Below are 67,512 nucleotides of genomic sequence, written 5' to 3' on the forward strand. Positions count from 1 at the left end.
TAACTTTGGACAAGACGCCAATGAAACCGTCATAACTTCAGCAAAACATATTGCTGGAACAAATTGCGCCTGACTTTTACAATGTATGTAGAACCAGACAAAACTATTCTGCTATTGCTTATTTTAAACCTTTCCCAACTCTAAATAAGTCAAGAACTTTTTGCATTTTTATTAAATATATAATAATAGTATGCGTTGTTATACTTTTTAAGGTAGCACTTTACAATAAGGTTGCATTTGTTAATATGAGTAAATGCATTAGCTAGACTCTTAAAAATAAAGGTGCTTAAAAGATTCTTCACAGCGATGCCATAGAAGAACCATTTTTGGTTCCACAAGGACCATTCAGTCAAAGGTTCTTTAAAGAACAATCTCTTTCTTAACTTTTCATAATCTGAAGAACCTTTTTTCGCAACAAAGATGTCAAAGGTTATTCATAGAACCATTTAGATAAAAAAAAGTTCTTCTATGGCATCAAAGAACCATTTAAAGCAGCTTTATTTTAAAGAGTGTAACATGAACTAACCATAAACTTTTGTTAAAACGTACACCATTTATAAATCTTAGTTTATTTTAATTTCAGCATACTTATACATTTTATTTTACCTGTTAACATAACACAATACGCATTGAACTAACATTAACAAAGAGTAAAAATGCTTGAAAAATTCTACCGCTCATTGATAGTTCATTTTAGTGAATGCATTTACTAATGTTAACTTACTGCAAAGTGTTACCCTTTTTGATAATATAATTAAAATATAAAAATATCATAAAGGAAATCATATTTTTTTATAATCAACATCATAAATGTTTTTCTACTTTATAAAAGAGTATGCTTGTTTAATAATCGGCGTAGCACAACAGTGTGTACAGAGCGCATCCAGTGCGGTGAATGAAAGGAGGAGTGAATTTGTGAGTGGAATATGTTTTAGACAAGTTATTATCTCAAAGCCTCACTGGCTGAGGTGAGGAAAGCTTTCAGTGTAATTTGCTCTTTCCGCTAGCCAGTTAATGTACCTGCTCTGTGGACAGACAACTGCAGTGTATAATTACCACTGCATGCACTCTGCTTACTAGCATGCCAATTATTTTCACCAGTTAGTCGAGTTCATCTAATCATGTTTTTCTCTTGTTGTTTTTATTTTTTCCATGACGATCCGGGAACGAAATCTGTTTTTACTCCACCAGCATTTCATCTGTGAGTTTTGCGTTTGGCACCGCTTTCTGCTGATTTTATTGGTCACGGAAAGACATCCCTGTCACGTCCCAATTTTAAAGCAGACCAGATATAAAATATGTTTCGTCATGTGCGTATCGTCGTTGGCCAAACGATAGCACTGATGCTAAGCTAACTAGCACGTCTCTCACCGCCACCTGTTCGATGGCAAAAAAATAGCTAGTTCTTTCTAGTTGCCTTGTTAATTGTTCATTTTACATCTGTGACACCAGCAGCTAAGTATTCAAATCTTAGCTACAATTGAGCGGCCGGAAAAAAGAATGTGGTCAGATGTTGCAACAGACGGAAAATGTGCACGCGCTCATTCGTCGGGGTCTCCCTTGCCTGGAGCGCTCGGCACCAAGCTGTTTTTGCTCTTTTTCGGAAAGGAGCGGGTTAAAAATAAATAAGCATGTTGCAGTATGTCACAACAAACAGATGCGGAGGGGGGCTGAATGCAAGACACATATTTGGCTCAAGAGCTGTTTAGGGGTCTGATCGTTCTTGCGCTAATTTGCGTGAGGGGAGTGTAATCATGACAAACATTTCTATCATTACCAGGTAATACGAGTTAATCGTTTGGTTTACACTCTCCGGCTGACATACCATTAGAGACTGTGCAGACACTGTAACTAGAGCATTAATAAATTCAAAATGTGCCTATTAGGATGACAGCTTTGGAGGTGCAAAGGAATAACAGTTATCACTTGGCAGAAGCTGATCTCGCCCCATCTGCTGAGACTTTGCATATATTTTCAGCTTCCTGAGCAATGATTAGGGCTGTCAGAACCTCTTTAACCTTCTAACTGCTGGTCCCAACTGGCCCTAATTAGAGATTAATGATTTCTAAAGACACAGGCTGTGATGGAAACTGCCTCTGCTGTTTATGTACAAATTAAGCACCAATTACTTTGAGCATGGGCGCCACTATTGACGTACGGCTGAAATATCCGACACGAAAAAGGGCAACTGTGAGACCATGAATGAAACCACTTCCGATGAAAAAGTTGGTCGAGACGCTTCCGAGACCTCGTCACCCACGCCCGGCTTGTTTGTTTTTGATTTCCTCTCAGAATTCTCTTCCTGCTTGTTGGTCCAGAGCAGGTACTGTACCCTCCCATAAACGGCCATCCTTGAGTCCCTTCTCCAACGGACGCAAAAGTCATTAAATCAAACTATGCGCAATTATTTGATCTCGTTTTTAAATTCTCGTCCAAAGGCGCTCTCGAACAATCAACCAAGGTGCTTCTTTCATCTCCCGGCTCTCTCTGACTGCTCTCCACTCGTAAACAGCACTCGCCTTTAAAAAATCACGGTGAAAGTTGTGATTAATCTTTCATCAAAATCTGGCTTTTATTCTGCTTTATGATATGCCATGTCTGTCATTCCTTCATTGAGGGAATGTGGAATATCTATGAAATATTTAGAGTGCATTTGCTTCCTTTTTGTGTGCGTCTGGGCTGAAATGTTGGCTGAGCTGCTCGCTCGACTCTTTGAGGCCATCTGGAGAGCCCGCTCACGTGGGAGAAATCCAGCGAGGCTCTCTCTCGCGAGCCGGCCAGCCTGCCCAGATGATGGTAACCCCTGAGATTCGGTGTCGCACTGCATTGTGGGATCAGACAGCTCGCGGGACGCTGAGGGAAACAAAGAGCCCCCAGCTCTTGCGAGATCAATCCAACAACATCAAAGGGCCTGACAACTACACAGGGCCTATCAAAAGTGCACCACTTTGCCTTGCCTGGCTCACAGGTTAGGTTTTTTGGGGGACGGATCTAGTTTAGTACTTCAACTTAAGCCTCACCCCTGTGAGGATACATGGTCTAATTTAGCATGCGTCAATGTTACCCCGCGCACTTAGATGTGACTGTGTGCCACGGCTGAAACCGCGTCAACTCGTAATAACTTAATTACGTGGATTCCTGGGATCGTCGAGAACACGGTAAAATTGACATGATCGGCTTGGGGAAAGGGACCTCGTGTGCGGTGTTGAACGCAGGGGTGCTGGATCTCTCCACAGGATCTTTCCTGTTGTGTGATCATTATGGACCACAGTGGTTAGCACTGCGTGACTGCGGCTGTGTTATTCTTTCTGAGTGAAACAATGTTTTTGGATAATATGAATCTAATCTGTATTGTTGTGTCATTCCAATTGTTCTGCTTCAAGTTTTAAAAATGCAAAAAATGTGTTTCAGGTGGTTTTCAGGCATGCCTGGAATAGTATTTTCAATTAGTCTCCATACTCCATATGCCCTGCTGTCACTATAATGAGAAACAAAAAACACAGATTTGCAGCCACTGGAATGGATAGCATTCAATAGACTATGTGGATGCTTTTCAGTATCAGAGTAGCATCAATCTTCTCCTCGTCTCTCTCTGTGCAGATCTGCTGATGTCAGGAGGTGTTGGCCCAAGCCTACATCACTTGGCATGGTCCAGAAAGTCTCATGAACACACACACACACAAGACAAAGAGGTCTGAAGGCGAGCCAGCATTCGGGCACTTTTGTCATGTGTGCTCATGTGTGACGGGGTGAGATCACCCAAACCACATGCACCTGAGTCCCCTTTCTCCACTATTTATTCACACTAATCCCTTCACTTTGGAGAAGGGAGAGAAATGATACACACCTTTCACAACCGAAACAAATCCTGAAGAGTGAATTTGCTTCTTGATCTCGGTTTCAATGACGTCATCTGTTAGAAGTCACTGTAGCTCAGTTGGTTGAGCATAGCTCTCGTGACCACAAGATCAGGTGTTCAGTTCCCGGGGAACAAACTAACTTAAGTATTTTAACTTCAAGTGTCTAAGTGTTTTATTTTGGAAGAATGTAACTTTACTATGAAGCATATATAATATTTTATACCTACATGTTGTTTTTTGCCTTTCATCCTTTGTAAATTTAATTAAATATTGTACCTTCTTACTTAAATTAAGTAAACTTTTTTAGTAAAAAGTACTAGATACTTGAGTACTAGATGTTTATTGAAGTATTACAGGTGAAAAGCAGTTTTTATGAAATTCAATGGAGCAAAAACTTTGATGTATGGATTATAATGTGGTGAAGTAATCTTTTCGAGATACCTGCACTTAAGTACTATCCATTTCTGAAATTCTCTTTTGACTATACTCTAGGTTAGATGGATTTGTCTTTTCCTGGTGCCATTGAGCAAAACAGGTCTCTCTCTGCAGGGAACATTGTTATTTTATCATACTATTATATAGATATTGTGTGTCCCTAGCTCCACTGATAGGCCTAACCATGGTAGTATAAGAATATTGCTGATAAATGTATAGCCAAGATACATGAATCAAAAATTCTGAAGCTGTATGCAGGGCACACTGAAATTCACCGCAAAGCTTGCAAATGTTATTCAAAAATATATATTCAACCTTGAGTTTTGTATTTGGTCACAAGACACCAAATAGTTTGAAGTCACGGAGTTATGCAGCTTGAATTACAACTTTCAGCCTGTTGTGTGTTAAAGATCAGGTATCACATGCAGTTTCTGCCAGTCTCATATTAATCTTGAGAACCTCCACAGTAGAATTGCACACGTCATAAGGAGAGATACAGCTGTATGATTATTTCCAGATAAACACGAGCTGCTGGAGGCTGGCAGTGGGACGGAACTACAGCACTAGCACACAATTATGCACGTCCGCACCGATTGTCAACAAAACACAGACATATGACTTAGTTTCACTATATTCGTGCAGTTCATGTCTGGCATCTTTTATATTTTAGCAGTGGGACCGCGCCCTCTGTCCGTTTCAAATGATCTCCAAATCCAGCGTTATATCCACCGTTTATATAACATCCGTCACTGAAATGCCGTGAACAAACAGACACATCTAAACTTCACTATGGCAAGAGTAACAAGCTGCAGCACAGCCCAACTTTAGGCAGCGCAGACAGTCTTTACAGTAAGCGGCTCTCGCTCTTCGGTTGTGCGCAACTTGCCGTGCTTTTTCGCGAGATTTGCCCTTAAAAAAGGAATTGAATCACTGTTAAGAAACAGGCATCCAGACTTAACAAAAAACTTTCCAAAACAAGTTGGAGTGCTGGGGGAGTGTATCAAGCACAGAAATACTGCGTAATACGTCCAAATATTTTTTTGACCATGTTAAGCATGAGAAGCCAGCACGTCCAACAGTGTAAAGAAGTCAGAATGCATGACATAGCATGATACCTCCACTTTAAATTCCAAGTCGTCTGAACTTACACAAGTCCTTGTTTAGACTTTTTAATGGGGATGTTGTCATTTTTTAAGCATTTATGACATAAGAGTGAGTAAATGTTGACAGAATTTTAATTTTATCTCTAAAAGAAGAGTCTGGTGAATTATTTGTGTCATTCAAAGTGACTTCACCCCAACATGACACTAGAATGATGTGGTGGTGGTGGAGGATATAAAACATTATAGAGATGTTTCCTTATGAGAGCGTGTTGTAGCTCAGAGTGATCAAAGATATTTCGATTGATTTGCCCAGATTTTTCTAAAGAGCAAATCCATTACGGCACATCATCAAATGCCTGTGATGGACAACCACTACATTCTTGCGGTTCTTAAATCACTGATTTTTTAAAAACCCACATCGGTTATAGAATAGAAGATAAGCACTTTAAAAAGCCCCTTAAGTGCTGAACATTTCGAGATTCAGCCTATGAAGAATAAAACACCAACTTAATTGCAGTCAACAAGTCCTGAGTAGCCTTGGCATAACCACGGCACACTCTGTCATTATTATTCCTTACGTCTTTGTTGCAAGGTAAATGTGAAATGTATTTTGCTCATAGTGGGAAATAGTGACCTTCATAATCTAAGGCCATTTATGGTAATTAGATTATGTTTTCAGGCAGAATTCATATGTATGCAGAAAGCAATGGAGGCCTGAACAATGATGGTAGAGTACTGCACATAAGGAGCGGACCCTTAACAGGACTTCTCTAAATTAAGACTAAAAGCTCAAGGGCCCCCTCTCCTCGTCTTTGTAATAAGACTTTTAAAAGCAGTGTAAACTGTGTTTTTTATTTTTGTCTCTAATGGATTTTTTTTATTTCTCTCAAACATGCATAATAATTAAGTTCTTCCTTATTAATTATAGATGCAGTTTTCTTTCATGCGATTTTTCCATCTGAGCTCAAAGCCTGTCCATAACAGCAATGCTCGTCTTTGTTGAGGACTTTGTACCGATGACATGTACGGTTTCCTGTTGTTTGCTCAGAGCCGTTTGCCCAAGTCTTTCAAAACCTTTACTGAGGTTGATCAATTCTGGGTATTAATACGTTGTATGTACCGTTTATTTCGATTTGTTTGGATGGTCTTTTTCAGATCAAGTTGGTTTAAGGTTGAACTTCCCAGAAACATGTGCAGGGTCTTTCTTCCTGTAAGTGACTCACCAGCAAGCACTTCCTCGGGTTCAGGTTCATTTGAAGACCGTTGCTAATGGCTGCTGACAGGTCAAGGTCGGGTCAGAAGGCAATGTTTGTTGATTTTTCTTCAGCCTCATGCTCTCTATGTTTTGCTTTAAGGTGGTAAAAGGTGAACTAACAGGTGAAAGCTGCATGTATTTTCTATAAAACATCAACCAGATGCTAAACATTATAAAAAAATGATAAACTGTTAAATTGTGGGTGAACTGTTTAGCGCAAACTAAGTTTTAATCAAAGGTTTAAACACTTTGTACTCTTATGGCACACCACATGCTTTCAAACCATTAATGCTATATATTATTTTTGAAAAGCATTCCTTTAAGGAACTCATATTCGATTCATACCAATTCAATTCAGATTTGAAGAAAAATATAAATTGTGTCTGTGTAAAATGTACATTTATATTGTGAAAAATAAAATCATAACATATGCAGAACTGTAGGCAAAGGATACTTAGCCATGTAAAGTTTGAAGTTAATATCCAAAGTATATAATATATGTATGTGTATATATATATATATATATATATATATATATATATATATATATATATGTGTGTGTGTGTCTGTGTGTATTTGGTCCCTGGCATACTTGCCGTTTTACGCTACTATTCTAAAATGTGGAAAATTTTATAGTAAAAAATATGTAGGTGTGTTTCAACTTTTTAACAAGCGATCAATCAAAAGAGAAAAACTGTTTTAAAATACTTCAAAGAATGCAGTTACTTTTTGTAACAAAGAAGCTTTACCACATAGATCTGTGTGTACAGTAAAAAAGCAGTGAGCAGACGTTAGCTTTCATTGGCAGTCATGTATGTGAGAATCCTTGGCACAGAAGGCCATCGCAGATCCTTACTCAAGAAGCAGATGCTAACTTACCCCTGACATATTGCCCAAGAGTAAGAGGAGCCACTGCGGAAGATATTAAAGCCATGACCCTCACAGGCAACCACAGCAAAAGATTTGGAGGAAAAACGGCTTTTACTTTCTAATGAATATGTTGAACGACAAGCTCCTTCTCAGAAACAGGAGCAGATGGCCATGAGACGGATTCTGCGAGAGAGGCAGAGATAAGGATTTCAGCAGTGTTTGTAAGCAGGCTTAAGGTCTGACGATAATGTTTACCGTATTTACAGTGAAATACCGCATGTGATCTGAAATCTCTTTGTAGATAGGTTTTATAGTGTCGTCTTGGGTCGTTGTGTATTGTTTTTGTGTAATTTCTATAGTTTGTTTTCAAACAAGAGTGGGGTCAAATGTGTCAGCAGGTAAACTGTCCACATGTTTAGGACATGACTATATAGAAAGGATCTGCCATATAGAGCTGCCTGTGATTGAGATTATAAAATGTATTTTATGAGAAAGCAAAATAATTTATGTCTACAGTAATAATATGTATAATGTTGGTGTGTATAACCCCATTCTAATTATATAAATTAATGATTACATGTGTGGGGTTTTGGTGGGTATTAAATAAGAATATTATATTTCCTAACTGATTAATGAAAATATAAATTCAAATTCATAATATGTAGCATAATTTATTCAATGTAAATCAACAATGCAACCTAATTGCAATTGATAGCACACGTGCTAAGACATATTTAGCACTAGAACTCATTCCTCCTTGTTTACAAAACAACTTGAATTTTAAGTATCACATCTTGCACAACAATATCCAAACATGTTTTTAAAATTTACCGTAACCCTGTTGCTTTAAACCATTATAAATCACAAGTAAGAAGCCCTACTTACAGTAAGCAGGCCCTGGGAGTTCATTCTGGTACATTTTCACAGGCCAGGAAGCAGCCTCCGTCCTTTCCTGAAGGGGCTTTTATCATTGTTTTACTGTATTATCTATAAATTGAATAATGCCTTAATCTGTGGATCCGATGAAAGGGATTTCACCACAACATACAGCCGTGATAAAGTTCTCAGTGAGAGTGGAGAGGGTGGGGGAACATTATTCATCTCATATGGGGGGGGAGCTGTGCAATGTAGGCTACACTTTAACATCTCAGTTCTTGGGCAATCATGCAAGAAATCTGCAGCTTATAAAAAAGCATACAAGTTGCAAATTGTGACAGATGTCTCAAAGAGTGGAATCCCCCCACCCATCCACTCAGACACCCACCCACCCATCCATCCTATCCCGCTTCTAATATGGGAGAGGACAGTACTTAGACATTCTTGACCTTATGAGTGCAAATCGTGCTACCATAAAAGACATCAATTTGGAGTGTGTACAGAGTATACATTAACTTCTACTTCACCGGATTATCCAATGATAACCTAGAAACAACCGTGGCAGATATGCAATATTTGCACGTTGTTTACAAAATATTTTATTTGTTCATTACTCAAGATTAGGCCGCTTATGTCTGATTCTATAGATTCAGTTAACTAGATCATACAGACTTTTAATAAAGTATGCAGAGCATTTAATTAACCTTTAATTATGTCTTAAGGAATTAGTTGTGTTGGACGGTAGCTCGATGAGGACAGTGTTTCAAGACAATGCACTATTCATATGATATGCAGATGAGGCTTGGAGATTATGGATACAATTTTAATTAGACTGATATGGAATAACGGCGTAAATAAACAAAAAAAGACGTTGTTTTAAGATCAAATTGCAATAAGAAAACCTGTTCGGTTTTGATTAATAATGTGTACAACTTCATGTTCATGCAACACTGCGACTGGCTTCATGTTGATATCTAAATTAATTGCCTTTTTTTGTTACAAATGTTGTTTAATAAAAGAGAATCAACATCACTACATTAGATTAAAAAACAAATATTTTCTTGTTTAGACATGGTACAAGGAGCTTTTAATTTGAAATATAACAACTTTTCTACTTGGAAACGCATGTGTTTTTTTGTGAATCAGCCCCTCTAAACTATTTAATGATTTTTGTTTGCATTCTGTTAAGGTACGTAAGCGTTCTTCATTTCCAAAGCATCTGATAAAATGTCCGTGTTCCTGCTTCCTGTGGTCCCGTCTCCTATTAACCCTAATGATGTGGGATTATGGAATTAAAGCCCCGTGTTGCACACACTCCTCCCAGTGCCTCAGTAAATACTGTAAGCCCATTCCTGCTCCGCAAAAAAAAAGTGAAAGCTCACCGTCTGCTCTTAAGCTCCGCACACAGAAGGGTCGTGATCCAATCCAGAGCCATGCAGAGTACGAGAGAAGAAAGAGGTCTGACAATTTTTAATCCTTGTCCTTTTCATTTCTCCTACCCCTGGGATTGAAGTGATTTTATTTAAACTGTCGGCTTGAGCCAAGGGATTGAAAATCAGGATTTGAGTGATTATCGTTTTATGGAGGAAAAAAAAACGTTATGCGTGTATATTTTGTGGCGCTGGTGTGTGCATACATCAGGGCATGAGTGTGGGAAATGGGAAATCTCTATTGTCCGAGAGATTGCACATTCCAGTCTAATATATAGAGTGGAAGGGTCCATGACCGTCACAAATTACCCACTTGACCCTTAAACTGTATTTATTAAGTACTTTCAGAAAGCAAAACAGAGAAATGGGGATAACATACAGTAGTACTTTCAGTTCAACGTTTAACAACACAATATTGTGGTGCCTACGGCTTTCATTGTTTTGCATGTAGCTGTTACAAACCGTATTTCTCCTTTAGACAATAGATAAAATCGAAAAGAGGAACAGACTAATTCTCAGATAAGGCCACTAGTATCTTCCACCCACTGCTGATTCTTTCTGGATGGGTGAATCTTCTCGGTTATTTCATCTATTTTAACAAGAATGGGTGTAAAGGTGAAGAATCAAGTATTTGTTTTAATGAGTTAGCCATGACTAATGGTTGGGAAAGATACTTTAAACCACTCTAACCGTTCAATCTCACATGAAACAAGGCAGCTGTTTGAAACAAAAAGGACATCTGGTAAGTGTAGTTCACATACATTAAGAGGACTATTGTGCAGGCTTTTTCGGGCCTTTTAAAACTAATTGACACTTTTTGGCACGATCCATTTACTTTGCTGAGAAGTAACATTTTGGCTCTGCTCAAGAGATCCTTTGCATCCTTGACACAGTTTTTTACGGAATGTATTTGGACATTAACATCTAACAAGTAACTTACCTTATGAAGTGTACACTTGGCTGGTATTATATGATTTATGTATTACAATCTTAAACATATCCAACAAACACAAATAATGCGTTGCATTGATTTATGTAATGTTTATTTTTTATATTCAATTACAAATCAAGAATACACGTTTAACATATTCAACATATTTAATATTTCACAACATTTCTGTCATTCACCTTATCATGCACAATCAATCTTTTAATAAATAATTCCCCAAGCAATGTTTTCTCAAAATAATATGAATGACAATTACTGTATCATTATGTATGGCGTGCTTATTGCTTCATTTAGATGCATAATGTGAAGCATATGCACAGAGTCCTCCCTGGTGACATTTAATAATTCTGATGTGACAGATGTTTTCTTACTATTAAAACTAGCTTGTGATTAAACACAAATGTGTATGGTGAAATGTTAATCTAGGGAGGTCACCCAAATAATGAAAATGATCAGTGAACATTTTGTGTTTCCAAAGGTTTAAAACGAATATCAGAGAGAGACACTGAGGAAAGATCTTCTATTGTCATTTCTCATGACATAACATTTTACGGTCGTAATTTTTCTGACACTAATAGGAAGACACAAGATTCTTCCCCTGTGTAAACTGACCAACACTTCCTCATAAAAGGCTTGAACAAATAGGTTATCACTGCACAATCTATCAGCTCTCTTCTTACACCACCACTCAAAATTACCTCGTCCAAAATAAACTAGGTGTCATGCCCATTATACTTGACTGACCGAACCCAAACAAGTCAGTGTCTGTTTGAGTAAGCCTGACCATTATGCCACACATACATAATCCCCTTTAACATCCTTCCTGTCCTGTGTTGATTCCACTTGCCTCCTCCCAACACAATCTTAAAAAGAAAGTATTTAACAAAATAGAGGCTCTCCTTAATCAAACACAAACAACACATTTTAGCTGACATGCTCATGGAGGCAAAACCAATGAAGTGGGTCAAGATATCGACCATTCGTGTGTCTTTGTGTACTGAAAGAGAATGCTGATGCCAAGTTATTTGGAGTGGGGTGATTGTGGCAGATGGGCCAATGCTCCAAAATGATTCCTCTTCCTCTGTTCTATTTCATGAGATATGATCACCAGGGATTATGGCTTGTCACAACTTCAGACATAAGTGACTGTCCACAACCCATAGTCATGGATCAAGGGAAAATCTCCTCTTTGGGGACGATGTGAAATAATTCTCGCTCTCTAGGAAGTTTGATCTGTTCGGTGGTAAAGAATGCATTTTCCTCAAATGTTACTTGTCCCATAGCTGCCAAGAAGAGGTCGATCAGTTTTTTCTGTGGTATTAGTTTTTGTTCTAGTTAGCTACTATGTGTGCTCTGCTCGCTGATAACATATACAGTTTCATCAGCAACAACATAAACAAAACTATATGTTGACCAAACGTAACTTCCAGTAGACGTCCATACACAGACTGGAAGTTAACTGCGGGCCAGGTGCATGCGTCCAATGAAACCGTCTATAATATACAATAGTCAAATAGGAGGCTGTGTATTGCAGTGACTTTCAGCAAAACACCAATGATACAAATGTAAAAAAGAATTTAATTAAACAGCACTCTGGAATACTTGATTCTGATTGGCCGGTCCTGACAGATTACATTCCTAGATAACAACCGCCTAAAACAAAATTCACAGCATCATCAAGTGCTTTGAGTCATCTTGACCATGCAAATAAAAAAAAGTTCCTAATAAATAAACAATAAATATGACTGTATACTAACATATTGCTACTGTCTTTCGGAACTACTTTTTGTCATAAATAATTATTATTAGTGTTTTATGTTTTACACCCTTTATGTTTGTCATTGTCTTTGGGTTTTGCATATATCTAGCCATTAAAAGGTATTATATAAGTGCTTGTTCACGTTGATAACACAGTATTAAATAATTTTAAAAGTTTTTCCCTTTCCTGAAAACAGCTAATTTGGACACCGGAGGTTTCTGTAGGACTCGATATGAAATTGTATTTACAAATGCTTAAACTAAATTGCATTTTCATCTTGTTTTAATGTTGCGTTTTGGCAACAAGACAATAGGATTTTTTTGTAACACAGAATGTTTGTATTTAATACAATTAAGCTAATCAATAATATGCTAGTGTGGCAAGTAGCCATGTAAAAATATTTGTGTTGGGTAGGGTTAGCTGGCTGTACATTATCCCTTACTTATGTAAATAATTGTTCCACCAAGTAATGTATTTCATTATCCTTAATACAGACTGTTGGCTGTTGACAAGCAACATGGAGCATTTAAATAAAATGTGCGGTTGCAGTTGTGCGTTCATAGTTATTTGAGACAAGTTTTGAGTGTGGCTTATCCAATCAGAATTCAGAATCATAGTTATCTGTTTAAATAACCATGGGTTTACCATATTTTGAGTTTAGACGTTCTAAACATGACCCAACTGATTAAAAAGTGTCCGGACCTGTAAAACGTTTCAAGTACAAACTGCTTGCAGTGATATTTGACTTTAATCTATCAAAAAACTTCACCCTCAGAATGAGACATCATAGAATAGTAATTAGGGAGTCTTCCCATTATTTTCCCTTGCACAAACACAAGATTTTGCCTGCAGGGAGTATTTTGTGAAGCTAAAATTAGTCCCCAGGTACCCGTTCTGCACCAGACAAAGCATTCGCAAAATGAAAGCGAGGGCCATCTTTCTGTTAAATGACTACTTCCCCTATTTAACTCTTTAGACAGGAAGTAGTCAGTGGGAGCTAAAAAAACTTCCTCAACACGGCTTAAGTGGACAGACTCATTCAAGACAGAGTTTAGACACGTGCTCGCACGCTCAGACAGACGGAAGTGACCTCTCCTGCCTCTGGCACACAATATGCAGGATGTTATGGTTTACTTAACGCTTCGCGGTGGCGGACAGACAAGGTGCACACTGCCCTTCACTCGTGTATTGCGATGATTTATAGCAGAAATGGGCACTTTTTCCCTTTAGGAAGTCTTTGAGAGCTCCAACGAAGGATGCAGCTTTATGACTTTGGGAGGGGGGTCTTCTTTATACCTGAGCAAAATTGGTGTCCGAAAGCCCCTAAATCAGGTGTACGGAAATAGGCTAGGAGGATGTCGGAAAAGATCAAGCAGTCATGGTTCAAACTAAATGATAAGATGTAATACAACTGTAAACAAAATAGATCACGGTTCACATTTATTTCTGTAATAATTTGCTCCACAAAACCCATGCGATGCCAGCAGACAGGACATGACATGAAAGACACACCTGTTGTTTGTTTTTCTCCAAAAGGAGCGGGTTGAGAAAGTCGATTGGCTCCTCAGAGAGGCTGAGCTCATGGATAATGCATAACTCTACTATGATGTGTGTCATGTGTTCAAACACTGGTTACAATCAGGACAAAACATCACCTTAACATAAGAAACAACATATGCTTAATTTCTCTATCTCTCCCGCTCTTGATTGTCCGTTATCTCTCCAAAATAAAAAACAGATTTACCAACTGTGTCTCACAAGCAAATCCATCTGTGATAATGGAATGCACCAATGATGTTTTTATTATATCAAATAGTCACTAAACCATAAAAAATACTTAATGTTTTCTGGACTAGGTGTATTTGTTAATCACTGTATAGATGGTTTCATCAGACGTACGCCTTGGACCGAAGTGAACTTCTGATTTGTGTTTATTTTCTATTTAATTCTATTAATATTTGACTGTACATTCATTGTGTTAAATTCAATGAAAACTACTCGACTGTTACAGATTTTTTGCAAAAGGTAGTTAAGTTTGGGCCCCATAACGTTAGTGTATTTTGTTGCTGCTTAAACAGTCTATAAGAAATATGATTTTGTCTGCATCCGATTTATGTTAACAGTTCTTGGTTTGATAGAGCTATTCTTTAGTAAAGGTGACCTCCAAAAATTCTCCTGAAATAATATTCCTATTAAGATTACTGTCAGTTTTGTTACACATCTACTGTATATAGACATATACAGATTTACTTACATTTGTTTGGCAGCTTTAGGTAGACTTTAGCTTTTTTTACCTGTCAGGTTGATATCATAATTATAGTATAGAAGCAAATCTCCTGGCAGAAATAATCGGTATGTTTAATACACTACCAAAACAACAAAAAATTGCTTGTAAACAAATGGAAGGCACTACAAGAGGTCGAGATTTTTAAGTGCATCACCGTTCACCTGTACTGTAAAGGTAAATCAAGCATGGGGCATTTCAAAGACTAATTGCCAGGTACATCTCAGCTGAAAGAGGTGTTTATGGGTAATCAACAGCAGGTGGGGGGCTTAATACGGCGGATGGGTGGCCAAAAAACCCTCACCATTTACCAATCCATAAAAAATGACGCGAATAAATGCAGCATGCCTTTCTGTTCTAAGTGAAAACATTGCAGTTGAATGTGTCTGTAGTTTTCCCCATCAATTACTGTTGAGGCTGTGTGCGACCTGAGACATTTAAGTGCTACTGATCTAAATAAATACTACACATAATCCCATCAAAAGTATAGCCAAACATAAACTTAGTCTTCTTCAAAACTTCACTCCAAAATGACATTTATAATTTCCCGTACAGCTAGAAATAAGACGCCACTGCAGCCTTTCATTTGTTCTGGAGTTCAGACCAGCTGTGATCTCAAAGAAAAGCAAATACAACTTTGGCTTTCACTGTGAATGCAATAAGGCGTGTTAGCGATCTCTATTGTGATGAATATCTACACCTAACAATCTCTTTCATCTTATTTATGCAGGTTCATCATTGTTCAATTCCAAGAACAATAATAGTCTTCCTTTAGAATATTCCGACCATTCTAAGGGCCACGATTCTCATTTAAGGCATTTCTGCAAACAAATACACATTGTCGCTTACAGCCCTACCTGATGTGCCCCCGCCCCCAATCAAAGAGATTACCTCTTGAGTACATTTCACCAGCGTATTATTTCACCCACAAATGGACGTATTAGTGCTTGCATTAACATAATCAGACTTTTACAATTACGTGTGCGGTAACGTGGCTTCCTTCAAGACAGATTTCATTCAGGTAGAGTGAGCATTATTCTAATAATAATGACTAAGTCATTATTTAAATATTTTTGCTATATTACACATCGGAGGAATATCCTTGTTATGGTCTAAACAGCCTGGGGCTTTTCCTTACATGCTTATTGGAAGAAAGACGCAAAGTGTATTGTGATTTCATAGGGGGAAGAATAAGGATAATCCTAATTGATTTTCATTAAGTGCGCTGCTGTAGAGCCCATGACTGGCCTAGTTTTTCTACGTCTGTATTAATCCCTTAGCCTGGTTTTTATGGGAAAATATCCTAAGGACTGCCCCGGTAATGATTTATGTGTTCAGCAATTTAATAAAAAAATAAGGAGGATCACTAATTCTCTGTTGTTTTTATGGTTATTCATAATTTCTATCTTTTTATATTTACCATTGAGCTACAAATATGAATATTATAAATGTAATTACAAATGAATACATTATCATGCAGAATTGTATCGTAAGATCATCATTGTGGTAAACGATGCTCATGTGATTCCTACTGCAATTCTTTCACCCCTTCATATTCCCCTCAGTTCTCAAATATTGTTATAAATTCTAAACATAAATATCTATTTTTTTATTGGAAGGGGAACCTCTTTAACCACCAGTTTTTGTCCTTTCTTTCAGTCAGGATTAAAATACAATCCAATGAGCAACAGATCCTGTGGACCTCTCATTAAAAATAGAAGCAAAATATCAAAAAAGGTAAGGTAAATAAAGAGATTATACTGTAAACAAGATGTCACATGTTGTGTATATCTCCATCTTTCATCCCTGCAAATTTGCTCTAAACATTCCATTAAATAGCACCGACGTGTTTATTTTCATTTTATTCACAAGCGCATGCATGAGCTGACAATTTCATCAAGGCTAACGCCATGATGCAACAACCCTTTCAAAAGGTCCTCTCCCCTCCGCGCATTTTAGGGCCATTTCCAGCTTTCCCCGAATTTTTTTCCTCACAGAGTGGGAAACATGTAAAGTAAAAAACAAACATAAGCCCCCTGACAAACTGGATGCGTTCAGTGAAGTTGCAAAAGAGCTGGAGTGTAGAGGAGGCAGATAGCATTGTTTGCTGTTAAGGCTGCTTCAGTTCAGTGCACTGATGTCTGAAGACCCCTATTCATTCTGGAGGCCAGAGGGGCCATGCGGGTCCGGGTAGGGTCCCGCAGGCACTGAGGCACGGGGCCAGGCCTGGTCCTCTCTGCACTGCCAACTCGCCTCAAACCCTGACCTAACGGCCAGACGCGTCAGGAGGGAGCGGGAGAGCGAGAGCAATTTAGTCTCAGCGGCTACTCATTCATTCAAAAGCTTATCACAGGCAGGGCTCACGATTGTGTAATTATGTGTTAAGTTTAAGACCTCTGCAGTGAATTTCGGCGAAATCGCAGCGGAGAAGCGAATAAATGCGATGCGGAATAAGCAAGCGGTTAAAGCGTTGAATTGTTTTTGGAGGTTGCATAAATGAATAATTTTCACGAGTCTTGCTAAATTGGTTTGTGTGCCTTGAGACGGACAGAAACAGAACAATTCTGAGATGGTTTAACATGGATTTGGACATTTTCTTGCATTTCAGAAAACTCAATTACACACAGCACAAGTTTGGCTGGTGTATATTAATGGATCAGTTCATTCTACAATTGAATTCTATTCCACTACAGATTATTGTTTACTTTTTATGACTTTCCAACCTTCTTCATTGTTTGTTTTTAATCTCATTTATTTTAACCGGGCCAAATTTGGAGTTAATGCTGTAGAAAGTTACGGTTTAACTTAGGATGTGTTTGCATTATGGCTTGGCTCCATGGCACGAAACATCATTGATTGTTAGTGTTTACCAGAGACGGTTTTAGTAAACAGTAGGTGTAAATGTGTGGAATTAAGCTGGTATCTGATAGCACAGACTGGTGTGCATCAGTCCCATAAGAGCCCTGCTGATTCTGTACTTTGTCTGCATTAGAGTTGAAATCTCAGCTATCTTGCCAACTGGCCACACTTTGAACCCCCGAGATGTTCTGAAGCCATTATATTTAGTTACCTCGAATCTTCTCATCAGACCATTTTTAGTTTTCTTTATTTTTCAGTGCAACCAAAGGACGGATCATGGTAATGGTTACGTGTCGGAAAACCGTTTCCACGTCCCAACACCACAGATTCTGTGCTCCAGCAGTCTTGTAAATGAATCCGGCATGTCACATTGTCACATCGAGAGCCTCCCATTTTCGCGGAGTACCGGGGGTCTCTTAAACACTGCCCACTTTTAGTGGCACATCCTTTTTCCTGAAGACCTCCAAGACCCCTTCAAGCATAAGAGCTTTTAGCTAGCCCGCGCTAATGTGTAGAATAATAGCTACTCCCTGAATCTTGATGGCCCCTGGAAGCTGACTGAATTTGTGCACAACAGCATCTACAGTGCAGTAATATTCCCCTTTTCATATCTATTCTTGTGTGCTTCCACCCCTCTTATAACATCTCTCCCCTTTCTATTCTTTTAGCCTCATATGGCCTTTAAATTTTTACGTGATTAGCAAGGTGGAGGATATTATCTGTTCTGCTTGGAGACGTGATGGAATATTACGGAACAGGACTAATATTATAATTACGCGGCGCTTTACAACTAGAGACAGAGAAACAATTTTGCCTGCCATATCAGCACAGACTTTGGGTAAATAACATTCAATGCGGAATGTACACACAATAGGATGACTTTTTTCTAAATTTACAAGGACAGTTTCTCCTGCCGAGGTTAAGGTTAGGGTTCAGGTAGCAGGTCAACATCAGTGTCCACATTAGATACTGTTTATCTGTTGGCAGTCCATCTCCCTGATCCCCTCTTTACCATCAGCCCCCAGGACATCTGTAATCCACAGAAGTGACATACGAAGCCCGGTTGATTTCTTTTTTTGGCCTTGTTTGTTGATATTGTATCTGAATTGCTAATTTATTTGGGCCATCAACTTTGGTCCTTTGAATAAATGTATGCTTTAACCGCAGGACAGATTAAAGTTATACAAAGCCTTGCTCAGTCAGTTATGCAAACTGCAGCAGCTTGCTATGGATGACTGACACGTCTTGGAAACAGCGCTTCCCAAACTTATCCTGAGCCAACCACATTATGTAGAATAGAAAAGCACCTCTGTGTCAGCTGTCTTTACCGTAGATGACCTTTAGACAACAGTAGCCACAGAAGACCCATGCTGCCATAAAAAAGGTCAGTCTGAACTCTTAAAAAACAGTGCAAATACGTTTAGAAATACGTTTTAAAAAACATAACTTAAAGTTAAACACCACAAAAAACATATTTTATGTAGGCTACTTTATATATTTGCCTACATTATTATTTACATAATTAAAAAAACTAAATGTAACCCTTAAGTTTGACTTAAATGACCCAGTCATGGTCTGTTCAAATTAGGCTACTAGACAGCTTATTACAGTCCAGAGAAATGTGACAGTGCAATGACAAAACAAGTGAATGCTCAGTAGCACAAAATAAGGTAAACTTGCAATACTAAAGGAATTTAAGTCGTGTCCTTTTCCAAACGCACAAAAGCTGCCCAAATATACAATAAAATGATTAACTCGTGCCGATAATATTCATTTTGTTTTAATGTTCATGACCGATTTATTTTGAATAAATAAAAGACTGGTAGATCAGGTGAGGAAGTTTCAAATCTGCGTCTAGAAATCAGTTCCTGAGACAAAGTTGGATTTTTGCGGAATGTATTGCCCTTTTTCCCTCTCCAGCTTTTAATGCAACAATAGACACCTACATACTGAATTGTCGCATAAAATCAAATAAAGACATTTCGTATCCGATATGATTTTTGAGGGCGTCGCTCTTGAAACACGTGAGAGTCTAAGACAATTAATGAATCCGAGTGTCCAGCAGAAAGGTGAACAAGAGATCAAAGGTGGCAGTGTTAATAAACAGGTTTCCTCTACACCTATGAGGCGTTTTCCTTCTCCAAACACTGTCGCTGTGATGTTGTCGTGTATTTTTCCACTAAACTCGCACCCCGAGCGTGCCATTGGGGAAAGATGCTCACGTAAAAAAATAAGTTGCAACACCTGTTTTGGAAAAGAAATTCACTTCAACAAAAAAATCCTGCCTTCCCAGTCATTTATTCACACACAATAACATTTGCTTGCGACATGGAAACTGACTGAAACACACGCCTTTCCTTTTGTCCTCGTTTAAGGAAAAGAAAAGGGCTGTAACTGTGAGAGTGAATCCAATTCTAAACTTGAAGAAAGTTTTTTTTTTCTCGGTAAAATGTATTTTTAAAGTATTATTCAGCCAAAGTTTGCGCATGCTGTTAAGTGAGGAAGCTTGCCGTATAACATGGAGAAAATACACGCACTCAGGCAATAATCTCAAGGGATAAATGTTTTTAGAAATATGAAGCATAGTAACCTCGTTGAAAAATGAAATATAGAATAATCGATAATAATATTTAATAGCAATAATTGTAAAACAATAATTATAATAACATTATTAATAAGAAATAATACATATTTTTGGTCGACAAAGTATTATTTTAATTTATTTGCAAATAAATGGCATTCTAGGCCAAATTTGATAAATACGTTTTATCAACACTGTTGCAGTTAATAATGTCATTAATAGGTCAAACAGATGCGCTGCTTTCATTTGAACTTACACAGTCCAAACATGCTTTGGAATGAGACCACTGAAATGTGCTTTAGAGGATTTTCCAATTGCCGGATTTTCTGAAGGACAAACGCCTGGTATCACTTAAACTGCTTGGTGTTTTACATTTTTTTATGAGATAAATGTATTTCAATCATTAATCACTGCAATGAACTGCCGACTCGCATACCTTTTGTTTTCTGCTAAAACACCAGAGGCAGTGAATTTATAAACCAAAAACGCAAAGGGAGTAAAACTTACCGTTTACAGCGAAACATTTGGAATATAAAGTGCATGAATTTTGAATTACAACAAAGAACAGACAGGCCGACTAAAAGTAGGTTAAGGCTTCGAGAAATCTGCTTACATGTGAGGCACATGATAGGACAGTGAGGATTCAACATTTGATTGGCTAATGGCATTCTAAAAATGTGTCCAAATAACTTAGGTTTGTTTTTCTTTTCTTTCTTATATAACGATTTTATTTTAGTTTAAATCTATGAAAAATGAGTGAATTAATAATATTCACATGTGATGTATAGCCAGCAACAATCCTAACACTTTTTAAAGTTATCAAACCAGTTCTTATTATTCTACTTTGCGCAAAATACATTATGCGGATATGTATATTGTTAGGTACTATAAACGCGCATTAATAACTTACTTTAGGGATGTGCTATAATTTAACAGCAAATGAACCTGCTCGTTTTGAGATCAATTTCCAGTGTGTCTGTAGAAACAATATAGCAGTCTATTCAACCGTATTCAAATAAGTCAAATTAGTAAGAACATGCCAAAGCTTCAGAATATTTCTCCATCAACTGTTGTTTGCGTTGTCGCGTTTTGTTGGAGGAGGGATCTAAAAGCAAGGTCTTAAGTAGAAAGAAGCCCTATAACCCGACAACATCCTTGGCAGGCGAAACTATTTTCACGAACTTAGATTTCAGCAGGCATGCAGGAGGTCGAGGCTGCGGTCATTTCTCCGGCCCCATGCGCACCGCATTTTATTATTGTTTTGAGTTGTCTCTTATTTCGAACATGGTGTTAAATTAAACCGTGCGCGTTATATGGAATCCATAATGAAATGATATAGCAAAATTACGAAGAAGCACTATATAAAAGGTCTATTCATTAAGATAATTTCTTATATTTAATTTTCCAAAAAATATCTAAAAGTGCATTACAAAGTTCGTAGCAAATGCCACTGAGTTTTAAAACGTTGCACTTGGGTATGAGTTATATTTCAAACGCATCATGTTGAGCTGCTAGACAGACAAGGAGTGTATACATTTCATTCAGCACAAACAACAATATCAGATGACAGTTAAGCCTAAGTGCTTTTGTACATGATATACAGAATAACTGTAATGAACAAAATCCACACAGAGAACACATATCATTTAAAAAGTGCGTATCCTTACAGAGATCCCACATCTTTTCTGATGCCACGAAATGTTTCCGTGTCGTTCTTTTTTGCCTGAGCGTTGTCTTCAACCACGCCGCGCGTTACTTCACTTGTTTTGTATTCCTCTAAATCCAGCGGACTGCTCTTATTGGTAGGTGCGAACGTTACATCACAACGATTATGACGCGCCGTCTTCCTGCTTCCTTCAGCCGCGTCTTAAAGTGAATCTTGTTGGTGCGAGCGCGCGCTCTCAGCCTCCTCCTGGCCGCGTGCGCTGAGACACACAGTTTTCATCTACAGAGAGGAGCGGCGCACAAGAGCTCTTTCTCTGTCTCGCTCTCTCCGCTCTAGTTTGTCCTGAGAAATTACAATATTCATCACGGGGCGAACGACCCTCTCTATTCTCTCCGTTACACTTTTGCGAAGAAGCTCCATTCGCTCTCATCTTCAGAGTAAGTAACCTTGTCGTCACGTAGCTCCGTATGCGCTCTCGCTGAGTTTTGTTGACTACGGATGACTTTTGATGTGATGCGCTGTTTCGCATTATGTTTCGTGCCGCACGGTACGTATTGTCAAGCAGATATTAAGGTGAACTTCGCCACAAATTCGTGTCATTTTGGGGGCATAGCATATCTGGGTTTTTCCCAAACCGATCGTAAATTAAGTATATGTGCGCTTTTGTAATATTCCTTGTTGGGGACGCAACGTAAAACAGAAAACACAGAAAACAGTGTTCTGAACTTGGCGTAATTCTTCGGGAAGATGCCTTTCTTTTCAGGTTTATGACGGTTTGCATTTTTTGTAACTTTATTGTGTTTATTTGCTTTTCGCTGATCGTCAGTTGTTTTGTGCCAATGATGAATTTCCTTGCCGTTTGCACGGATTAGCTCGATGAGTTTAACCGTAGACTTTAACCGAGCCTTTACTTTTTACCGACAGTCCAGTTTGACGCGTTACTTCATCATCATGGTTTTATGATGCTAAAGCCGGGTACATCAAAGCGTTGCTCGCGCTGAAGGGTCTGAATTTACAGTAAAATCTCATGTTTAGAAAAGAAGTGCTAGCGTATAGTGCTGCGAAGTGTGTTTAGGATAGTGTCAAAGTTTTCACGCACGTGCTAGTACTTAAAATAGTTTACATTTGAGGTTCTTTGCATTACTCGGTCCCCTTGATAAAAGCGCTTTTCCGACTTTAACTTGCTGGTGACCACCTAGATATTCTTGCCTATTTAATCTTAGTCCTCCGAATCTTCTGGTCAGATATATTTATATATTGCTGGAAAGCTCTTAACTGTTTAAATTAGTTATTTTCGTTCCGTGACAACTTTTGGGGTTAGGCTGAACATGGGTTTACATTTTTGGAAAGCAGAGGTGCGCGTTAGGCGCATTGGCTGTATAAGGTCAAAAACACCTAATATGAACAGCTTTTGTGTAATTGTTGTGTTGACTTGTTTAAAAATGGACAGAGAAAACAGCAACTTCTCATTTATTATATTTTAAATGTTTACTTCTGGCTTTGTTACGTTTTTTGAACAAAAGTTATATAGCTTCTATGCCATGTATGATGTATTTAACATGTATTTTTTTACAAATGTAGTACAATTTGATATGGCCTAACTGCTCCTTGCGATTGCCAATGTTCACATTACATTTTTTTCTTTTCTTTATATCATTGAATTTATTTGTTGTGTGGGATTAATTGCGTTCTTTAAATTGAAATGGAAGTTATGCTTAGCGCGAGATTTACTCCGCTACATTCATTCTGAACAACGTGCATTTTCTTTTCTTTTTAAATTTTTTAATATAACCGACCTTTTATTTCTTATGATAATAAAAGTAATGTTTAATAAGTGAATTAGTCTAATAGACCGTGCATTTAATACACACTCCGTATTGTCCACAAAAACAGTTTAGCCTCGAATTCATTTGACCAGGCACGAACAAATATTTGGGCAACCCTAGTGTTTTATTGCTGTTGTTTAATGATTTATATAGATTAAAGCATATATAGGGTGATTTGTGAATTTGCAAATATTAAGATGCTTTTATCTGATAGAAATGGTTACCTACAAAGTTGCCAAAGTGAACAAATACTGCAAGTTGTCTGTATGAACACAATATGACAAAACATATAGCTGTATGATTTTATCTGTTTTTACAGAGGATTATTTTTATAAGTGCACCTTTTTGCACGGATGCATCTGTACATAGACTCAAGTATGACTTGAGTTTTTTATATTACATTTCACATAGATTATTAATATATTTTAATTATATTTTTGTGCTTTATATGTAATATTTCTTTCTTAAACTTTTGGTCAGCATACTGTAACTACATACTTATTTAGTACACTGTGTGTTCTTTGAGACATTTGTTTATTTCATATTGTATTCAGGATTGGAGGCAAAAAAAATTGAGATATATAAAGAAAATTATTCATCAGTCCTTTCTCTTTGGATAGGTTCCCAGGGTTCTCGAGCTGTGCCCAGCTGACAGGCTTTCAAAGATGGCACAGTAACAGTTCCAGTGATGCCTGACCATGACAGCACAGCCCTCTTAAGCAGACAAACTAAGAGACGAAGAGTTGACATAGGAGTGAAGAGGACTGTTGGGCAAGCATCTGTGGTTTTTACCCAAGCGAAAGCAACCTTTTTTAGTGCCATGAATCCCCACGGTTCCGAGCAGGATGTCGAGTGTTCAGTGGTGCAACACGCCGACGGCGAGAAGTCCAATGTGCTTCGCAAGCTACTGAAGAGGGCGAACTCCTACGAAGACTCTATGATGACCTTTCCGGGGGCGACCATCATCTCTCAGCTTCTGAAAAATAATTTGACCAAAAACGGTGGCAGTGAGCCTAATTTCCAGGGGAGTGGCCTGTCAAGCACCGGTTCGGAGATCCAGCAGGAGGATGCTTGCAGCAATTCCTCACGGGGTAGCCCTCAGGAGTGCCTTTCGCCATTCAGCAGGCCCTCCATGACCCAATTTGAAATGGAGAGGCTAACGGATGAGCATCTCAGGGCCAAACGAGCCCGGGTGGAGAACATCATCCGCGGCATGAGCCACTCGCCCAGCGTCACGCTCCGCACCGGCGATAACGAGCGTGAGGGGGTGGCCCAGTCCCCTAGTCCTCGTGAGAACTACCGAGAGAACAAGCGCAAGCAGAAGCTGCCCCAGCAGCAGCAGCAGAGTTTCCAGCAGCTGGTCTCGGCCCGCAAAGAGCAGAAGCACGAGGAACGCCGACAGCTGAAACTGCAGCTGGAGGACATGCAGAAGCAGCTTCGGCAATTGCAGGAGAAGTTCTATCAGATTTACGACAGCACTGACTCTGAGAATGACGAAGATGGAAACATGTCCGAAGACAGCATGCGTTCTGATGGAATGGACAATCGTGCTCACGACTCTGTCCCGGACCGCTCCGACAACGAGATGTCTGACATGGATCCAGGGCACTTCTTGCATCGAGCACGTGCACTCATTCGCGAGCAGACCATGGTGGACAAACCCAAACGGGATGCGACGCGAGTAAAGAGCCAGGGACCAACTACCATGCACGCAGAGGGTAAACAGTTGGCCGAGACGCTAAAGCAAGAGCTAAACACAGCAATGTCCCAGGTGGTGGACACAGTGGTGAAAGTCTTCGTAAAGCCTCCACGCCCAGTTCCTCAGGTTTTCCCTCCCCTGCAGATGCCCCCCGACCGCTTCGCAGTCAATGGAGAAAACCCAAACTTTCATACTGCCAACCAGCGCTTGCAATGCTTCGGTGATGTCATCATTCCTAATCCCCTGGACACTTTTGCCAGTATGCAGGTGCCTAATTCAAATGACCAAACAGAGGCCCTGCCTTTGGTGGTGAGAAAGAGCTCCTCAGATCAGACTGGATCTCTGCCCACACCTGGGGGTCACCACCATCCCTCACTGCACCCCTCTCCTTTATCTTCCACAATGGGCTTTAGTCCCCCATCGTTCCGCCATCCTTTCCCTCTTCCTCTAATGGGCTACCCTTTCCATAGCCCCTTAGGTGCCCCAACGGGGCATTACCCAGGAAAGGACAGATCTTCTCCTGAGTCTCTGGATCTGTCCAGAGAGACCACCAGCCTACGGACCAAGATGTCGTCCAACCACCTCAGTCACCATCGTTCTATCTCGCCAACACACCCAGGCAACGAAGGCTTGTCTTTGTCCCTCATCAAGTCAGAGTGCGGAGACCTTCAGGATATGTCCGATATCTCTCCATATTCAGGAAGTACAATATCCTTTTGCAAAAGAGACATATTTGATTTTTTAATTTAATTTAGATTATAAAAAATATATACTCACATTCATGCACATCAGCTTATGAATTTTTAGTAATTTCTGGTGAGAGTGCAAATGTTTTATTCTGTTTGAATACCAGACGTCTTGAGACAAGAAGAAAAAAACTCAGTTTCATGAATCTCTATTATAATTGGCAGATTTGAAAACCTGTTTTCCTCTAGTAGTCCGAAGATTAAAAAGATCTCAGCCATTGGAGGCTTTTAAGTGTGCACTATACTGAGAAGTGCTAAAAAGGCCCCGCCGTGGCTAAGATACCTCCCATCTTCTCTGTTCTCACACTATCACAGGGAGATGCACAATAAAACCTCCTCTTTCATCACAGCGCATGCAAGACTTTGTACTTAAATGCTCAAAGCAAATCATATTTCAAAGGCGGGAAGTAAAAGGACAAGTGGGATTTGCCATGTGGTTTTGCTTAGAGGCCTTAGAAAGTTGTGGTAAAATATTTGTTATGGTAAAATATCTCTCGGTGGAAGAGTGCCTAGTTTGGGAGGATTTGTCTTCATTCAATGTCAAGTTAAGGTAACAAGGGTATCACTCCTGGACAGAATATTCCCATTACGGTGCTTTATAATTAAAATAATTCTTCCCTTTTTATTCTTGATTAATTTACATAATGTGTTAGCAGAGAATACAACAACGCTTATTTCTTATGGCCATAACCAGCTTACTGTAGGTGAAGGTAGTTTGGAATTAGCTGTTGTCTGCAGTGTTTTTTTCTTTGTGTGTGTGAACAGGTGTTTTTTTATTTCCATATTTTTCATATTTTTAACCTTTTGCCAAATGGCTGCTAGATGTTTGATAAGATTTCAATTTAAAAGTTAAAATAAAGTTAAAGTTTGAAATTTAAAACAAAAACAAAATAAATTAGCAATTTTTAAAAAAGATATTGTATATGATAAACAATAATTAAAGAATATATTTTGAAGTTTGGCAGTATAATCATAATTCATTGAAATCTTACAAAAGATAACTAAACAAACAGTCTTCGGCGGAGCTTCTGAGGGCGTCTATGATTATAGTATACTTGTGCACCTGCACAGTTGAGACCTGAACAACAACATAAATATTTGCAAAATAGGGTGTTTAATCAAATATGAATTTCTATTCAAATTCTAGAAGAAACAAGCAGCCAATTATCTTCCGCCATGGGCAGAATGATCTTCCTTGTCACGTGCTCTCTTTGCATCTCAAGAAAAATAGCCTTGTTCTGTTTCCCCCATCATTTGCATATAGAGAGACCGAACAGCTCTGGCACAGGGTTGTTGTAAGAATGGGGTGGGGGTGGGCGGCAGGTGAAGCCAGTTTGCATGTCTAATATAGTTGACGAGGACAGAGGTTCAGGGTTGTGCGAACTCCATGCTCAAGTGCTGAAGCAGCTATTGCTCGTAGATTCAGGTTTCATCAATTAAATCGAAGCAAGGATAAAAAAGCTCGCACAGATCACTTTTCAAACTTGTTTGCCAAAGTGGTTTAATAAAAGACTTTCTCCGTTTCAAAACCACTTTGCTGTTAGTATTGCAAAACTGAGTTTGGTCTCTTTTGATTGATACGCTTTTGAAGTCAGAAGATTATCGAAGGATTGCTGACAGATTTCTTTTTTCTGAAAACACAACAGGAAGTTGTTTTTTCTTAACAAGAGCTCAAGGCTCAGCTGTAGTACATTTGTAGCTCTAATCTTCCATATTGCTGAACAGATGTCTAGCATTAATTTATGGATTTATCATCCCTGTGTCCTTTTTTCCTCCTTTCTATCCTTACACCTGGCTGCTGGATCACATTTCAGTAGTTATTGTCTACCTTACATGCAACTCGCTTAATACAAAACCAAACCTAAAAAAGCCAGATGATGCACTGCATCTATGGCGCTGTTGTTTATGTAGTATCTCATTTGGCTATAAACCACAGCTGCCCCATTTTCTCCTCCCCTGAAATACTTCATATTCATGTTTGCATTATGGCCTTCATTGACGTTGACTGTGGAGCGGCTTGTTTTACACCGAGTGGCCCAGTGTTTACACGGTGTATTTTGTAATTTCGCATATTTACGTATCCTAGAAACGGCTCTGTTTTTCTAGGAAGCCAGCTTTACTTGTAGGAAACATGCGTTCAAGCCTGTTGAGTCATCCTCGCGCATTGTCCCCAAGATTGGAGAATGTTTGTTTTCTTTAAAAGTGAATGACTTGAATGATAATGGCTCAGGGTAATGAGATACCTGGGATTTATGAATGTTGTTAACAGAGCGGAGAGAAGGTAGAAAAAAAACGATATGATCAGCGCTCTGTAAATACTGAGAAGAGATTGCACAGGGTCAACCACGGATTTGCTGAAAAAGTCTTTTTCGCAACTTTTTTGCCATGTGATTTCCATTAAAAAGAGCATTTCAATTTAATAAAATAAACGATGAAGGTGTTTACAGGCCGTTTTTACAGTCAAATTATTTTGCCATACCACATGTTTTTTTTAAGTGAGCCAGGGGCCTCTTAAAAAATCGGACTTGTTGTGAAAAAGACAGCTTGGCTATCTCTATCTCTCTCTGTCATACACTGCTGTTATTTGCTGTATGCATTATGACAGATGGTAGGAAGGAGACTAATGCTCTTTTGGTCTTCCCTATCAGCCTAATGGAGGTCACCTAGGGTTCTCCTCCTCGCCTCCTCTCTTGGCACAAGAACCATGTCAATCTGCATACGCACCATTATTTCAGAGGCTAAACATCCCAAATACCACAGACGGGCCTGTTTTTGTCATTTCTTACAAGAAGAATCATTCATTCTTGTTGTTCTTAAACTACATCTTGCTTTCTCTATGTGAGCAAATTGGACCAGCAGGTAGCGTTTACAGTGTATGGACACAAGCTAGTACCTCGTGAGTTGCCATGGTGGTACCATGCTTTATAGGGGGGTAAAGGGAGAGATATTGCTGGGAGAGGCTCCTAATTGACCTTGTTGGGGCCCATTGATTTAGCCCCACATGCATCTTCATTTTTGATAAATTATAAAGCCGTTAATTTGCAGAGGAAATGGCTGGGCCAGTCTGGATCGCAGATGTGGCTAAAGCCGGCCTAACTGGCAGAGCGGGGGCCGTGCCAGGAGGCTCAGGGCGGAGGGCTGGGGGGCTAATTGTAATGGGTAGATGGCTCTGGTTAGCCACGGTCTCTCCTGGGACTCCCCTCAGCTGCCCTCTGTTTACCAATCTAGAGGGCAATGCCACCTCCAGATAAATAGCTTTTTTATTGGGATAAGCAGACGTTTATTGACTAGTGATGCTACATTGACTCTTAAAGGTGATAGTATGAAGTGATTGGAAGAGGAAATTGATAAGGATGGTATATATATGTATATATATGTGTGTGTATGTTTGCTTTGATGTCATAATTTGCCATGTGGTTAATGTAAAAATTAATTACAACTAGGGGTTTAATCAGTAGTAATTATTGCTACTAGTTTAAATTGGGATACATTTTTTATGAATGTATATATTTGATGCAGAAATTCATGTTTTGTTAAACAATATGTATACACCTTAACTTCCAATTTTCCAAATCCAAGAGGGGCTTTCTCCGAACCATCTGAAGAAGGCCAAGCTGATGTTCTTTTACACCCGCTACCCCAGCTCCAACATGCTGAAGATATTCTTCTCAGACGTGAAGGTGAGCTCGCCGTTGACCGTTAACTATGTCGTGTGAAGTAGCGCCATCCCACTAGTACAGATGGGTCCCAAACAGACGGCCAACAAGCCCCACCCCACCCCACCCCCAAATTAAAATGACTGGCCTTAATCTCCTAGAAGAGAACAACACAACATAGCGCAAGACCCACTTTCCCTTTCACTCACTTACAGTTTCATTGGAAACACAGATCATGAGATACTTTTTTCCTTGTATTTTTGCCTCTGTTTCAGTGATGTCATAAATATTTAGTGGATATAGACAATTAACCTTACTTGTTGGGATGATATTTTCTGAAAGTACACAAACCAAACTGTTGCAGTTTATCCGTGTGAGAGGGCTGAGAAATTAGAGGTTGGGCCGAAAGGAACAAACGAAAGCGGGAGGGGGCGTGGGGGGCAACAAACAAAATGGAGCACAACAACACAAACAAAACAATGGTGCCAATTGTCTTTTATTTACAACTTAATTTGTTTGTTGATGCGTCATACAGGGAGCATACGGAGGAGAAATAATGTGACAGATTCAGGCCACATTATTTAAATGAGGAGAGCAGGCTCCTCTCACTCCCAGCTGCCCCTTTGCGTGATCCAGGGTGACCACCTTATCCTCACACACATGCTTCTGTTGCATCCGTCTAAATCTGCCAACGGCTTAATACTCATGAGAACGCACTCACTGTTAGCGCACTGTAGGCTCTTAGAGTACTTAATATGTACTGGTATAATTGACTAAAATAAAGAAAATAATTTCACTATAGTATTCTGAGAGTGCACTTTTTTTTTAAAAGTGGAATAGTTCACCTTTGAAACCTTGAGTTCAAAATTCTAAAAGCATACTCAGCTCGGATTTCTTAGAAAAGAAAGCATTTTAAAAAGTGTATTCCCGTACGTACATTTTGTGGGGCTTTTGAAAAGAAAAAGTTAATCAAACCTTTAAATTAAAGACGCCCTAATTAAATTCTCCCTTTAGACAAGGATGTGAAATTTTCGACACGTTAAATTAACATTTGGCAAAACAAGGTCAGTGTGTTGGGAGAGATGGTTTTAGAGGGCCGCTTAAACAGAAGGGAACAATGGGTGGCATGTGTTTATTGGATCAACTAGTATGTATGTAAGGGAATTAAGCATAAATTACTGACTAATTATGGCTGTATAAACCTACAAAAGTTACAGGAATTAGTGATTAAGATGTTAATGATGGGATCTAAATAGGAAGTAATGACGGTGGGAAATAGGTTGATTCGACAACTGTTTTGTCTATACTGTCTATAGTTTGATTTTGGAAAAAACTTATGACAATAAAGTTTAGAATGACCTCTTTTACTTGCATAACATTTTTATTTAATCGAATACAAGTTAAGATTAAATGTAAATTATCTGTGATAAAAACAAAAAATCCTAAAACTGTGCAATTTTTTATTATTATTTAGGAAATGTATGTGTATAAAGGAAGCCATAAGAGATTTTAAAAAGCTTATTTGAAAATACTAAAATAGTTTAACAATACAAATAATAAAAATAAATAAATATTAATGTGTGCGTGCGCGCGTGTGTGCGTATTTGTGTGTGTTACGTGACCGTGTTTATATAATACAGTTCTACCGTTTCTACATGTTGATTGTACATCGTGAAATCAAACTTGAACTATCTCAAATAATAATATCTCATTCAGGAAGAGGAAGGTGTTTCTTACAGGTAGTTCCGACTACAGTGAGAACATTTCCCAGTTGTGACTTCACAGAGTGAGCCAGTGGGCATAAAGAGATTTAGACAGCCTCCTTTCTGAGGAAAGCAACAGGAAACCGTGACAATCTAGTGATTTGCATTCTTATGTAATGTTTAATCCCTCGGTCTCTCCTTAAAGTAATCAAAATCCATTATCAGATTTATCACTCAGAAAAGCTCAGAAAACAGAGACTGCAGTTCATGCAGGTCATGATTTTCCCAATGTGATTTATGGCCGAACGTTCATCCTTTAGCTTGTCCCCTGTATTTCTTCACAATTGAATTATCATAAATCTGATATGGCATTTTCACATCATCTGGTGGTCTACTTGTCTGGCTACAGTAGCCTTTGAGCTAAATAGCAGAGAGGTGAAAGGTTAAGGGGAGTATTACCAGCAAGATTGTGTGACGCTGATTATGAGCAGTCAAAATGGGTGTGAGTCGGTTACGTCACCCTGTCAAGGTCAAAGCGTATACATTTCCACCGGACAGCTCCAGTAAGGTCAGCCATAGGTTAGGGAAATTATTTTTGCCACCCAGACTTTGTCATCGGCCCTTTAAACCTACAGCATACCGTGTACCATTAACAACTGAATATCAAGTAACCTACTAAGCACTTAGCTTACTTCCCTCTATAGAACTAAACTTTTCCCAGCTTCACATTCTAAGTGCCTGCTGTGTGAGGGGAGGGGGACTCAAAATGTACAGACCCGGTATAAGTAGCGTCTCCACCAAAAAGCCTGTATTGTCTCCGGCTAGCAGAGGAAACGTGCAGAGTGACGGGTCAAGTCTTCCCCCCGGTGTCTTGGAAAGAGGGATCTGTGTCACCAGAGGAATAATCTTTCACAGGCCCGTGAGCAAGAGTGTGTGAAACGCTCTGGCCCGTACGTACACCCTTGTTCTCTGAGTCAACTGCTGCCTGGACACATTACAGGCGGCAGACTGATTTGTTTTATGAATCTTTTGAGCTTGCTCAGTGGATATAGAAGGTTTTTATAGGGGAGTTGAAAATAACAGGATGAGTTGTCCCGCGGGAAGCATTGGGTTCGGTGTTCTAAGAACAGCAAAATGGAAATGATGTCAAGCGTAATATGTTGAAGTGTGTTTAAATTTTTTTATATGAAAAAACATTTTACGTCACTTTTTTATGTACCCTGTCACTTTAAAGTTTACAGATTTAGCAATTTATCTAAGTTTTGTCAGAATGCAAAAAAGCTTTTTTGGTTCCTCAATTTACGTGTCACTTTCTCAAATCGCACAGGTAGAAATGTTAAAGTTTTTTTATTTGTTGTTTTGTCCTGTGCTTGGGGTGGCTAAAGGCTGATAGAGCTCCACCGGTTATTTTTGTGTGACAAGCAGATGACATGATCCTTAATTGCTGAGTTGTCACGTTCCAGCAACGTGGCTCCATTGTCCCCTGAATCTCTGGTATTTCTATTGGGCAACAATGCTTTTTAAATCTCCCTTTATAAAGCGCTGCCAAACGATGTCATGCAGACTTACTTTTCTGCGCTCTCCATTATGTCATCCACTAGCCATTCTAGAAAAAAAAATCCCCCCTCTCGCCTTTTATCCAGCCCTTCTGCGAGCCCCGCTCGTATGAGACAATGTCTTATGACAATGGAAGAGCCTAATCTCCATGTCAAAGCAATTTTCATTCCCCAGTGAGCAGCCTGCTATCATTTTGTAATGTTTTGTTTCTTATTCTAAAAGAATTAAGGGGGTGGTGGGGGGCTGGAATAAGTCGTCACAGAGGGCCGGGGGTCCTTATCTCAGTGTCTGGAACTTTGGACAGTGCATTTCGCCCCGCAGATAAAGTGGAAAAAAGATCCCCCTCGACTTGAACAGATCCTAATAGGTTTAACTTCTAATGAAACGGGGGTAAGCGAGAGATCAGATAGCCTCGCTCTTTGGTTATTCTTTTTCCCCCCTTCTATTCAAACCTCTATTCTTGCTTGCTGTTCGGCTGAAAGAAGGCAGAGGCGACTCGGGGGCCAAATGTATAATTCTTGGATAGGTTAAGTACGTGTTTGAACTTCACCAGGCTGATGCCTTCGGATGATGACTTAATCATTTTCTGCTGAATTATGGGAGGAGAACCCTCGTGGCGCAACAGTAATCACGCTCCCGGCCGGCCTTTCGGGCAAACCTGACGGCACGGCGTGTCCCTATGCAACTCGGGTTCCCCACTATGAAATCTTGTTCACGTCCTAAATTTGCAAGCACGAAGGCAAGTTTCTACATGGTAATTACATCTACCCTAAGAAAACATGGTCGCCCTCCCCCATCTTTGTTCGCGGTCCTTCCTTTTTTCCTCGCTCTCTCTACTCAGCTGTCATCTAAACAGGGGCCTGCATGTTCTCATGGCCACAGATAGATAAGTGCTCGCTGTTGATTTTTGATTAATGCTCTTTGAGGGTATGGAAGGGGAGGCAGATGCAATGATGGCTTGATGAACACCCGTAATGACAAAAGGCAGGAGGCTGCATGTCAGAACAGCTAGCAGAAAGCCCGGCGGATTTATAGCTTTAGCTTGGCTACATTCAACTCAGCTGTCCTGTACATTCACACCCCTGGCAGCCGTTGCTTTCTCACACATATGCGCGAACACACGTACAAAGGCTGCCACACAGGTCATTCGCCGAGGTCATGGGGCAAGTACACAGGGCAAACCGAGTACCGTGTATTTACAGGCGCTAGGGCGCTCCAAATATAGCTCCGACAACAGCGTACGAAGGCCAGTCCTGAGCTGCCGAGCTATTTGAGCATGAGCATTCAACGTAAATGACTGTATTCTAAACTCGGGTTTTATTACATTTTTATATTTAATTTTCACAAAATTTCACCATTTGCTTGATCATTTACTTGACTCGATTATTAATGTGGGAAAAAGCCCTGAGGCGTATCGGAATTAACTCAGCTACTTGATATGTAAATTTGCTGTCACTGCATTACGGGCTATTGACACAATTATAATTTCATCTACTCAACCCTGAACTGTTTGCATTTGCACACAACATCAAATATCCGCACCAGCCGTGTTAGACTGGTATGAAAAAAGCAACCCTCTGACCGATCTGTCTCAGCTGCGGCTATGTTTGCTTACCCATCATCCTCAAGGACAATGTGAAGTAAACACGTTTGTAGAAACAAATGTCTTATCTGTTGTTCTGACATTTAAGGGTGTCACTGGATAACCAGATTAGAGGTTAGTCACACTCGATTATAAGAGTTTTTTGTAAAACGGACAGTCAAAAATGAAATGGAAAAATTATTGTAGACGTTCTAGGGTAACTTTTAATGGTTCTTTCAGCACCAAAAACATTTTATTGTGATACATTTATATACATTTAGAAAAAGAGAGCATTTTAGCATTTATTTTAATGTAACTACACACACAATCCTTAAGCAAGTTTCAACTCTCTATGTAAAAATAAGCTTTTCATGCTCAGTGAATATACAGCAACAAATCTCAAGTGTCTCTCTGTTTTTCTCTCTTAAAGTTCAACCGCTGCATCACATCTCAGCTGATCAAGTGGTTCAGCAACTTCCGTGAGTTCTACTACATCCAGATGGAGAAGTTCGCCCGCCAGGCCATAAACGACGGTGTGACGGGAGTCGAAGAGCTGAGTGTCAGCCGAGAATGCGAGCTTTTCCGCGCACTCAACATGCACTACAACAAGGCCAACGATTTTGAGGTGAGCCTTCGTCCGATGTTTTTCCCTATGTGCGTACATCTCACCGTTGTGAGATTCATGTTAACACAGTTCACAGCATTAAAATGAACGCAGCTAAATTATCTCTTTATATGATTAGACAATGAATGGCAAGCTGTTCGTCCTGTAAATCCCACCCCTGTGCCTCCCGTACTCCAGGGGTAATGCGAACAAGGAATTTATCTTTTTTTTTGCCTGAAACACACTCATGCATCTGTCGGTTTGATGAGGCAAACAGGGGAGCAGCGCTTTAGGTCCAAGCGTCCTTGTCAAATACAATTTGCCTCGCTCACATTTACCGCTCAGCTCACTATCAATATCTGCCCACTGGGATTCTGGTCATTCAAACACTATCCTTACAACATCATCATCATTTAGCTGACGATTAGCAAAAATCCACCTTCCCCCGAGCCCCCCTTTTATTTTATATCAGGTCAAAGTCAAGGTTTATTGAAAATACAGGTGTAGAGAAAGCTGCGCACCACACCTTTGCAACCAGGAACATATTTAGAAGCATGATCCCTATTTTCATACATAAATGCGAGATTTGCATGGCTGTGGAAGAAAACGCAGGGCACCATGAATAAGACTGTTGTTGGTGGAGAAGTAGAACCGAGGGAGAGATTGTTTTGCATATCAAGAGCCACAAAGGCTGCACAGGTGTACAGGCAGGACAATCTGAAAGACTTTCCCAAATGCTTATTTTCCATGCAAGGAAAACTCGATCTTTAATGCAAATTTCAGAGAGAACGCCAGCCCGGTCGGTTCCCTTTTTTCCCTACCGCCTCGTCTAGCGTGTGACAATATACCACAGTAAGTACGTGCCTCAGAGAGAGGTTGTTTTTTTCACCTTTCGCGGTGCAGAGGGACACTTCATGCCGAGGGTTTTTGTACTAAATTTTCTCTTCTCCACCTGTCAGACTGCGAGGCATGAAATTGGAACCCTCGCCGATTCAGCAAGTCGCTCTTTCTGCCAAATTTAGCATCATCAAAGTTCCACCTTGCGAGCTCCTCGTGAATGAATATACCCTCTGTTGTGCTGATCGTTTGATGTTAATCTAGTCTGTCAATGTGCTTCCTTCTCCCTTCTTTTTGTCGTCAGGCCCGTCGTTTCTTTCTCTCCCTCGTTCGCTTTCCCCTTTCGAGCCGCCTTGTGTCTTTCATCCTCTTCGAGTTTACTCACCCCTTTCTTTCCCATTACCAACTTGGTAATGACATAATTGTCACATTCCTCATGGTGGGATGAGCAGAGGCCGTAATTAAAGGAGCTTCATTAATTGTCTTCAATGCACTTGTGTTGCGCTTGCTGTTTTCTTTCAAGTTGTTTATCCTTCATTCGACTCCTCCTCTAGTTGCGCTGTCTCAATATGCCATCATTTTTCTCCTAATTATCGCTCTGTTTTTCTTAGCCGGACAATGCGACGAATGAACACAATCGAGGCCATTTGCATAGACGGCCTGAGATTTCTAAAGCTTAAAAGTTTCCCAGAAAAGACAGGATCACCGCTTCCTCGTGTTGTCTCTCTCGGTCTCGGAAAGAGCTGCCAGCAAAATGGCAAGTGTTATATTTTAGCCGAGGGTGTTTGTGTGTGTACTAAGCAGACTTGATCACGCCTAACAGGTCTGGTTAACTGCTCTAAGGGAACATAATTTGATTATATTGCATAGCTCAATAAGCACAAGAGAAGGATATTTTCTTAAAGAAATTACAAATTTTAATCTTGTTCTCTCACGCTTCATGTCATTTCATGTCAAGTTGTTATACTCCTTTAATAACTTTACATTGTGCCTTATGAAGTTATACTATAGGGTTGTGTAAGACAAGTGTCAAAATGTATGTCCACTTTGCAAATTCAAACTGACATGTCTTATTTGATTACGTAAAAGCGTCAACGTATTTCTCCTTAGCACAAAAAAAGCAACATGAGCATGAGTAAATATAATTCAGTTTTTGTTTTTCGGACTCCTGTCCCTTTAAAATCTCCAAAAGTGGCAGAGCATTTAATATTAAAGTGCACAAAGAAAGGCGAACACCTGTCAAATCTCACCGCACAGTTAAGCATTGTTAGCCAAAGCGGCATTTCCTGGCCTTGTAATTGTGGCATCTGGTTCTCAGGAGCCGTCTTCACACTTACTGTATCACATCACAGGCACCATTGAAGAGTTGTAAGAGGGGTGGGGTCCACGGGCTCCGCTGGGATAAGGAGACATTTTTATGACAGCTCTGGGAAGGTCTCATCTTTCGCCCACAAAATAGTTCAAGGCTCTTCTGTCAAACCCCCCTGAGTGCCTCCCCCGACTTGCCCCAGACCCGCCTTGTCTTCGGTCCTTGTAGCCTCCTCCCATGAACCGGCTGAGGAGAACACAGAAGAGGCTCAGTCTCTCCTTCTCTTTCTTTGCTCCCTGTGATCTCTGAGCCTTTTTGAAAAAGTGTTGGTGGCCATATCCCCACAGCAGAACCAGACAGACCTCCTTTGACTTCAAGAGTTCTCGTACGGGTATCTTCAGGCTATCAGGTGTCCGTGGCTATTATCGTGATGGATGAAAGAAACGTTGGGACTTGAAGATTCTTTTTTGTTGTGTTTGTTTGTTTGCATATCTTTCACGCTCAGTAATTCGTTTTGTTTGCTTGCTTAAGATACAAGATATTGTTCTATAAATTAATTGAAGAGAGTGTTTCATTTTTGCACCATTTGTATAATGGCTTTGCAATTAAATAAATGATAACAATAATAATAAACAATGAATAAAAGCAATATTAATAATAATGCAAATGTTTTAAGCAGGTTTGTCTGCCTTTGTTTTGCAAACAAAAACCCCGCCCCCAATTTATTTTCATATGAACAGAGCAATGCTTTATTATTATCTCAGTGTTTACACTTTTACAAACAACAACCAAAACGCCCATTTGCCAACATTTTGAACGTGGCCAAACTCATTTCACTCGTCACCTCTAAAATGTCTACAAGACAAGCACAGCGTGTAAAAGAAGCAAAGTAAGACGCTCTGATCACACCCATTCTGCACCTCCAAAATGCTCAATTAGCCAACATCAACACGTCCCCCTTTTCTCTGGGTTTCTCTTCCCTTTTGTTTCCTCTCTCGTCCTCTCATTTGTGTCTTGTCCGTGCCTGGTGTGACCTACCCCAAAGGCCTTCATTATTAATTGTCCTTTGGAGACAGGGAAAAGTTCAAAGACTGTGCGGATGATCCCTTTACTGCGACCGTCTATTGTCTAACATTCATCTCCCTTTACCCTTGTTCCAGGAGTGTATTATCTCCCCTGCCTCATGAGAAAAGAAGGTTATCAATAAGCGTGTAGAGAGCTGCCATCATGACTGCCAGGAGGTCCTGGCCTCCCAAGTCCACACACAGCTCCCCCACGGAGGGCTAGTTTACTGTTGTTTATCTTTGCGCTGCTAGCTTGTGCCACACTACAGTATACATCTTAGGAAAGGGCTCTGGTTTCAGTTCTTCCTCTCTCTGACCTAACACTGACCTGCGCTGTGGTCTGCCAGCTCACGCTCCCATTATAACGCCACTCAATGCTGTGGACGGTGCTTAGAGATAGCGGTGGTCGTTTGAAGGCTACATTTTTAAATACTGTAGCATGGTGTAGTTTATTAACCAACTAGATTTACCGCTTTTTAATATCTTCACAAGTGAAAATCAAACTAAAGTACAAAAGTAATTTATTTCAAAACATTAAAACGTTTTGAACGAGGTTTCCCTCAAACAGATCTGAACATTGTAAACATCCCGCCCCCAAAAATCGGACTGCATTGGTTCAACCAGCATTGCATCAGCCAACTGGTCAAGATACATGAACAAGCAATATCTTGATCATAAATTCGTAAAAAAAATATATATTTTGATATATTTATAATTTATAATTTGTTTTTTATAATGCCAGGCTTGGGATTCCATAACCATCACAGTCAGGGCCATCATGCACCCATTTATTTTAAGGGGGAACAGTGTGCACAACACACAGAAACATGTCCTATGCATACAAATACTGTACAAACATTTATAGCAATATTATAGGGAATATCTTTTAAGCATATTCAAAACGTTACACAAATCCTTGCAAGACTTACATTTAAAACACTATCTGATTGATAAATTAATGTTCTTCCCAGTCATTTTTTTACATTTTTAAGGTAAACGCATCAGTCTGGTGTGGTTTGTATATCTTGTATACAATTTCGTGCTATAGTAGTTAAAGAGGCATTTTTTGCAAGGGAATCACAACAAAGCAGTTTATCACATTACATGTTGTCTGCAGATGTATACCTCACACACACTGTATATACTGCTACATCATATGTACATTTACATTTATATTTATGCATTTGGCAGACGCTTTTATCCAAAGCGACTCACGTTGCATTGTATTATACATTATTTTGTTTCTGACTACGTGCAATCCCCTGGGATCAAACCCATGACCATGGCGTTGCTAGCATCATTCTTAAACCACTGAGCCACAGTTATTTATTTTATCGTCAGTTGTTACATTTAATACACAAAAAATACACATTCAATAAGCAGAATTCAGAAAGTGATTTTGAGCAGCATTCTGTATGGAGCAAAAGTATTTCACCCCCTCGAATGAAAGTCCTGAATGAAATCAGAGCGAAGTCTCAAGACAAAGTCTGACTTGGTGCCCATTGTATGGCAAGCTCACATGCAGCTGGGATGGCACCCCATCACAATCAGTGTTTTGTGATGAACCCTGAGCCCGTCATGTGATATCAAGAGTCATGTGGTCAGATGATGTAGACTATTGTCTTCAAGGGCTCTTGGGTCACGATCATCTTCCTCTCTCTCATTAGATCATACTGTCTGATGGACTGAAACTGACAATGACAACACTTATTGTACAGTAAAAAAACGACACTGTTTTTAGAAGCTTTAGTGTAAAATATTTAGAATATTAAATCAGCAAACTACCAAAAAAAGAGCAGTAAAAAATGATACTTCACATATTTAAAAATGCTAATATTACATAATGATACAAATATAATTTGACATAATTAACAGTACTCTTCATCGGTTAAATAATGTGCTGTGAATATTTACAGCCTTATGCTGCATGTCCTCAGTGTTGAATCAATTCATCATTGGAGAGCTGATTGATAGGAGACTATAATGCATTTCCTCTTTCTTCACTACAGCTTCGCTATAAATGTCACGCTCGGCAGCTCGCTGTCACACTGAACTGTCCCCAGCCGAATGTAATAGAGCACTATGAAAACAAACTCCCTTCATATTAGCTCAGTTATTACCATGTCTCACGTCAGAAGAGCTCCTCTAATCTGGTTATAGGACGACACTTGGCTTCTGTTCCCATCGCGTCTGCTGACAGAATAAGCTTTCATACTTTTTATGTCTTTATTGAATGAACCATGATGGCCGTTTGGCTAATAATTTGAAATTGGACTGGCAGATGCTGTGTTCTTTACATTAATCGTGTTTCCCTGATACCTGCCGTTTAAGGAAATATCAGTTTCTTGTTATCAGGGTTTATTCCCATGTCTCTGTTGATGGGATCACAAGCAAGGTCTGTGTGATTTCTTCTCATGCTGCTCTTGTGGGAACTGAACTTCCTCAGCGGGTTGGTTAATCATTAGTGGAGGTGACCTGAGAACTCGACAGTACAACACATTATAGTCAATGGCCTTCACCGTACTTACCGAGGGACAGTATAATCTTCGTGCCATGAAACTTGCATTAAAGGAGACAAATATTCCTTTCGTAAACTACAAAAATACCAACGTCAACAAGGTGTTTTATCATTTCTGATGTTGCTTCCTACCTACTTGAACACCTTGTGGAATCTTACTGTTAACTATATTTACCTTTTTAAAGGGGTTGTTCACCCAAAAATTTTAATTCTGTCAACATTTTACACATCTTTTAGTCATTTTAAACTTGTATGGCATTCTTTCTCCTACTGTCCACAAAAGAGGAATTTTTTTGGTAACCTAATAACGGCGGTAAATATTGACTTTTTCGTGTCTGTATAATAGAAGTGAATATGTACCGCCGTTGTTCGGTTCCCAACATTCTTTAAAATATCTTCTTTTGTGTTCTGCAGAAGAAAGAAAGTCATGCAGGTTTGAAATGACAAGAGGGGGAGTAAATGGGTCAAGAATCACTTTAAATGCTTTGAAGCAATGTATATTGTAAAATGGACTACAATTAATATGTAAAAAAACTTATAATATCTATATATTTTAAATCATTTTAAATAAATAACATTAAATAGGGAGTTATTTTTACTCGGAATGTCTGGTGAATGCGGTTAAAAGGGACTCAATGCCAAACTGCTTAAGGCACACTATATCCTTTATTACTCAGAGAGAAAGAGATAGATATTAGATAAGTCTGTGTAGTGCTTTCAGGCGTTTGTGTTTCATCCTGGCAAAATGACTTATTAATGGTCACTAAGTTGTGTGACCCATCCCAACGGTCATAGTGGGCTTTCCAAGCCCTCCAGTCTTCAGTACCAGCCAAAGAAAACTACACATCAATTAGAGATAATGCCCCACAAGATTAAATATTCCCATCAAAATATAACTCACAATAAATTGTGACCTAAACTAACATGACGCAATGTGTTAGAACTTAGAAGATACTTTATGCCTAAATTACAATTTTGGACAACTAGATTTTGGAGCCGGAGATTTGACAGGGTGAGGTTACATTTGTGACAGCTTGTTCGGAGAAAAACACGGAAGAGTTTTATCACTTGGCACTTTATCGAAAGTGCGCCTGGTGTAATACGAGTTTGTCTTGACGGCATTTCAAACCTACTCAAAGAACACCATGTTGGAAAATAGCATCTAATGGGTATTTTTGTACCAAGTGCACAGCATGAACTTGACCGTGTCTCACCAACAAGCATCACATGCTTCCTGCCCTAAAGTGTGACATTGTGACGCTGAATATCTACTTTCTTTAATTGCCTCTCAGCTTTAAGTGCTGGCTGCCATGGGCTGGAATTTTGTTGTCATGAAGGGACCTGTGACAGAACATAAACAGGTCTTTAAGTAGTTTTCAAAAGGCCTGCAAGAACTCCTTCCTCTTAAAGATAAATTCCCGGTGTGGCACAAACTGAGAATCGAATAAACAACCTTTACGCAACGCTCTACCAATCGAGCTATGGCAACGCTACTACACGAGCTCCCGTTTTTTTTCTAAGAGCGTCCAGACTCTTTCCGTGTTCTCCCATGTCACCTTGCGTGCAGTCTGCTCAGTGACACCACCGGTGATTATGTCATTATTTTGCTCCAGGGGGTTCGAACACATCTGCAGCACTCGTGCGTGGCTCTTTCCAAACCCTGGCACATCTCCCACACGCCGCCCTGTCTGTCTCTCCCTCCCTCTTCTCTTCATTAGTCTCGGTGCCAGATCCTTTCTTCATCCAGACAAGAAAGACCCAACTCCAAGCTGCCTTTTCTCCTCCTCCTGCCTGCTCCCGTCCTGAGGCCATTCTGTCCTCCCTCTCCCTCCTCCTCCTCCTCCAGATGTCCCTCTTTCTCTCTCGCCCTCCCTCGAACGCTCTCTTCTTTCACGGGGTTCGACTGCAATTCGAGACAAATGACTTCATAACCTTTAGCCCAGGCAAGCTTGAACCCGGACCCTCCTCTAGGTCAGAGATCCGCTGCCCCTGAATTTGAAGTGCACATGTCGCTGTGGCTTTGTTAGCTTTAGTAAACATACTTATAAGATGGGGTTAATAGGATAGTTCACCCTATATGAAAGTTCTGTCATTATTTATTCACCCTCTTGTTGTGTTGAGCCCGTACGGCTTGTTGTTTTTTACTTTTAATGTAGCGCAAAAGAGAAATTCTGAAGGATGTTGAATATGAAATTAAATGCTGACCGTTTCATGCTTTTAAAAAGGACAAAAAACACCAGAAACGTGTGATAAAAGTAGTCCATGTGACTCATATTACAAGTTTAACAGTGTGTTATGAATAGACCAGAATTCACAATTATTTTGTGTTCTACTAAATGCAAAAAATCATGCCGTTTTGGAATGACATGACAGTGACTATGACATAATTTTCCTTTTGTGTGTACTGTTTCTTTAAAACGTTTTTATCCTTATAAAAGCAACTAGCCATAATCAGGGCTCTTGTTAATAAAGCTTGTTTCAATGTTGTCTTCAGTGAAAAACAAAACTCAGAATGACCTTATTTAAAGGTGAGAGCAAATATATCCCCGCACACACATTTTGTGCCAGCGTGCCTTGAGAAATGGGCATATGGTGCTTGCTCAAAGTTTTCTTAAGTATGAAAAATAGATTTCATCAAGGCCAATGCAGAATCAGCAGCGCCACGCGTATGTTTGTCCAGAGAAAGTGCGCCGTGCTTCAAGGTTGCCAGGACAATTTGTTAGGCTCAGTTGCATCACAGTGGCTTTTGAAAGAATCTTTATCAGAGAGGGAAACACGCAATCTGTTTGCTTGATTGACACGCTAGCCAAGAGTTTATCAAACGGCAAGGTTTTGCTTTCTGCACGCTATCGATTAGCTGGAGCCGAATGTCCAGCGTTCGGTTAAACGTTTCTTGTTCGACGGGATGTTGTTCTTTTGAAGTTCAGGCGGTGATAGAGAGAGAAAGCGAGAGGCAGTGGGTGGGTGGCTGGTGAGTGGGGTGGACTCTTATCCTTTCAGCCCCCTGGCCTTGAGACTTATTTGCTCTGTCAATCCATTATCTCCTGAAAAAACCAAACCTCCTGCTCTACACGTCTTTCTCCCTCTCAGAGTAAATCCTGAGTTTATTTTAGAATGGCTGGTTTGACGGTAAATTCAACAGTTACTTTATTTTAATATACTTTTGCTGCTGTCTTTCTGAAAACTCGTCTATCCATATTTCGTGATTTTTGTTTATTGGCATAAATTCTTATTATTAGTCACCCTTTATGTTTCACAGATATCTAACTAAAGAAAGGATTGAAACGTCTTTGTCAACTTTGACAACACAGTATTTGATCATTTAAAGTGATCATTTATTTGTTTTCTTATCTTGCGAATATGCACATTTGAGGTTTCGCAAGGACAGCAACTATATTAATTGTAATAATTTTATTTGTAGATTTACGTCCGTTTCATAAATTTAAAAGAACTATTCTTAGATATTTCTTTCCTCAAACAGTCTCTGAGAAATCGTATTGGGCAGCAGGTAAATTTATCACCTTTGACTCGATGCCTGAGCAAATACAAGCGACAGAAACAGAATCGCCAATATCACACGAGAGCCACAATGAAAAGGAAAGTAGACTCTTCCCCTATAATGATTAACTCTGGTGAGGAAACCAGAACCTTCCCCTCAAGCAAAAACTCCTGAGTTCTCAGTTCCCCACGCTGTGGCCTTCTGAGACACAAAAGTTTCACAGATCACGTCTTCATCTGCCGCGCTCTTCCATGAAATTTCCCACACATGCCCCTCCCTCCCCTGCCCATGCAGTCCTTGATTTGTATGGCAGTTATCAGGAGGTAAGTCTCTCCCCGATCAATATTTGCCCAACAAACAGATTAGATTTGGGAGCAGTTTGTTTAGAGGGTCCAAGTGCATGCACACAGGGGGGAATGAATTCTGGTTGAAGTACCGGGGACTGCATATCACAGCTCCTCTACACGTCTCCGGCCCCTCCTCTTTCACCTCTTGTCTTGTGTTTCTCAGTGGAGGGGCGATATAATATCCCTCTTTTCATAAGACGGTCTGCGTGTCCTCTCATCTTTGGCAACAGCAGAGCTGAAGATGCACTGCTGCCAGAAAACTGATCAAGCCGGAGGGCAGGAGACAGTCGCCAGTTACTGTTATTTGTAATGATACTTAAATGAAAAGAAACGTAATTGCAAACCTCATTCTTAAGTGGTTTTGGGTGATCCAGAGAGTGAAGAATAAGTATGGCTAATCCTAATTAGATTTTTGCTTTTATGAATCTATCAATTGTTTTAAAGGGATAGTACAACAAAACTGAAAATTCTTACATTATTGAAGGGATAGTTCACCCAAAAATTAAAATGATTTCATCATTCATTGACGTCATGTAATTCCAAACCTGTATGACTTTCTGTCTGTTACAGAACACAAAAGAAGATATTTGGAAAAATGTTGGTAACCAAACAATTTGGGACTCCATTGACTTCTATTGTATGGCCACAAAACTAATTGTGTTTCACAGAAGAAAAGTCAGATACAGGTTTTGAATGACATAATAAGTAATGAATAAGTAATGACACAATTTTTTTATGTCCTTCCAAGCCTGTTTGGTTTTCTTTCGACAATGCACCACATAAGAGATTGGCAGGATGTTTCCATACATTTACAAAATGACAAGAAAAGGAAACATCTGTCCCTCTTAAGTTTAACTTGTCTGACCTGAATATGCTTATGTATATTGAAATTGAAATGACATACAGTATAATGAAAACACTCACTAAAATTGATGTGTTTTTAGAGCTGTGACAGACAAGACCTAGTCTGTTTATCTTACAAACAAATGTGATGGGTTCCATTGATCTTGAATATTGCCAGTCGTATTGACTACCGTTTTATTGTTTGTGTCATTGACACCCTCTGGTTCTCCGTTCATTGGATGTAAAAGAGAAGCATCAAATTCTACTCAACTTCTCTTTTTGTTTTCCACAGAATAAACTCTTAACGGTTCGAAATGACATGGGCTAAATAAAGCACAAACTTTTCCTTTAATGGTTCAAGTTGTTGCTTGTGATATTAAGATATTAAAGCGACACATTACCACAGATCGCAAAGTGACAATCTCAACCCGGAACTGCTGTAAATAATGGAGTAATCACTTACGCTTTCACACTTTCACATCACCCACAGCCAAGAACCAAAACACCATGTGACAGCAGACACAAAACACGGCAACCGCCGTACACATAGCGTTTCCTTTATTAGCATTAATTTTCTCTGAGGGCTCAGCGGGCCATTTAAACCGAGCATTTTTCCTCTCAACTTGACTGAATCAGGAGTCCTAAAGAGAGCATATGAAATATTGATGTGGAATTGTCTGCCGTGCGATTCAGCTGTGTTTACCGCACAGCAGAGCGGCCTTAGAGGCTTAGCCCACACAATAGCCGTAACAAAAGAACAACAGCTGATCCGTGCACGGTGTGGAGGTGACAAAACAGTTAAAGCATGCTGCCGGCTATGGGCAAGCAGTCAGCAAATGTAGACAAAAGGGTTTGTGACAAGAATAACTCCCTCTCTCTCTCTCTTGCTCTCTATCTCACTGTGTCTTTCACTCCCTCTCTCTCTTTCCAAGGCAAGCAGTCAAGAGGATCCAAAATACCAATACCCTTTTCTCCTTGACATTGTCTTCTTCCCCAGTCAGCATTTTACTGCCCTTTTATGGTAAAAAAATGAGTTGGAGAAATTCCTCACAGGAATATTCTTAGCTATGCAGCACTCCTGGGCTTTACCCTACGCTAAAGTCAGAGACTACGCAAAGGAATCGCATTTTGATGCCCCAAAGAGAATATGGAAACCTTTTAGTAATGAAATCTTCACATTAGCAATAAACAGGTGCACACACCTGCATCACACAGAGAGGAGTGTTAGAAAGAGATCGAAGTCCCTTTGGAGACCACACAGAGCAGTTCTGGGAAATGATTTTGTCAGAGATGTTTGTTTTATCAGACATGAGGATGATCATGTTCACCCATTTGTTTGATTTTGATATGTTTCTCTGACTTAAAACCCAGAGGGCAGATATGACTGAAGCAGTCCGTGTGCCAATTTGACCTCAAAAGATTCATAGCGATTATTTGTGTTTTAAATGTGGGCTCTGTGAGACCCCAAACATGAGTAGTGTATCATTCTGCAAAACAGACATTTAAAGTTCTCTTATGATCATAAAGAAGTCTCATCTGGTTTTTGAGCTATTAAATTATTAGCACCTATTGTACTATTGCTCTTTTATGACATATGGCTTATTGCTCCATGAACTCTTTGTAAGTCGCTTTGGATAAAAGCGTCTGCTAAATGACTAAATGTAAATGTAAAACAGCCTCAGGGTTTCTCATACCCCAAGCAAAAGGTCTCAAAAAAGTGGAAAGAAAACAGAGGAGTGGGTCTGTTGTGAGACGGGGTGCTGGGGAGGTTGGATATCTATAACCTTTGTAATCCCCCCCACCCTCTCTTCTCTTTTTCTTTCTCACCCCCTCCATTCCATGTGACATTCATTCATCAGCCAAGTGCGTTTGGCAAGCCCTTCGCCTACGAGCGCCGTCCCAGTGACCACTAACCTTGGTATGTCCTGACGCTTGTGATGAGTATCTGCAGGACACAGAAGGCAAACAGGCTGCTATGTCAGGCCTTTATTGTGTACTGCCGAGGCTAGGGACAGTCAGCATAATCAAACAAATGACCCCTGAAGGCTGTGCCCCTTGGGGAGAGAAGAGAGAGAAGGAGACATAGTTCTGGCCAAAAGCACTTGGGCAGGGTTTTTTTTCTCGTCCCCTCCTTTCGTATGATCTTGCCCCAGGAGAAAAAAGGCAGAGGAGGGGGAGAAACTACTGTACTGGAGTGTACTGTACATAAAAATCTCACCCATTCGAGACGGATGTCAGATATGATACTCGATCAAGCCGTCAGCTACACACCAACGCATCGCACCATGTAGTTTTACTGCTCTTTATAAGTCGGGTATTTATAGCCACACTATCATTTAATGCTATATCACGACAAGAAGTCGAGCACTTATGATTGTGGCGGCGGAGTCAAACATCTTAAGCCAACTCACCGGTCAAGGCCTTCCAGACGAGGGTATGCATTTAATGACAGGATATTTAGCACAATTAATGGAAAAAAAAGGGAGCTGGGGATGGTGTGGGCCGCATGGATGAGATTCTTTGTCCAGACAACTGCTCACCTGGCAGGTTCTTTGAGGAGCAGTCAGGTGGTGATTGATGGCACCCATGCCAAACTAAGCGCTCATCCTCATCCACGGGAGAGGTCTGCGTTGATAAAACCTTGCAGGGGATATTCTGTAATATTTTGTCGTGCCATTTTTTTAAGTTAGCACGTCTAAACGCCGCGGTTTACGCTGCGACAGAGAACGCTGCAAATTTATTTTAATGGTGACTTTTCGCATATCGTAAGGACGTAGAGAAAAAACGCAGAGTTTGCAAAAGTGACATTTCGCAGCATATTACTGCTGTCCTTCTGAAACCTTGTATCTCCATATTTCGTGGGGGGTTTTTTGTGCCATAAATCATTATTATTAGTCACCGATGATGTCAATGGGTCTTTCAAATATCTGACCGATAAAAAGTAGGGCTTATCAACTTTAACAACACAGTAGTTAATCATGTCAAAAGTACAGCGTTTTTTCCATTTCCTGAAAACAGCTAATTTGTCGTAAGAAGAACAACTATAAACATATTTGGCAAACATACAATGCTTTCATAAATCCATGTGCATTAAACACATCGTCTGCTCTCCTATTTACCTAAACATTAACATTGGTAGATGTTTTTGTTCCTTATTTGGTCCTCAACCGTTTTCTTTTTTGTTGTTGTTGTTTTTTTCGCCTGCATGCTACTTCCCCATCTGTGTTTGACCGCGTGGGTGTTAGCGAGCGTGTGTGTGGCACAGTATGCACCATGTCTGGGAAGCGTCTTGTCTAGCTGTAGGGGAGGTGACTTAGTTCTTTGCCTGGCTAATCATCTCCATAGTGTTAGCGGAGAGCGACTGTCACTGGTGCTAAAGAGATCACAGGGCCAGTCTACAGTTCGCCCCCGGTCTTGGCCCTCTCGCACGAACAACAGACTCTCTGTGGCTCATGCTGGAGAGGATGTATTCTGGTTGTAGGAAGCAAACTCCTTGGTTGTGTCCTTCTGGCTGTTATTGTTGTTGTTGAAAAAGCGCCGCTGTGGGGTTTAGAGGTACAGACCTTGTGCAAAAGCACTTACGGACACTATAGGCAGCCTAATGTAGCCCATATTCTATACATTTAAGTACATCCTTGAATTCCTTCTCCTATGAAGTGTTATGGCTCAAACTATATTTCAGTGCGCAAGCAATAAAACCGTTTGTCAGTAAAAGTTGATTGCAGTAATGTTTTATTGGCCACTGTCAGCGGCAAGATCATCTTCTTCCTTGCAGAAGTGGAAGCGTATTGAAACAAAGACATTTTATGAGACTTTGCTTACAGTCTTATGTCAAATAAGGGGAAGTCAACAAATTATGTTTCGTTCCCTCTAGGAAGTAATCTCGAAAAGAGGAACGGCTCAAGTAATGTTTAACCCAATTAGTTCCTCTTGGTTACAACCCCATGAAGTTCTGAAATCCAACCGCTGCGTGTGATGGTTTGCCTAAGTTAATGAAAAATGCTTTGTTTCTTGTTAAATGTAAAATAAATGTTTTAGTCAAGTCTTACAATGTAATTGTTAGACAAACCACACAATGATAATTGAAATAAATTTATTTTTATGATGAGTGGTGAAGTGTACCACCCCACAGCACGTATTCAGGTAAGCTCCGCCATAACGTGTTACAGCAGCTGAAACAAAAAGGATTCATGTAGGGATGATGTTTGGGGCTTTTCTGCACGTCCCTTTGGACTTGGCAGCCTACACGGATACTGGCAGAAGGGCTTTGGGTTTGTGAAATGTCTGCATCCCGGTCTCTTCTGATCCTCTGCGCAAACCCTCATTTGACCCTTTTCTTTAGTTTTCTTGTGTTTTCTTCCTTGAATCAGAGACTTGGGATTGAAACATAATCCGTTTATTAATGTCATTGTCTCCTTGTGTATCAGCAGGTTCCGGAGCGATTCCTGGAAGTGGCACAGATCACATTACGGGAGTTTTTCAATGCCATTGTGGCAGGCAAAGATGTTGATCCTTCCTGGAAGAAGGCCATATACAAGGTCATCTGCAAGCTGGACAGCGAGGTCCCGGAGATTTTCAAATCGCCCAATTGTCTGCAGGAGCTTCTTCATGAGTAGTGATTTCAATTGCTTACCAAGTATAAGCCCCTCTTTTCCTGAATCTTTATGAAGAGGTAGCATTCCTATTTTTAAACCCCAGCTACTTTTGAATGACTTAGCTGTTAATTTTCTTTTGTTTTTTGGGGGGGGGAGTCTATCAAATTGATTGTTTTGACTATATTCGATCCCCCTTCTATCCTTGCCTTTGATATGGGCATTACAATGTTAACCACATGATGGTTAACAAACAGAACTGACGCCCTGATTTTTTTCTCTTTTATTGGTCGTTTTGTTGAGGGCTTTGTTTTACCCTAGGATGTTTGCCATGTGTGATGGTTTTACTATTGCTGAATAAGACTTGCATTTGTAGCTTGTATAGATGTCATTATTATTTATGATTAATATAATTATTACCATTAATGTTATTAATGCTTGCTGCAAAAAAAGAAGGAAAAACTAAAAATCGACATGTGATATTCTTGTTTCTCATGGCAATGCTACATAAAATAAATTATTCTTTGGACAAAAAATAATACTAATAAAAAGGGGTATACATTTTCTATGTGGGGAAATTCATATATATGATATAAATATATATTATATTTGTTGTTATTCTTGAAAGAAACACCATTAAGTGTTTTTTTTTGTTTTTTGTTTAACATTCAAGCCATTCTGTCTTGGCTAGGGTCCAATGTTCTTGTGTTTTGTGTCCACATTGATAGCACTGGCTCTAGGGAGGGAGGCCTAGTCGTAGGTTTTTCCTTGACAGAGCAGCCTCTCCTGTAACTAAGCAACATGGCCATTTCATACTGGGGCAAGCCAGTGCGGCACAAAAATATGGATGCCTTCCCACTGAGAAACCATTCTCGCTCATAAAAAGCACACTGTCAAAATTGCTAACATAAACACTCGCGCATACAACCAAATACCAAAATACACATCCCTCCCATGCATATAACACTCAGAATTGTTGGGGTTCTTTTTCTCAACACGCTAGCCGGGAACACCTCTATAATTGGACTGTAAATTCTGTAGATGATCTTGAATTTGGTGTGCACAATACAGTGAATAATTTGAGCGTTGGCACAAACTGAAACTTTCTTTCTACTTACTGGATTGTAAATAATTTGTTAGAAATGTACAGGTTTGCTTAATATTCACAATCATGAATGAAGCTATGGCAGTGTACAGTTTATCAGTAGTCAAATGTTCATGTTCAGAGTTTCATGCTAGAGAGACTTCGTTTGAGGAGTTGTACATTTATATGATATAAATTTACACTAGTAAATAATGTCCATGATATGTCCCTAATAGCAAAGAAAAACAGTTTGTCAAAACAGTGTCCGCTAAAGAAAATGAAGCCTTTAGACACAGAAATAAGAGTTGGCTGTAGAGGGCAAGAGACGGACATGTGATCTGCTCTGGAAGAACCCGTGCCGTTTGCATTGGGCAAATCCAGCTGATGAATTGAAACGCAGGCCGGCAATTATTGTCAGCACAATGCCTTAAAAAACCTGCTGACTTCTAGATTAATGGGCACAAAAGAGCATGAGGTGCTGTCATACTGTCGCCAGGGCTGGCATCATCCACAGCCCCCGGACTAGCAAAAACGGCAAGCTTTTCACTATGCATTGTTAAGAAGAGGAAAACAAATCCTAAACAATGTTAGGAGTTGATCAAAGGAAATGTTTGACCCTGTTCAATTCTCAAGTCTCTTTTACGTGCTTTTACGAGATGAATAAACAGTTCTTTAAACTTGTAAGAGATTTTGTGTGTGTGGTAGTGAGAGGCACTATTCTTTTTTATGACATTTTGCAACATTTCTTAGCCGGTTGTGTCATGGGAGATTTCAAGTTATGCATGAAGTGTTGCTTAGTTATATTCGGCTGATGCTGAGTAAACCCCTGTACAAGCAGGCGTTGTGTATACTTTACACACTTAATGAAGCTCATAATTGCCTGTACCTGGATAACACCAGCTTTTCATTCAAATTGTTATAAATAAATAAAACACATAATGTTACTAAAACAATACAGTTTATGTAGTGACATAGGTCACTATAAAAGGTCACCTTTAGCACAACTTGAAATTAAGCGTTATATTTTTCTTATTTGAAACAAAATGCACTCAGCAAGCTTTTGGAAAATAAAAGAACTTACTTTCATGGCCCCACTGTGTACCCAATTTCATTGGATGTTTAATTCTTGTTAGACTTTTAACACGGCACAGAGGCGGTGTGCAGAATAGGCGTGAGTGTGTGAGAGCGAGTGTTCGGTTTTGCATGTTTGCATTGTGTGTGTGAATACACAAATGATAGGATGTTAGTTTTAGATCCCATAAGAAGTTGATTTTTTTCTCTTATTTATTGTTTCTCTTTATTGTTTTGTTTTATTTGTATTTATCACTGTACTACATTATTAACCAGAGGCAGGTTACATTCAACATCTCAACTCTTTGTCTTGATGTAATTGCTACTGTATTTTTAGAAGTGTTATGATATTTTAAATGTTTTGAAGTTTGGTTGACTGTCAGTCTGATGGTTTATTCATATTTTGCTCCCCTTCTTCTCAGCTCTACTTCAGGGTTGCGTCAATATATTAATTTGCTAACGAAAATTAGACGGATCTGTTGTCACACATGGTAATTTGCTGTGTTGCTATATTTTAGTCTAAAATCCTACAGTAAATGTTGCAGTGTGCATTTCGCCCTCCATTAAGGTCAATTGTTCTGGAAACCCTACTCACCAGCTCTCTGAAAAAACTTCATTTTATTTAGGTTGAGGTATATAGTACACAATCATCTCAGCGTTGGTCATTTATCATCATTTTAGCTGTTTGGATGAAATTGAAAATCCGTCATGTGATCACAAATCTGTAAAGATATGAATCAATTGCCAAACATGGGTTGGGACTGTTTTTTATTACACTGAAAGAGAAATTACGAAGAGAAAGGAAGACACTTTGTATATGACTATATTTCTGGGATGGGAACACTTATTTGTATCGAATGCAATGTGTTGTACAAGAATCTAGACTCTTTGTAGATTTGATGCTGTATTTATGAGGTGTGTGCTCTCTGTAGGGTTCTGAACATGGTTTCACTGGCTTAAACATGTGTGTAAATACAGACAAAAAATGAAACACTGCCTTTCTATGATTTAGCAATATGGTGTAAATAGCATTGTTATGCTTTTTTGTATGAGATGATTCTTTGATTCTAGTATAATTCCAGCTGAAACTGTTACGATTTTTTGCCTACATTTTGAAGGATACTCACAATGGTTTATTTGATCTGTACACATACATTGTCAGCAGAATAACATTATGGATTTTGTTGTCAATTTGTCATGCAGAAGTTTCATAATTTATTGGTTTAATTTATCATAATTTATTTGGTGATTGTGTACAATTTTGGTATTTCTGGGGATGTGTTGTAATATTATTTGGTAGAATGACACAACATAACACCCTCCTAAGGTCCTTAACTCTGTAGAGACATAAAGAGACACTTATGTCCAGGTAGCCATTGTAATTTCAGACACTATAGTCAAAGACACTTGATGATGAAAAAAAGACACAAAAATGAGATGAAAAGAAAAAAGTACGACAAAACTTTTCATCTCTTGTTTGGAAGGTGAAACAAATGTGTGTTTTGAAGTTTCTATTTCTAGTCACTTAATCAGACTTTTACCTTTTGCTTTTTACCACCAACAATACAGTAGTCAAAGTGCCTCGTGTGCCTTCCATCTCCTCGGAAACTGAATGTATGTGCAGTATATATGCAAGCTTGTGCAAAATAAAATCCAAGTCCTAGATCAGGTGTTTCCTTTTGCCGTTTGTTAACATTTAGGTCAGCATGTTATATTTGGAAGATTCACAGCAACAAAATGTATCCAAATTGACTGAATTTGTTTCCTATGATGCTGGAAGGAATCACTAGATTGTCTTGCTATATCTCATTGGTGATTTGCTTTTTAATAAACATATAGCCTATAGTAGTGGTCAAAACTAATGTCAGAAAGGCTGAAAATATGTTTTTTAAACGCAAAACTCACAGGAAATAAAGCACATTGCCTACAATTTTAGTATTTTTGGTGATCTGAGTCATCCATAAGCTTTACACGTGCAATTTCTATGAACCCTCATTTCCTACAAAAGCTAAGCTAGGTATGTTATACTCCAAGCACAACACGCAGCATGCACACAACATTATTAAATATATTATTTGTGAACAAAGGGTGAGGTCGTAAGTTTTCCCAAGTTAAACGTCAGTTTTGGCTACTATTGTAGCATTGATAATTACATTGCATTACAACAACATAGATATTCAATAGCACATGGTGGCTTATCATATGTTCCGGACTTTTTTCATTCCAACTCAAGCCCGTTATTTGTTTATTTGCTTTCCTTGATTCGGGCTTCATAGACTCACTAGCCGACGTTCACTTCATCAGACATCACTGCAGTCGCTTCTCTATTAAGTCGTCTTCGACAAAAGACCAGAATGGTGTCATTTTCCACGTGCTTAAAATCGACTGTCTAAAGGCTGGATTTAAAAAATGCTTGAAATACGCACGTCGACGTCCGATCTTAATTGCAAAGAAAGGAGGCGGAAAGAGGTGCGCGTGGGGAGCTGCGGGAGAAAAGAGCAGCGCGCGAGCTATTGTGGCTCGTGGAGGGAAGCGGGGCGGCCGCTGCTGTAATTTATAGGCTGATACAAAGAGGCACTTTAGTGGGCCCGGACTGCTCCAGCGGCTCCGCTGAACAGGAGGTGGGGTCAGCCCTCCCCACCGCCACCCCCCGTGCCATAATGACGAGCGGAGCCGCTCGCCGCTTCCCTTCTGTTTGATTTCATCATCGCGCCTTTGAAAAGCACATCTTAACAGCTCAACAATAAAACAGCTGTGTTTGTGTTGGCCCATTCATTGTTGAAAATTTTACCACCATCCCCTCTTCTCTCCCCTCCCTAAAGAGATAACACAAGAATAATGTCGCTACCGCGAAAAGAGAAAAGAGCGATCGCTGTTATTAATTGGTTGTTATTAAAGCGGAGCGGATAAAGGTTTTGTTCGGCATTTTCGCTAAGCCCATCCTTGTGATAATAGGAATTTGTGTTACCTTACCGACAACATACTGACACTTATGATGTGAACAATTTGTGTGAATAAAAGCAAATCATTTTAAAATGGGAAAGAATACAAGTTTTTTGTTATTGTTCGAGCTTGAATGAATGGTGCGTTCTCATATCACATCGGCTGACCTCTGTCAGATTCATGGCCTGTGTTTTGATTATTTAAAACTGGGACGAACAGGCGTGTATGACCTTGCCTTTATGTGAAAAGACAATCATTCCTTCTGGCATCATACACAGCTTTGGATGCAGCTGCATCGGTCTGAATCCAGATCTCCTCGCTGAACCCGGACAACTCTGGACAGATTCGGCTGAAGGTGCCAAGCTCGTTTCTTCAGGCTTCTTTTCCCATCCCTTTTACAAGATGTCCATTTGTCCCTCCTCCTCTTCGTGGAGGGAGAACCTCTGGGGCCTCAGCTGAGAGCCGACAGGCTCCTTGCAGCAGGGCTGAAGCAGCATCCTTGCATTACATGAACAGTCTGCTTCATAATCAAATACCATCTGTCGCTACATCTGAACCTGTTTTTAACATCTGTGCTTTCCGGTCTTAACAAAGCTTTAAAAACCAATTCACAACTTTCACAGCTCACTGGGCTGGATGTGTATATTTACTACCTTTAATACATCTTTCTGCTACTTTTATGAGGGCTCTGCTCTCTCGCAGCTGCGGGGCCGTTACGAGAGCTGCTGGTGGGGCGATACTGCCTTGCTCAAGTACCCAACTGGCCTGCCGCGGGCAGCCAAGTGCAGAGCACCGCCGCACACCGAGGCGCAGAGGAAAAAGGGAGGAAAGAATGGGAGACACCGAGAGAGGGATGGAGGAAGCGATCGAAAGCGGGTAAAATGTGCCCCGATGAGAGAATCGACCACTTTTGCCAAAACAAGTTTTGTCCATTTGCCCCTCTGATGAGGAGGCTTGGAGTTGATCGCGCTTGAAGCCATATTAATGGAAATGGCGGTGCAGGCTGAATGGCAACCAAGGGGAGAATCAGGAGTGTGGAGCGGAAGTGTGTTCGGGGTAAATGGGTAAGTGAAAGGTCCCTCCGAGGACAGATGGGTCTGTCACCTCACACATGCCGAGGAATCTGCTGAGTGTCTTCTACAACTTCGAACCCATTCACTGGCAGATGTTGACAGGGAGGGTTCCAGAATTCGTGATTTTATATTCGGCATAGCCAAAAGTGTCCAAGTTGATGATAGGTCAGTGTTATCTAGTCGCTGTGTCTCATTTGTGCCACAGGTTGAACAAAAGAGCAATCTGTCAAGTTTATAGGTGTTATGTTGTAATGAAATTGTGCTAAAATGAACATTCTTTTGTCATTTACTCTCCCTCGTGTCATTCAACCCTGTATGTCTTCTGCAGAACACAAAAGAAGGTATTTTGAAGAATGTTGGTGATCAAACAACACTGAACCACCTTGACTTACATTATATGGACACAAAACAACAAAGACAATTCTCAAAATACCTTATTTTATGTTTCACATAAGAAAGAGTCACATCAGGGTGAACAAATGATGTCATGATTTTCATTTTTGGTTGAACTATCCCTTATCCCTTGAACAATATCTTACTACACCATGAACCTCTCATTTCTCACAAATCTCCCACAATGGTGTAAATGTGTTTACCTTGCTATTTTGTTTTAAAATAATAACTAAAATAAAAACTAATCTCTCACTTAGATTAGAATTCAACATCTCAAAAATTCACATAGTACCTAAAAAATAATCCTGCAGATAGTAATAAATGTCTGACTTATCAGTCAGAATGTGATGTGACTTCCTCAAAAAATCTGGGACAATTTCCTCTAAATTTGCCACAGACATTTTTTAAGTTTTAAGGATTTAAAGTCTTGCTCCTGACGTCTATGTTCATGTCCCCATTGATGATACTTAAGTGTATTTATTTCATACATCACACAAAACACCTTTCTCTCTTGAGTCAATGTTTCAGATGACTTAGTGACACCTGCTGGCAAATGTACTACCCTGATCTCTACTTATAGTCTGTTCTTGCTTTAACAATGTTGTGGAGAGGACAGACCACAAGCCAGTCATTAATTAACAGCCACATAAGATCATTAAAAAGTCAATAGGGCCTTTCAAGTCAGCGAGCGTTTGCAGCATGCCAACTCAAAGCTGGACCTTTTAAATCAAAGAGGGAGAATCGCCACGAGCATTTCACTTTCAACCGGCTCCTGTTTTACTTCCAAGTGCATCTCCATTAGCATGTTCAGAGCTGCCGAGTGAGTTATCTTATGAAAAGACCGTCTCCTATTTGATGATGTGCCTCGGTATTCTCTAAGGGTGAATCTCTTTTCTTGATATGAATGATGAGTGTGTGCACAGTGCAAATACCCTTAGAGCGTACCAATGGCTAGTTACTTGTGTTGTTTCATTTCAGCAGGACCTTCTGATGTAAAGACTTCTGTACAAACCTTCTTTATTTCGTGTTTTGTGTTGTGTGCTTGGTTAAAATCAAAGAGATTTGACCGGTTAAAAGTCAAAGTATTTTCAAATGTTACGTTGAAGTACTTTGTAGGAATAACATTGCTCAAAGATCAACGTCAGCATATAAGGCCACTTAACATATAGACAAACCATTTGTGTGTATGTGAATGTATAGTTGCCACGCAGAAAAATAAAAGTTATTTTACGATTTACTCAACCTCATTTCATTATAATTTATGTATGATTTTCATTCATTACCATGACACAAAAGAAGATTTAAAAAAAAAGCTAGTAACCAAACAACACTGTCCCCCATTGACTTCCATTGGATGGAACAAAAGAAACTTCTCAAAAAGTATTCTTTTGTGTGCAAAAAGGTCTGATACATGTTTAAAATGACGTGAGGGTAAATAAATGATGATTTAATTTCTGTTTCAGGACGAACTGTCTCTTTAAATGATATTGCATTTAATATAATTTTACTATAATTATTCTATAAAGTATTAAACTTATGCAAGCATTTCAGCCTGAACCTACTCAAGTAAATTCGATTTAATCATGTGTATATAGAATCAGTCTAAAACCATAAAAACTATTTTTCATTTTATTGAGGAACAAATTGTTATAAAAAATCTGCAGTTCTTTTAAAGCACAAGCTGTATTTTTAAAGGTGTCAGAAAACAAACGGCCAAGATCTGCATGCCAAGCAAATCTGAAAGAACCATCAACTATTATCCCTGCTAATTGTCATGCCAGGCATTGAGTTTCTCAAACAATGGCTAACTAAGGAAGATGCAAGCAGTCTCTGAAGATGAGATGGAATGGAATGTCTGCTATGCGCCTAAGGAGTGTGCATTTTATTTTCATCTTTTACAAGCTTGTTCTGGTCCTTCTGAGGAACAACCTTGCCCCGCTTGTGTCAAGGCAAGGCATGCCTTAGAAGGAGATCTCCTCTTGACAAAGGAGACCTTCCATTCCAGAAACACTCCATGGCACTTATTCACTGCTTGGGTTACAGTCTCTTAATCAGAGCTTGTGATTGATATGGCTTATATTTATACATGTTAGACAATGACAGGGTTGGACTACGTTACATTGAAACATATTCCTTAAAGGTCCAGTGTGTATTTTTTTAGAGGCTCTATTGACAGGAATGCAATATAATACACATAACTATGTCTTCAGAGGTGTGTAAAGACCTTACATAATGAAGCGTTGTGTTTTTACCTTAGAATGAGCTATTTTTATACATACTCCGCAGGCCCCCTTTCATGGAATTCACCATTTTGTTTCTAAAGCCCTTAATGGAAAACTGCTCTACAGAGCGTGTTAAATAAGTAAATTATGTCCTTCGGCACAGAATCGAATATGCGGTGACATCTTAGTTCTGTGCAGCCACCATAGTGCTTCGAAAGGGAAGGGTGGAGTGAGCCGTTGTTTGCAATTTGCAACCTCACCAGTAGATACCGCTAAAATCTCCACTTTGCTTCTTTAATAGTGCACCAGCAAGATTGTAATAAAAAAGCGAATGTAGTATGTAGTACATCTTCTTGGGAGGTTTCTAAATAAGACATAAAATGTTGCTATTAGCTCTTAAAGAGATAAATAAACAGTACATATAAATATATATTATTTATAATACGCACTCAACCTCAATAACTCTAGATCATTTCAGAATTTACCTACTGGAGATTAAATGATCATAAAGTATTAATGTTGATATATTTCATTAGGGTCTATGATAGTCAGATTAAATCGACTTGGAGAGTAAGTGGATCAATTCAGACACAGTTTATTTTATAGTGAATCTATATCAAGTCCTGCTTGCAGTGTGTGTTCCTGTTCCCCTCTTAAAAACCAAGCCAAATTCATCTGGATGTACAGTCAAATTGCAATAATGTGTGGTGACTAAAATGTCTAGAGATTATCCAACGTAGAAAAAAACAATGGCATCATGGTACCGAACTCACCCTGACTATACCAATCTCCTTCAGCATTTGAAATGCCACAATCAAATCTATTTGAAATCTTCTTACGAGTAAGCTAAAAAGATTAATATCTTTTTAACCTTGTGGGTTATTACTTACCTTACAGAAGAGGGATTATTGCAAACCTGTCTTCTTCTCAGCAACTATTTCTGGGTGATTATTATTCTAATATAAGCCGAAGGGAGAAGTTCAACTTGCCGTAACAGATTCCCTCCTGTCATTGGTGATACTGTCATTTACAACCCTGTTTGTTAGAGACAAACTTATGGTTATCAAATAGGGGAAACAAAAAAACTTTATTCACTCTCTTGTTCCAAAATAAGAATGTTTCCATTTGTGCTTCACATGAGAAATGAAAAGCTGGGTTTGGACTAACATGAGGGAGAGGAAGATTTTCAATTTTTGGATAACCTAGCCTTGTAAATTCTTAAAGCACTTTTCCAGCTCACGTAAGTAAAATACGGTCACTGGTCTCCATTATTTTTCCAGTTTAATGGCACAGCCACTCCTGACAGAATGCAATAGACGCCAAAGAAAGTACGAACGTAACTCCTTTTCCAGCTCACATGTCACCACGCTTGACAAAAGGTCTTTGAGGTGGCCGACGTCGACTATCTGGGCTCTTTGTAACCTTTGTTTGTGGGATAAATGTGTGAAGGCTGAGGTGTCATAAGACAAGGGATGACAAACCGGACAGCTGCAGCCTGCAAACTCTCATCTTTAAGCTGCCTGGCTCTCTCAGCCCAATTGTTGCGGGCATGGCCAAGGAATTTCATTTATCATGAAACAGACACCCCTCCAAGAACTCTCCTCCTCTGTACTTCGCTATAAATAACCTTTCTTTTTTCCTGCAGTAGAAATTCTGCACGTAACACATCAGAGACAAAGCATTCTGCTAGTCCGGAGACAAAGGTATAGAGATGATGGGTGAAAGGGTGGTCCGGGAGTGTTGAAGTACTAATTGGCCTAAAGAGATGGCAATGATCTCAAATCTTCTGACCTGCTCGACGTTTCACAAATGATATTTGATAAGTGAAGAGTGATGGTCCGAGTGACAGACACGCCATCTGTCATTGTTTAATCGTATTTTCGAGGATCACCGGAGGTAATAATTGTATAAACACAGAGGATCTCGGTAATACGTTAATGCTTGGGGTGAACCGGGGCTCCTTGGATCAAAGCGTCCACGTGAGAAAGGATCAGCTGCAGTGAGGGCATCAGACGTAAATGTTATCTTTGAGAAGAGACTCACTAATGGCATCCGTGGCTTGTGTTCCTCGACAACTGTTGCCAAGCTAGTTTGAAGAGACAATGCAGATCAAGCCCAGGTATCCGACAGCTGTTCGCCAACAATAAATGGGAGAGGAGAGGCGCTATGGAAGAAGTTACAGCATATAGCATTTAGTCAGGCCAATGTGCAGTTGTCGCTTGGGCTATGTCCATCAAAGTCCAATTTTGGATGGCTATTGATGGAGATGGACAATGCGGTGCTTTTTCCTCCTTGCTTCTTGGGATGCCAGGAAGATGTTGCCCCGTGCACACACACTGGCGCACGCGCTCACACACGCCATAAATAAGACAATGACACATTGTTCCCTTGAAACCCTGAACGTCTGGACTTTGAGAAGGTCAGGGGAAGGAGAGCTCTTGTTGTGGAGGCATAAGCAACACGGAAAGAACACAAAAGGATGCCAACTGGCACCGCAGCAAAGCGCATTCTCAATCGCTATCTGCATGTTGACATGACATGATATGTTCGCAAGAATCCGCAAGAGGAAGTCAGATGTCGTCACGTGACTTCTTCATGCAAACCAGTTTAATTCCTTACCTGTTCAACAAACTGTGTCTCAATTATTCATTTCCTCATTGGGCCTTTCTCAAGTAGCTCTTATCGCAAAGATGTCTAGGGACATAACAAAGCAGTACAATACTTTTCATTGTAGTTGATATTGATATAAATTTATTTATCCTTTCGGAAAAATTGTTCTGCACCACACAGCACGTCTGATACACCTATACAAAAGACAAAAACGGAATACAAATCAATTTCCCCAACCACACAACACCCTCCACCCCCCCACTCATTCACAATGTTCAGACAAAAAAAAACAGTTGTGTCTGTGATACCTTATTTGAGACATGCGAGACCATGTTAAGAAACTGACTGTACAGTATGCAGTATGTGTCTGCATGTTGTAAAACATTATTTCATGAGTTGTATCTTGTGTATCTTATGAACCCAAAATCTATGAGCTTTATTATGAAAATAGTTTTTGTTATTTTACATTAAGAAACAATAAGAAAGCATTTCTTTTAGTACAAAAATGATTCTGTGGTTTGTGCTCCCAGCATGCATCAGGGCAGAAAAATGAATGTGGTTGGCGTTGTTTGACTTTCTGCCAGTTTTATTACTCTGTTATTTAGTAATGCACTCTGAATGACGAATGTTTGTTTTTCTACCTAAAGTGATCGGTTAGTTGAAGCTTTATGTGTTTTGTGCATCAAGAGTGAAGAGTGTCATACTCCATTCTCTATTATATTTCTCTTAGAAAAACACAAATATTTTACAATGTAAAAATTGAACAACATAGTCTTTCCGTCTAAATTGATATTTGCTTATTGTCCTTATCTGCACGTGATGGCAGATTTGTTAATGGGGCATTTTTCAGTTGAAGACATTTACTTAAAGGTGCAGTGTGAGGTTTTTTGGAGGATCAATTGACAGAAATGCAATATAATATACATATGTTTTCAGACGTGAATAAAGACCTTACGTAATTTGTTTTTATTTCCTTGGAGTGAGACACCGCGGGAGCCTTTGCATGGAAACAAACCTGTTTCGCCTGCATGGCGATCAAAAATGGAGGGAAACACGCCGACAAACATCGCTCAATCTTTGGGAATTACACACTCAAGTTTGTTATCTAAGTAAAGCTTAGAATTTCCGCTTTTGGATTCATCTACTCTCCACAATGTTATAACAGCGGTAAGCCAATAGAGTGCATTAAATCAAACCTATTTCTTCTTAGCAATGGCCTGCTACGCCTCTTATAGACAATTGCAGATTTTCAAATAGTTGGATCTCAGTCATATCCTAACCAACCATTTCTCAATGGAAAGCTTATTTATTCAGTTTTCAGACGATGTATCAATCTCTCGAACAAATCTTTTGAAAATTTGACCCTTGTGACTGGTTTTGTGGTCCAGGGTCAAAAATTTGTAATTTTAAAAAGCCCACCGACCCAACCCACTGTTGGGTCAAAAAGGGATATATTTGACCCATCAACAACCTAAAACATTTCAAACAACCCAGAATTTTAGATTTAAAACAACCCATCATAGGTTAGGTGTGTCCCTTTTTGACACAACGCTGGGTTGAAAATAAAAGTGTAAAGTATATAAAATATGTTTTTTCATAACATTTCTAGCTATTTTCTCTAAGAATATAGGTCATACTAAGATTCAAAACAGTTAACAGTTAAGCAACAAATTTTGATCAACAGTACGTAAGGGGTTACACAACCTTGCCTTATAAACATCACCTCTGTGAGGAGAACCTGAAAGGATTTTGTCATGTAACAGCCATAAACTAAATGCAATCTAACCCAGACATTATGAAGACATTTGGTGAAATGTAATGTTTTCTGGCGAGGCTGCTTCAGCCTTTGTGTTTAATCCACAAAGAAGCCTCCCCCCTCCTCAGACAATCTCATCCTTTCATTCAATCAAAAGATAAGCACACAAGAACATGGTCAATTCATCAAATCTGTACGCTAGGACCAGTTCAATAATATTAGGTCCGTCTACTTCATGATGGGATGATTTTTGGAACAAGCCTAACGCTTTAAAGCAAGAACAACAAATCATACTTGACTGCTCCTCATGTGAACCACGAGACAGAGGACGCAAGAAGTGCCATTAAAATGAGCAGAAATCGTTTGAATACAAATCTGTCCATTTTAATTGTAAGAAAATATTTATCTAAGGGACAGATTTGCTGTCTTAATGGTTTGAAATTATTTATTTCCACTGTTGATCTTGTAAAACAAGAAATGTCCTCATCCATATGAAACAGGTCACAGGAACATCTGTAAATGGCTATAAAACAGCATCTGCTTAGCACACATAATGGCTCGCATTTAAATGTCCAGATGTCCCGTTTTACCCATATTAATAAAATGATTGTGGTGGAAGAATGAAAGAAAACTGCTCTCATCAGCTCAGCATTGTGAGTGCTTGTAGAAACTCAGCAGGGCTTCTTCTAACATTTGCCTTAAATTTACTTTTAGATATCGAAATTAAAACCTACTATATTTCAGCGGCAACAACAAACGCTGTCCAAACTCAACTTCCGGTTGACCTCTGCAAAGAAACGATAACTACTGAGTAGTTTTAATACAATTCATATAGGCTACACATAATTATTGATATAAATAAAATATGAAATTATTTTTTATAGTATAACCAAACACAGGCTGGAATTTAAAGTCCCTGTGAACCGGATGTTGCGATCGTTTTTACTCTCCGTATTCACTTTGAAAATTCTCAAAAAATAAGTGTACTTTGCTTTAAGTAGGCTACCTGGATGTTGCACCCATTCAACACTTCACGCACTAACGATCGTACTACGTAGCGAAAGGGAGACGGGGCTATCAAATGCTGCTCACGAAAAGTTCTCTTGCGCAAAGATTACGCTTCAATCTGATGGAGACTGAAGTCATGTCGGGCGAAACAAATGGAAATTGAATTAAATTAACAATGTAAAAAATGAATTACATTGTCTCGCATTGTGCTGTGTGATTGACGTCATTCTGGGAAACCACAAATAGCCTACTAACAGTTAGTATAAATCCATTATGTATTCCATTTGGGACGATACAACCCTTCTTAAATTCATACACTAAATGGTTGAGTGCATAGTGCGTTTAAGTGCATAGTGTATAGTATGTTATTTGGGATACAACTGAAGTGACGAATGAGAAAATAGTGGGCGTGGCTTGTTCTTTTCATCCCGATTTGATCGAAATGGAACTGGCTGCAGACTGACAGGGAGGAGTTAACGGATGCTCCGCCCAAGCCGTATAGTTTACGTCATTTGAGATGCATAGTCACTAGAGGGCGGAAGTGCTTTATTATCCAAAAATTATCCAATTGCCCTACGTAACCATAACGATAAGATTCTGGTTCTTGTATTAAAATAATAATCATACTGTCACTATTGGCACTATCTTTCTTAAAACAAATGATACCAGGGAATTATTTTAGAGAATAAAAATTGCTACAACAATATTGAGAATTGCCACAGGTGTAAAACAGTTTCACATTCATTTGGTCACTCGTGGCATAGTTTTATCGATAGATTCAGGAACTGAGACCATCACCAGCTTGTTTTAGATCAGTTTTGCACCTGTCTTGAGGGAATCAGACAGTTGAATTCAGGGCTCTACAGTGAAAGCAAAGATCAGTGTGATGACACAAGGCCACAGGCTTGGCACTCAATCTAAGCGCGTACTAATAACAGAGCAGTGTGGGGAATTTTCTTAAAGCGCTTTATGGGCCAACAATTGCACATTACTCATGTCTACAACAGCTGCTATTATAATTCTATGAAACTAAGATGTGCCCTAAAGGAACCGTGGCAGAAGAGTGTGTGAAAGTAAGATGGGAATTATCAGAGGCACTTTTGTGAATAGCGGTCACTTTACACAACCAATAAAAAAATAGCAATGGATTCAGACTTTTAATTATATAATATGAATATTATATTCTTCCAAATATATTTTGCACTAAAACTATTTGATTTAAATTTGATTGGTAACAACAAGTTGAGAATGTTAAGGAGGAAAGATCAGAAAACAAAGGAAAAAATATCCTTGCATTCAGGGTCCGAGCTAAATGAGCTCGTAGCGTTAAGCCCTACATGTTTGTTACTGAGAGATTTAAGGGTTCAGACTGTCTTTGATCTGCGCTGATTGAAGCATTTTTTATCATATCTGAGTCTCCTTGAGAACTAAATCTACTTATATTTTTTCATTCCTTATCATTTTCTTTCATTGGAATTGACAATCCGGACTATCCAATCCATCTTCCTTTTATTAGAAAAAATATTATTCTCATAGGCTCTGCCCTTGCCAATATCAAAATTTATTTTGGATTTTGGACATGTAGACTAGGGGAATGCCAAACGGAGGGGGGTTGTGTTCCAAGAAACACTGGGTCACACATTAATCAAGACAAGATATTGAAACGATAGTATTATTCACAAACAGACAGGTGTATTCTTCTCTGCCCTAATGGTATTAAACGGTTTATGTCTTTAGATTAAAACTAACAAATACAAATATTTTAACTGGGAAAGCAGGGCAGAGGGGTTTGATAAATCTGTTGCATCCGGTGCATGTTTGTCATATTCTTATATTTATACAAAGGGTGATACGCAATATGAATTTAGATAAGGAGAAGGGTGGTAGCCTACTTTAACGAGTCATTGGTAACCTTTAATCCTTAAAGAGCTCAGGACAAGTTTTACAAATAAATCTTATAGCTTCAGGAGGTTCTATTCACATGCACTTTCAGATATACACAGCAAACCATATTGTGATGACAGAAATGGTATTATTAGCATAATTCAGAGCATTGACATTATTATATGGTTACTAGGGACTCATTTGTAGAGGTTTCTTTGACAAAGAACTCCCCATGGGTCTAACAATGTTATGGCAACATTGACATAAGATAACAGTTATGGGGACATTAATGTTGAAAGCAAAAGGAAAAAGTTTGACAATATTTATACTGAGCACATTCACAGTTTGTTATGTTGCAACATCAGAATAGACAGAATAAATATATTTGATTTAGGAGCTACAGCTTTTGTTACAAAGAGAAGGACAATTGTGATGAATAATTCAACTCTTCTATCCCAGTATGTTGATAACTTATCACAAAGAGCTATTCTGTAACTTTGCCAATTGGACTAATTGACGATTTGCATGTGAATAGTGGCCTTATATTTATCACCCTTTAATGCAGGGACAGCTAGAACCATTCTGAAATAAAAAGCTTGAACATCTTTGTTTTTATGGTTTCTTTTTATAAAATACCTCATTGATGTTGTGGTTAGATTTTGTTTGCCATGCGGGTATTAACCATTTGGCTCGTTTTCCTCATTGTTATTAGAATAATTTCTCCAAACACAATTCTCTGCCAAAATACATTCAGATCGATATGGAAAACGTTAGTTTGTTTTTTCACAACAAAACAACTCATCTTTTTTTTAGAAGATAAATCCGTTCGTGTTCAATTTTCATCTGAGGTGATAAACATGTTATTTCATTTATAATACGTATGCACGATATCCAGGACACGAGCAAACATTTCCAATTGTTTGTCTGTCTCATTGAGTGTTACTCCCTGTTACCAGCAGATGGAGGCATTGGATGACATTTAGCTGTATGTGCAATACAGCAAAACATGTCAGAAGATGGCAGCAGACATAAAATAGCCACGAAGTCAAGTGTATTATGAACAACTGTTGGAAAATAGTATACATAGACTTTGATAAAGAAAAGAATATGCACACCTTCAAAGCAATGTGCTTTGTGTTATATTTAAATATAGATATAG

The 67,512-nt window shown here is 39.4% G+C and overlaps 1 protein-coding gene across 1 annotated transcript; it reads left to right on the forward strand.

The window, feature by feature from the left end:
- Positions 1 to 9,764: 9,764 nt before the first annotated feature.
- Positions 9,765 to 54,392, forward strand: prox1a (prospero homeobox 1a). Its single transcript, XM_079458587.1, has 6 exons — positions 9,765 to 9,857; positions 16,481 to 16,558; positions 24,374 to 26,155; positions 29,757 to 29,878; positions 35,127 to 35,321; positions 50,148 to 54,392. Exons 3-6 carry the CDS (start codon positions 24,442 to 24,444, stop codon positions 50,331 to 50,333), a joined length of 2,217 nt encoding a protein of 738 aa, XP_079314713.1. The 5' UTR covers positions 9,765 to 9,857; positions 16,481 to 16,558; positions 24,374 to 24,441; the 3' UTR covers positions 50,334 to 54,392.
- The last annotated feature ends 13,120 nt before the right edge of the window (positions 54,393 to 67,512 follow it).

Source organism: Barbatula barbatula, assembly GCF_947034865.1.
Source record: "Barbatula barbatula genome assembly, chromosome: 6".
NCBI classification, from domain to species: Eukaryota; Metazoa; Chordata; class Actinopteri; order Cypriniformes; family Nemacheilidae; genus Barbatula; species Barbatula barbatula.

Bases quoted from the DNA above. Each gene is read 5' to 3' on its own strand.
- prox1a (XM_079458587.1), top strand. From the start codon at position 24,442: ATGCCTGACCATGACAGCACAGCCCTCTTAAGCAGACAAACTAAGAGA. The intron at 29,879-35,126 runs GTGAGCTCGCCG...TCTCTCTTAAAG, and splicing joins TATTCTTCTCAGACGTGAAG to TTCAACCGCTGCATCACATC. The intron at 35,322-50,147 runs GTGAGCCTTCGT...GTGTATCAGCAG, and splicing joins ACAAGGCCAACGATTTTGAG to GTTCCGGAGCGATTCCTGGA.